Genomic DNA, 70,817 nt, shown 5'->3' on the forward strand with positions numbered 1-70,817 from the left:
GGGAAGGCTGCGGCTTGCCCCGCAGCATCCAGGGCCATGGCGCTGCCCCCAGGATCCCCGCGGGAAGCTCCCGGGATCCCCACGGGAAGCCCCCCGTCGCCCACCCGCCCAGCCTCGGCAGGGCAGGGAAGCTGGGGCGCCCGTGCCTGTGCCGAGCTGGCAGCCTGCCTGCACGGAGGGGAAGGGCAAAGAAAAAGCTGTTTTGAATGTTAAACAAGCAGAAAAAAACCTTTAATACCAGCTCTCCACAGCCAGCACTAGCAGCGAAGGCAAAACGCTCCTTTGATTTGGCCTTGAGGTTCACCTTGAAGCCGTAATCAGCCGGGGGAGAACCACGGCAGAAATAAATCCGGTATTCCGGCAGGTAAAAGCCTTTTAATCAGCCCCACGTTGGTCTCAGTGCTACAATGTCATTTCAAAACACTTCGGACTGCAACAAAAGCTACATCCTTAAAATGGCAGCTAATTAATTTTCCTGTCCTGCTAACTTCATCCTTTTTCCAGCCAAGGAAGGCAAATGGGAGTTCAGGAGGCAGCGCGGCGGCCGGGAGCCTGGCAGCGCGAGCAGGAACACAAGCCCCAGGGCTCTTTGGCAGGAACCCAGGCCGCGCGGTGTCACGGCTGACCAGGCCATTTGGAAAGGGAAATAGAAAAAAAGAACTAAAAGAGGTGACATCTGGCTTATCAAGCCAACAGCTCACCCTACGCTGGTGGTCCCGGGGAATCCGCAGACCCCCCCCGGGCAGCCACGGGTATTTTCTCCCACCCGCAGCCCGACATAACCCCGGATGCCAGGCAGAGCACCCGGCGCTGGCACTGCCCGGGCTGCTGCTGCCTGAACCAGTTTCCCAGGGATTAGCCGGAGGCACGCCGTGCTGCAGGACTTCACTTTGGATTTTAAAAAAATTTAAAAAAAACAAAGGAAAGAAAAAAAAGAAATTCCCCCTCCTCCGCTGGGATATTTCTGCTGCACGTTTTGGAGCGGTTCAGGGCCAGCCACGCAAGGCCAGTGCTGACATCCTCCGAGCCCCGGCTGCCCCAGCATCCCCCGTCCCCGGGAGGGCTCTGCCGCAGCGCAGGATGCGGGAAGAGCGCCCGCTGCGTGCAGCTAATGCTGAAGCGGCGATTTACTTCCCCATCCCGGGCGCAGAAGCACACAAAACACGACACTCACATCAAAAAGCAGTTTTGGAGGAGCCAGTTCGGCAGGCGCTCCGACGAGCGGCTCGCTCTCCCACGTCCACACGAAGCTGTCGCTCCCCGGGCACTGCCGGAGCCTTCAAGGCACCCCACAGCAAGGCAGCACCTCCCCAGCACCACACAAAGCGCACAGAGGGGAGAGAAGGGGCCAAGTTTTCCACCCTCCTCCTCCAAGACCATCATCTGCTCCTGGTTTGCAGCCCCCCAGCACACACGGATCTCTGCCCAAGGACCTGGGCGAGGGCAGTGCCGTTTCAACGTCAGAGTCACCACCACCACCACTGTGACGCGGAAGCCGTCTGTTGGAATATGGCAGCTTCAGATCACAAATCGAGAGCGGCAGCAGAGCAGGACCTGTGTTCATGTCGGGTGGGAGGGACGCACATAACCTGTGGGGTGCAACGGGGCTGGTTCATGAACCCAGGTCTGCTGCCAGCGTGGCTGGGCTGCTGCCTCGGGGTGGCCCAGGCTGGCAGGAGAGGACAACCTCTGAAAGGCACAGGCTGAGGCATCTCCGCACCCGGCACAACGTGAACAGTGGTCAGGGGAGGTCTGCCAGGCTCAGGCGGTAACGGCAGAGCTCGAAAAGGGCCAGAGAGGAGGCTCATCCCCACCACGCTGTGGGGAGCAGAGCACTGGGACGCTCCGCAGGGATCAGCTCACGCACCAGTTATGACAAGAGGACCGGAAACAGAGCGGCGAGGCACGTCAGACGCAGTTCCAGGACGAGCAGCGCAGACGCCTGTCGGCACAGCACCACAAGACCCCGCTCGCAAGGCACCGACGCCAGCCGCGCGCTGCAAAGACACCATCCTGGGCCAGGTTCCCACCATCCCAAGGAGCTCCCCATCTGCACTCCCGTGCCCGGGGCAAGGCTTTCATTGCCATTTTCAAGCTCTCGCTGGCTTCCTATCGTGATGAGAGCAATCCCACTCACGTCCTTGCTTTCACAGCCCCTTCCTTCTCACCTGAACTGAGGGGGCACAATGAGCCCAGGGGTGCAACGCAGACCCTGGGAAGGAGAGCCCGCTCTGCTTACATCTGCAGGAGTGCCAGATACGGCCACCTGGAACGCAAAGAACTGCTTTCGGCTGCCCCACGAGGTCAGAGCCCCCTCGGGGTGCTGTCGTGTGCACCTCTGGAAGAGCCGTTGCTCAACCAGCCGTCACTCAACCGATCACCCAGCAACAGTTCCCCGTCACAGCCCGGGCCGTGACCAGCAGCCGCCTCTCCTCAGGGGAACTGACAGCCGTTTCCCGGAGCTGGTCTCACCCTGTTCCACCTGCTGCAAGCCGCCGGGACAGCGGCACGGTGAGCATCCTTCCCAGCGCCTCTCGCCACACGCCGAGCCCCTGCCTGCAGCCAACTCCCAGCGAGCCACACGCTGCCATGCTGCAAGTGCCACGCGTTCGCATTCCCGCTTTCTAGCAACACTCCTGCAGAATGCAACGCACTGAAAACAGCCTCTTCCAGAGCTCGTCATCCCCCACCGTCCCCTTTCCCACTAACGAACTATTTGGATAACAGCTTCTACACTCTGCCTGCTCCTCGTTGGCACAAGGAGGAGCCCTGAATCCAGAGATGCCAGAGGAGTTTAAAAATAGTTTTACATGGCTGAGAAAGAAAAGGCACTAGAGCAGCTCAGGTCAGAAGCCGGAATTCGACTTTAAACAAGAAGCAGTACCACCACAAGTGCCTACAGGCCTGGGCAACTTCTCTACAGCCTTCCCACCTCCCTCTTTCCAAGCTCCCCCTTTTTTCCAGCCCCAGAAGCACACTTCCAGCGGAAGGCACCCACTTCAGCCGCTCCGCACGGAACCAGCCAGACCCAGGCTGGCAGGTCGGAGAGCGCAGGGAGGAACCCACCGACACGCACAAGCAGCCAGCGTGTTGTTTTGTGGTGGGATTTCCAACACCAAGGAAATAATTCAGTGCACAAGACCAAATTAGGGCATGGATTTTATAATCATCTTTGCTAGTGACACACTATACGACCTTGGGTAAGTCCCTCCATCCATCTTTGAAGACTCTCTCAGAGGAGTGCCACAAGACTTTAATTAGCAGCCCTAAAAGTACTCGAGATAGTCTGTCTCTCTTCCAAAATAACCAACTGCAGATGAATTGGAACAACCTTATTTTTGAATTCTGCAAGCAACTGGGATCCAGGCTGTGCTCAGATCAGTCACTTCAACAACATAATCAAAGTTAAATGTGCCAGCTGTGCATGAAGGATTTTAATACACTGCATGGACTGGAAAATAGCTCAAAGAACCAATGTGATTTTTCCATGGCTGGGATGTCACTGTTGAGCAGCTGCATTATCATCATCTGCAATCAGCAAAATGCCTTTTTTTTTTTTTTAATCACTTTTTAGTCTTCGGGAAAAGGGCTTGTTTTTATTTCTGTCCTACTTACGAAAACACCGTTGAATCCTGAGGCACCCACTACCAAGAGATCAGGCAGCTACTACAGCAGTGTAGGCTGATCAAAACACCTCCCACTGCCTACGACCAAACCCCAATTACACCGACAGGTTCCTAAGCTTCAAAAGTTTCACCCAGACCGTAACTGCTCACCCTGCTGCTACACCACCACCTCAAGAAACACTGTGTTCATTTCCACAAATCCAGCAAAAATCCAGCTCCGGCTGCCTATCATCACATGTCCAAGACCTGGGATGGCTCCAGAGCCTGGACACTCCGTGGGGAAAACCTGAGCGCAGCCCAGCATCTTCCTCTGCAAGGGCCACCTCTGCACAAGCAGATGGGTCACAGCTGCAAGATAAGCAAGAGGGGAAGTCTTCCAACTCCATCCTTAACAAAAGGCTGAACCTCTCTTTGATATATTCTACGTATTCAATGTTTACAAACAAACTGTAACATTACAATATGCATGTACTTTGGAGAACATGACAAGAAACAGGCTGACCACGCAAGTAAGGCTTTGCTCTTCTAACTACCAGAAGGCCTTACAAACCTCTCCTCCTGTTCCACTGTTCCGCGAGGCGGTAAGTATTTTACAAACAGGGACACACCACAAGGATGCTTTGCAAATGGCTCTCCATCTCTCCTGCCAGCTGCTCAGCTGTGGTGAGTCGAGCACTGGGATACAGAAAATTGCCAGAAGTGCTCAGTATTTTAAGGGACATTATGCAAGACTGCTTGCATTAGAGGAGTGACAGTGACTGAGATGACAGCAAGCATATATAAATGCCAAGGATCCAGCTACTTCTACTGCTGTCAGAGCTGGTCCAGGACTAGAAAACAGCCATCAAATTCCCACTGCAGATGTGGAGATGAAACTTCCCCAAGCTCTCAAAAAAACCCAAAAAAACCTCCAGCAAAAATCTGATTGGGGGTTTCCATTCCACTGCCTTTCCCAGGCCAAACTATTCTTTTGGACTTCATCATAAATTGTTAAAGAGCTTAAGAAATATGCAACTTCTTTGACAGCTTCCCAACTCATAGTAAAGGGCAATTCTGTTTTCTTCACATTGCCACCATTCCTGGCAGACCCACATGGCTTCCAACTCAGGGAAGGCACACGCAGCCACGTTCTTCCACTGCAGCCACGTTCTTCCACTGCGTATGAAAACGCCCTCCAGTGAGTTTAGCCCAAGGCTGCATCAACCATTTAAATCCTTCCTTGGCGCATTCTTCTTCTGAACTCTGAGTAATCAGCTGCTGAAATTACCAGATTTGCACTCCCAGCCTTGCGAAGCATCTCTTGTTTTTAAAACAAGGGCTCTGAACAGACGAAGCTGAACCAGCTTTCACAGCATGCAAGAGGCAGCTGCTTTTCCCATCGACTCTACCCATAACCCACACTCCCTGCCCGATGGACAACAGGGTTCCCACAAAACTGCCACGCTGCTTTAACCACTACCAAGAGAGTTGCAAACACTGTCAAAGCAGAATGAGAGAAGAAATACTCCAACACTAAAGCCAAGGCAACAGTCCACTTTCAAGGATGAAACACAACATGCCAGGCTGCAGCTGAACTGGAACGGAGAAAATCAGACAGGTCCAGCCTTTTTGGTATAGTCTTTCCTCCCCTGAAATCACAGCCTAAATAAGGCAGTCAAAAACTGATCGCAAGATTCAGATTCAGAAGTACAGCTTAATTCCTGCAGGCTACAAGATTTTTGCTAAATCCCAAGGCATAATTCTTCTCCAGTTTCTTTTCCACTTAAGACAGATTTCAGCTTGTTTCTGTAGACCTGAAAGCAGCAGCTCCTTTTAAATCCAGTGACTAACATCCTTCCTCCAGACCTCTGCCAAATCTCGTTTCTGCCAGATTTGAAGTGCCTTTGGTCTTCTTTCCAGCTTAACTAGGTTGCATATTCTTCAAGAGAAGCGCTCTAGTTCATTTGCTAAAGGTGTGATGTTGCCATGTTGCTGGTATGAAACGCTGTAGTTTAGCTTTAAATAGTTCGCTTCTGTTAGCCAATGCATTTCCACTTGTGTTTTTCCATCTAAAGTTTCTTAGTAGGTATTCCAGAACAGAACAAAAGGAAACAAACTCCATACCCTACATTGCTGCCATTTCAGCCAGCCAGTTTAGAGGCAGAACCTGGAGAAAATTATCAGAAGAAAACCAGAAAAAAAAATGGGGTGGGTTTTTTTTGGGGGTAGTTTCCTGTAAAGGAAGTTGTACAATTGCTTGACCACTGCAAAGTCAAGCACAGCACAGTAACAGCCTCTGCAGCCTTTATTTTGGAAGATTACAATCATTTTCCGAAGCTGGTTAAGCATGGACAAGAATACACTTGCCCATCATAAATGCACTGCGCACACAAATGGGGAACAGCAGCACCTAACAGACACCTGCCCTCAGGGACAGGACTGGGAGCTGCAGGGCTATGGGCTCATTTTATGAAAGAGGAAAACTCCTTGGTGCTCATAAGGGAAAAATAAAGATACTGAGTACTGAGGATGCCTAGTCAGGAGAAAGTCAGGCAATGGAAGAACCAGAATACACACAGGTATTTGGACTCCAGAGTACCACACAGCCCTTCTACCCACGTCAGGGTAAGATAAGCACTTCATTTGTTAATTCAGATTGTTAAACAAGGCTCCTTACAGGAAACACAGCGAGCCATATTATTTTTCCCCACTTCCTAACATTCCAGTTTAACTCTGCTGCATTATTTCAACCTTAGAGCAGGGCTCAGCAATGTAAGTTCAAGCAAAGCGCATTCAGCTTTCCAGCTCCCTTCCACACATCCACACGTAGCTGCGGCCCTGCGCTGCCTCCCGAGCCCTTGCTGAGGAACGCTCCTGCTGTGCAGAGGCTCATCTGTCACACAGACCAGGCACACTCGCAGTAACACAGCTGTCGCTCTGGGGTCACGGTCTCTACGCAGGAAAGGCAAGGCTTGACGCCAGCGTAACCGCTCCCGGCTGGTGCACTGCACACCGAAGTGCAGCGTGCCACTCGAAACCCGTGGCTCTGTTTGTTCAACGCGTGTTCCACCCACAGCCAGCCCGGCTGTTTGCCTTGCGATGAGTTGTCTCCATTAAGATTCTCCTTAACACAGTCGTGAAGCATTTACTGTTTCCTAAGCAAGCAACCTTCATTCTGTGCTCCACTGGTGATGCAGGGCTGTGCGCACTCTTAGCTGGATTACTGTCGCTCCTTTTTCTTCATCCCTTCAGGGACACAAGCTGCGACCATGTTGCATCTTCCTTCCTTACAAAGGCTCATGTTCAGCCCCCGTAAGGTTTCTTCTCCTCTAATATTCTGATCCAAATTCCCATTTATTCAGATAAAATAATGGTGAGGTAAGGGAAAATTCTCACTGCTTGGACTTGAATGGACTATTCTGTAGTTTCTGTGTGTTTTCTGAGATACAAGATTCCAAACAGGTGAATGAAAGCCACCAGTTTCCTGTAGCTGATTTGGCAGCCAACCTCATCACATCAAAAGAGCAGGTTTACATACCAACAAGGTCACTAGTTAAAAACTCATTCCCTGCTCAGACACATTATGATCAAGTGGAAGCAGGAAAGAAAATTAAATAACCATTAACTAGATAGAAGAGAGCTGTCTCCTCTTACCACCTACTGCTTCAAAAATAGCCTATTACACGCAACTTGATGCATGCAACCAGGCCATTTTAAAACAAGGTATGCACAGTATATCTGACCTTCTGTAAATAAATTCCCTTTTAAGACTCCAACATTAGGCATGGGAGGTCTATCATGGTGACATACAGCTTCCATGTATTGATTTTGAAGGAGTGAATCTCCACTTCAAATCATTCCAAGGTATTTCTGTGTTTTTTTAAAAAAACGTTCAACTGTACAGATGAATAAAAGTTACTTCCAAGAAGAATTCGGACACGTTTATAGTAACGCCTTTCCCCATGTTACTTCATTCATATAACACTGTGACAGAGATTTGCTGTTGCTGGATTTTATTTCCTTCTTGAATTTCACCAGTGTAACTCCAATGGTCAAATTGCATCTTCCAGGGCGATAATGCCACTGCTTCAGAGCGGATGGAAAAGATGTCTCACAGGCTGGTTAGTACTGAAAATACCAGTAGGAACAGAGAAGCTAAAATCTGTTTCCCTGCCTCTCGTGCACTGGCTAGTCAACAGGAATCCCTAGGATATCTGCAGTATGAGGTAAAGAGCTAGTTAACAGGAGCACAACTTCAACCTGTCTTCAAAAGAAAGCTGCCAGAGGATCAGAGGATGTTAACTGTGAACAACTGAAAATACACAATTATCAGAAGAGCCGCGTACTACTGGCACATTATTGGTACTGCTTTAAAGGAAAAAAATAATTAACAGGTAGGTGCTTCAGTCTTCTTTGTATGTTTTGTGATATACAAAATTACCTTTGGACAAAATGGTGAGAAGAACAGAGGAGAGGATACCAACTCAGGTAACCAAGGGTTTGGTAAATTGGAACTCAGTGCCTTTAATACAGAGTAAAAACGTGCACCCTGCACAGGCTGAGCTGAGTGATGGAGCAGGTGCTCCAGAGTACCAAGACGTTTCTGCAACTACAACCACAAGCTGTGGTTTACACAAGGGTGTGCAGATCAGGTTCAGCTGCAGTACAGCTACACTACTCATTGGTTTTACAAAAATGTCATCAGTCTGTGGTAACAGACAATTGGAGGAACTCAGTGCTGCCCGCTACAGACTCCTCAGATTAGCACTTATTAAAAATTAATAAAATGGTTTATTTTATATATACATATGTTCCAAAAAATTTATACAGTTAAAATATCAAATTAGTGATCTGGTAACAATACTGTTCAAAATAATCTCTTTTGTATGAACATTAAAATACACGTTTTTAAAAGCGTTTCCTTTTAGTGCTTCCAAAGCACAGCGTGTGCCAAGGCCACCTGAAGAATCTCCGTCCTCCTCACAGGATGAAAGAGAACTGAAGTCGGGGACCTGGGAAGCCTCAGGTGCACTTTCATAATGTCTGCAGACAAAACAGAAGAGAGTCTGAGGTAGATTGTTTAGTGACCACCGGGTGGTAACAGTCACAGGGCTGTCTTTAGCTTTCATTAACACAATAGCAGTTTCTTTACTCTCAATCTACACTGAATCTCAAGTTTAAAGGCATGGCTAGCAGTTCTTGGGAACAAGACCCTTGTCTCTGTGGTGGCAACATGCAATTTTACCAGTGCAGGTGTTTCTGGGAGGTTTTTTTTTTTTTTGGGAACACACGGGCTCTCTCCACGATGCAGACAGTGCGTGCATTTGACAGTGCCCCATTTTAGTGCAACCTGCTGCCTATAGCACGTAAAATGTCTAATGACAGCGTTCAAATGAGTAAATTCTCATCACCTGCAGGAGGGGCAGCAATGGTTATTTTCTTCAGCCTGTTGAGCAAATAGCACCCTCCACAGGAAAAAAGCCACACCTTTCATAGCAAATCCTTAAGGTTATAGCCCAGCTTCTGCCGATAGAGGTTCTTAAAGTTAAAGCTCCACTGCTTCTTCTCAGACTGTGACAGTAAAATCACTTGACTGCCAAGATGGTGAGGGCAGCAGCTACATCCTCTTCCACTCTTCTGCGGCACAGCAAACTCATTCCTGGTCCATATTCGTCTGGCCGGTACATTATTATCTACTGTTGACATGATTAACTCTGTTGGGCAGGCTGTTCAACTCTAGTTCCTCTAGTATTCTCTCTAAGTGTTGTATTAAGACCCGTTTTTTAAACCTAAGGAAGAGAGGGAGAGCAATTTAATTTTTTTTTCTTCCAAAACCACAGCTGAACAACTCAAGACTATTCAGTCATGACTAATCATACTACCAGAAGCTCTCAGTTTCCAGTACAGAAGAGCTTGCTTTATTTCTGGCATTAGAATGGCCAGAAAATTTAATTTAATACAGACAGCCTTCCCCAACCCACCCAAAATTTTGGGTCGGTCTTCAAGAAGGACACATATCTCTATTTCACATTTAAACTTTAAGTAAAGACCATTTACTCCATAAAAATATAACAGTAGTTTGACTACTAAAACAACTACAATAATTGAAATATGGCAAAAAGGAACACAGAAAATACTAGTACTGGACTAGTTTATGAATCACTATCATGATCTAAATTAACATTTCACTTATGACTCCAAATTATTTATATCTATACAAACCTTGCTGCTTCCTTGATAGCAAATTCAATGAAATACTTCTGAATTTCCACAGGGCCTTGCACCTCCTCAAGAAGAGAGAAAATCTTTTCGTAATCTAAAAAAAAATTTTAAATAACCATATATTAAAAATAAGTTTTGCAACGGCATTTTCAATAAAGCTTAACAGCCAAAAGAAAAAACAAAGCTCAGGGTTTCACACTTCTGTGTATGGCAATACACGTAAGGCAAGGAAAAAAGCCCGCATTAGCTTTACACACAGAAAGCAGGCGATACCAAGAACTTGAAGTGATACCGATGATCTGGTATTCAAATGTGGCACCAAAGAATTAGGTTGTCTTCAAAAGCAGCAGCTCTAGAAACATCTGCCCTCAGCAAAAGCAGGCTGGGTAGAGAAGCCTCGTATCTCCATGAACACAGTGCCATCATTAGCAGTTAATAGCACACAGGGCCACCAAGCCCTACTTGAACCTAGAGCTGTCATTTCTGAAAGCAGAGGTCAGGATTAGTTCTCTCAGAAGGACTAACTATCAATGCTTAGTGTAAGCACAATTAATATGACTGTCTTACTGGCACAAAGTAAATATATCCACTGCAAAAGAATGATCTGGATAAATTAAACTAGAAACAAATTAAAAAATAGCACTGTTTCAATATTTTCCATAGCTGAACCCAGTATGAAGATGGTGCTGCGACTAAGAGCCTGTTCAGAGTGCTGCAGCAGGCACAGAGAGGACATATGGTCAGAACTGTGAATGTACGTACATATTTAACCCACTACTATTTAGCTTGCTTCTTTGATGTCTGCCTGAACTCTGTGGCAAGACAGGTGACTCATACTGAACATAGTACTATTTTACACTGCATCACTATCTACTAGACATGAATTTGGTATTAGATTAGATGAGCCCACTTTGCAAAACAGGAAGCAAAGACATACCCAACTAGGAAGTTTTAAGACATCTTAAAAATAAAATAAAGATGCAGCATAAAAATGTCTTCATCTCTCAAGAGCCTCAGTCTGCTACAATGGTTACACGCCCCAATGAACACGAAGTTTTGGGAAAGCAACACAAGATCATAAAAACAGGAGAGTTAAGAATACTCCACTACACTAATTACTGGCAAACAACAACATATTAGAAAAATATTCAGTAGTTAAACTTGTAGAAACAATTCATTCAGATACAGACCACATCAGGGATATCTGCCATTTAAGACAAAATTGAAAGATTATGCCTACGGCAAATCCTACAGCTTATACGTTAGCTGGAGTTTCAGGTTAGTGTTTTGTTTTGATCCTGTATACAAGCACAGGCAAAACATGTAACAAAAGCTGTGGAGGAAAGTTACTTTTCCTCACAACATTTCAGATTTTGGGGAGTTATCAAACCTCATAGGAAAAAAAAAGAAAATAAATTTTAGTCTTCAGTTCTTAAGAGCCTGCAGCAGTGTTCCATCACTAATTACACTATCTCGTAAAATGAAAAAAAAAAAACCACTTCGCTATTATCTGTTAAGATTCCCTTTCAAACATATTCCAGGATGCACCCTTGCAGCTACGTATGCCTTCGCCCTCCAAAGGAAGCTCTGACAGACAGAGAGCAAAGTACACTACGCATATGCAAGGAGCAGTGCAGTATAAGGCAGACCCTGTCTAGTCTCATTAGGTCATCACTAACAAAAACAAAACCTGCGAAAGGTGCTTTCACAGGGTACCTCTTCCACCAGTTTGCCTACCTTCAAGGGCAAACAAGGTGACTTTGCACTCAACTTCCCAAGCACTGGTGTCTAAACTTCAACTCACCAGCCACCACATGGCAACTTTCCTCTTTTTTTGTCCCTCCATTGCTCATATGCAAGCAATCAAAAATTATTCAAAATCTAAAGTTGTACACATACTGAAAACTGCTCCTTATTTCAAGGAAAAAAAAATCTTCTCTCTAGCACCATGTATAATATATTAAAAAAAAAAAAAAACCAAAACAAACCACATACTTACTTCTTCCAGGTTTGCGAACCTCTTTCATCACTTTAATTTTGACATCAGCATTGTTTCCCTCCAACATCATAGGTGTTATTTTAAATGAATTTGGCACAGATTCGGAAGTAGACTCCATAGCCCGTTTTTGGTCATCGCCAGTCACACTGTAATTTAAAGGCCCTCGAACAAGTGCGTTGGTACCAGGTTTATGATCCAACCCATCCTCACTTAAGCAATTGAATTCAACAGGTAGAGAATCTAAGTCATTAGATAACATTTCATCCTCTCCCATAGCAGCTGGAACCGAAGGAGCCATTTGCACAGGTAAGCCATCAATTTGCTTTTCCAGTGACTGACAATTTTCTGCTTTCTTCTCTCCATTGCCATCTTGGACAACACTGTTATTGGTATCTACAAATTAAAAATATGTATCTTACTAGTGCATAATTGCAGTATCAAAAAACACAGAAGGAAACAGTTCTGTATCCTTGCTTGTTGAAGTACTGTGTAGTGATCCGACAGCGCTGAACAACTCTCCAATACTTTTACTCAGCCTTTGATACGACCAAGGGAACCCTTCTCTTCAGACTGTTACCACCTCGTATCCTTGTCATGAAGTCACCATTTTCTGTATTCCTACTGCAGTGTTATGACTTCTAAGTAAAACGTTTTCCTTCTTTCCCCCAACTCCAGCTAACAGAGTTTTTTTTCTGACTCCATTTGATGCAATAGGTGTGTAAGAAAATTAGTATTTGCAGGAAATGAAAATGCAACCATATTTTAACTTTCCTTCACCACCACAGAATACACAAATGAGAACTAAGAGCTGATCTGAAATTCCTTGCTACCTCCAAGCTACCTTGGCACAAGGTTTCAGTATTTTTTTTTTTTAAACAGTTCATCGAAATTATTTTTTTATTCCAGACTGCATCAGCTACAGCAGCAGCCTGTTTATCTAGGCCACCACAAGAAACTCGGTCCTAATTAACACTAAAGCATACGCACATGCTGATATACCCTTCTGAATCAACGCAGAAAGCTCACAGAGTTGTGACCACACAGGCTGCTGTACACCAACTCCATATACCTTTATTTGCTGGGAGACCTTTGAGGTTCAGATACGGTGGGGATCCAGAAGCAGACGGTGGCCCTTTCCCACCAACATGATTTGTTACAACTGGCGGTGACTGTGGCCGTCTCAACAGCGGGGACATGCTACGCCTTCTCTTTAGTGATGCTGGAGTATTGAGCTCTCCAGGACGCTTAATCTTGTTCTGAGGTCCAGCGACAAATTCATCTGCTTCATCTATCATCATACCCTGAAAAGAAAAAAAAAAAATTTTTTTGTTAAAAGCAGTACAAAATGGAAATTGTTTCATCAATTCATTGATGGAGCTAGTCCCTCTTAAAATTCAGGTGGCTTTCAAAACACGTTACAGCTCTCAGAACAGAGATACCCAGCGTACACTGTAGCTAGAGACAGACCAGCGCCACTCTGTAAATCAGCACGACACTTTACAAATTTCTCTTGGACCACGTGAAAGACACCACTCCTTTCCACACATGACAGAAAAGCTACACAGGTGAGCAACACACTGCAGTTGTTGGAGAGAAATTCTACACACCAACTATTTCAAGCCGTGTTAAATATAAAGATACAGCAGATAGCATGGTTCCTCCTACCTTCTTATCCTGTTTAAATGGATTGCCAAATGTATGAAGTCTTTTTGGTTGATCTGGGTCAATCTCCCGAAGGGGTGCAGGCATCATTTTCAGGTATTCCTGGTAATTCCCCATCTGAGCAACAGGAACACTATGCAGGCAGTCTGCAACAGAACAAGGGATCTTAATTTAATCTACCTTAAAACTAAGGCAATAGAAGCTTCACATACTTCCATTGCAAGCCTTAGCATTTAAGAACTAGAAATTACTTCCCCCCATCACTAGGGAGGAAGAGCTGAAGACTACAATTCTGGAAATAAGGCTGGCAAGAGTTGAGCGTAACTGGCAGAAGAAGAATGAAAATTTAGCAAATTAAATCTCTATGCTAACAACTGCATCTTCAGACCACTGCCACTCAACAAGGATAAAATGAAGTCAACCCCTCTCTGCTTTAAGCCAACACCAATATAAAAAAAAAAAGGCATCTACTGAACCTTACTGTAACGGAAAGCTCTCCCATGAAACTTATTTTTAAAACTCAAAGCAAGCATAATGTTCTTGCATGACAGAAGGCAAAAAATTCCTTCTTTCCCATTCAGAGTCAAGCAAAGGACACCAACTGACTCAAGTGATCCACCGTCCACTGCTGCTCCCACACCCAGGACAGAAAACACTACTTCAGGGAATAAAAAACAAGGGCCATACTCTCTCCAAATTGTTAATGAAGAACAGTGGCTACTCACCTTCATCCTGCCCCAAGATAGGCCTGTGTGTTTTCAGAAGATTTGTTCTCATTCTAGTTAGCTGGTCTAGCAGACTGCAACGAGGAATATCGTACGCATTTCTGAATGCCTGTGGCTTCAAATCCTAGTTTTATAACAAAACAAGTAACTTTGTTAACACATCAGTTCTCACGCACAGAGAAATTCCTCTATGAACCGTAATAATGTTAACTACTAAACAATTATTCTGAAGTAACTTCAGAGCTTCGTAACTGGATACAGCAGACTCAATGACCGTCTTTTCAACACGACCTTACTCCGCATTAGCGCTTTCAGCTCCATTAAGACTAAAGCACGTCAGTTCCTCGATGAACAACACTAGCTGTCTTCTGCAGAGATTGATGCTTCAAACACAGTAATCTTTGTTTATTACCAGGGGATTTTCAAACAGTGTCCCAAAAGCAAGTGCAAAAAATTGTATTTACTCTTCTCACTATTCACGCCCATGCTGCACTCTTCACAATTCAGTGAAAGTACTTACTTCCTTCTACACTAAGTCCATAAAAGTTACCCATTTAAAACAGATGAGATCAACTGTTTAATCATGCAAGATCACTATGCTGTTTACCTTGTTTAGAAGTCCTATGTGGAAGCCAGCAAATTCTTTAACATTCATTTCCGCCAGTCTCAGTGGAGATTCCCCAGTGATCCCTTGCAGCAGTTGCTTAAAATCCCTACTGTGTACCAAGGAGAGGCCACTCGAGTGATTTTTCACTTTTATTCCAATTTCTTGTGGAACTTTCTTACCCACTGAACCTATTATCCGTTCCGACTCTATTTTTGTCTAAAATGGAATCACACCATGAGTTTAAGAAACAGCAGGCATTGCAGATTTCCAGTATAAAACACGATACATTAACAGAATAAAACTACAAATTTAGTTCCCAACTATTCAACAAATGGGAGAACTACCTACCCAGGGGTATACTGGATTACACAGATTAGATTTCAAGTAGAAAGAAAACCTAACGTGCTAGCATATGGAAAAAAATATTTAGCCAGTGTATCTAAACTTATATGCCAGTACGAGGTCTGTGAATATCCCTGATTTTGCTGCAGGTCTGTGACTTTCTTTTGTGTCCTTGAAGAATCATCTTCAAAGGGAAAGAAAAAAAAGAAAAAAAGGAAGGTGGGATACCTTAGGTAACTGTAAAGTTCCCTCTAAAACAACAGTATTATTCAGTTACAGTAACATAATTTCAGATTTCATTTTTGAGACAACCTACAAACTAAGGTTTGCACTGTGTGTTTGCAACAAGGGAGAAACATCACAAGAGAAATTTATTTGCTTAATCAGGAAGCTTCTAAAAACGTATTCTCCAACTAGCACAGATTTCTTAGTACAGCTACAGATAAATTTACAGTATTAAGCTTTAACTGTATTCAAAGTAAGATTTTTTTTCACCCACTTGCAATACCTCCAAAAAACCCCAACCAACCAAAACCCCCAAACCATGGCAACTGCAACCCACTTGCCCCAGATCTCATCCTCTCCAGGGTTTGCTTCACTGTCTGTGGGAAACTCTGAATTTAAGGACAGCGGGAGTAAAGCATAATTCTGGAATTGCTTGTCCCTATACAAGAGCTTTTAATGCATCCACCACACTTAAACTGTTTCATGTGCCGAGAACGTCTGTGAAAACCGCCGCAGCCATCTCAAGCCATTCCAACTCCATATTCAGATAAATAATATGAATTTGCATATCATTAAGTCACCGAAATACCACAGATGGTTTTATGTCTAATAGATGCTCAGTCATTCAGAGGCCTTTGGAACGTATTTTGTGCATTCTTTAAGGCGGAGGATTTTTTCTTTGTAATTTTAAAGGCTGCACTGCTGCCCCACTGACTTCCAGTTATTCAACGACTGTTGTAAGAACCATTCGTGCTAAGGAGGCATGGCTTTCAGACAGTTACACCTGAAATGGCACTCCTGACAAAGAGAAAAAGATATGGAAGACTACTTCCCACCAGGTCATGCTTAACACATAGAATGGTTTTGACCTGAAGGAAACGGGAAGCTCAGATATAAAGCTTGAACTATGACTTTAATCCCCTTGGAGAAGAACATACTCTTTTTTGGAACGTACGCATTGCCAAGGCACACATGGAAATAAACATGATACTGAGAGCAAGCCTCTGTCTTGAGCTGTGAAGAACAACGGCAAGAGCAGTCATAAATCCAATTAGTGATGATCTTTGAGTTTAAAGGTCTAGCAGATACTTAAAGTGTAGTCGAAGAGGTCTACTCCACACTCCCCTCCACCACTTACTGAAGGCACAACCACTGGCTACAGAATCACTCTGGATTCATCCATATTTGCGGTGGAAATGCTCACCAGCCTTCAATTATAATATATGCTGTACATCCACGTGAACTCCCACAGGGATTAACTGCTTAATGAGATTACCACAAACTAAATAATCAACGCACTTCTAATTGCAAAGGTTTTATCAATACTACCTGTTGGCTGAGTTTTTTAAGGTAAGAGATAACACTGTAACTAAGTCCACAATCTAAATTATCTGATATCAGATTTGGAGCTCCCATCATCCTTAGGGCTTTCTTTAATGGCTATAAGGAAAACAAAATACACAATAGTAAGAGAATAAGTCTTTAAAAAAAAAATTTAATAAGATCAATTACAGGAAGCTAAGGCACATGGATTAGTGCTCTAGCTTTTCCACTTTTGGCCACTAAAATTCAAGCCTATTCAGATAACATGTGACATGAGTTTGGTAATCTAACTAGCTCACAATGGACATTAAGCCACATTACCAAGACACCACACAGTGTGGTGCCACTGGCAATTTCCACTCAAAGGCTCAGTACCAGAATAGCCGGGATGATGCAAGTCCATATTGAGGTGCATTGTCCAAGCTACATGTAAAAGGTGACACGGTGCCTCCCCCCACCCTTTACTTGGCCCAGCCACTTCTCCTAGTATCAGCTTCCCAAGTTCTAGAACTTCACCCACATTAAACAAACAGATCTGCATTTTCCTTATCAAGTTACAAAAATAATGCCAAATTTGGTTTCTCTGAACAATCTAAAGTACTTTATATCAAAGCTGATTTAATATTAATGAACAGAAAAAACATTTAATATCTTAATATAGTTACTATTACTCAGTATTACTAGAAATTTATTTGTTTCTTTAAAATGTTTGACCTGGTTTACATACCTCTGCAAAACAAAATGTTTACTATCTAAAATGTCATCATAATTATGTAAACAAAATTTACTAGGAAGAGGTATGATGCACAGGACTTTGGTCACGCCAGCCATTATACCCAGGAGGATGAAACACGAAAAGGAACATACCAGTAAGTAGTAAGGAGGCATGGTTTTTAGGTAGTTGTCAAAAGCCTGCCGCCACTTCAGATTTGGCTTCAGTTTGTGAACCTTAAACAAGTCATCTGCAACAAGGAAAACAACAAAAGAAGGTTTCATTTATATAGTCCCAGACCATTAGCATTATCCAAAATTCAATGTGCCAAGTTTCCCCCCCTTTTCTTCTCCCTCCACCCATCTCCCAATGGGGCTTCCCCACAAAAAGCTGTTCTTAACCTCAGGTTGGAAGGATTGTGAATCCCCAGTCCTAGCTGCAGAACAAGTCCTCATTACAGGCAAACTTACAAGGTACACCAGACTTAAATACTGCACACAACTACCAGCAGCACGGAAGGTGCAACAGATCCACCAAGAGTTTCACCTCCCTTGCCTCTCTCTTGCATCATCAGGGACTCCCTGTATCCAAGCAATTCACCTGGTTCAATGTCCATTTTGAGCCCAGATTTCTCTTGTTTAACCTGTATGATGAATTCTGGTCTCCAATAAAAACATTCTTGGGCATCAATGGGAAAGAAAGAAAAAAAAGAATATCAAAGCAAGGAATCTTTCTGGTTGGCTTTGCTGGACTCTGCTGACCACAGCAGCAGCTGCCCCCGGCAGAGAAGGGGTGCACCTCCAGCCACACTGCCTGCCTCCTGCCAGAGCAGCAAACTCTCCCACTGACAGAGACGAGAGACCATAATTAGCTACAGAAACTGCTGCCATTTCAGAGGGGGGGCAACCAGACAGATTACTTCCTTTGGATACTGTTTTAGAAATACTTTGCCTGCACTACAGGCGTGCATATTGCTGTTTAGGAATCACTGAGTTAAAGCACGTACCTATTCGCCATGCACGCTATAAACTGTAACACTGATCTCTGAACATCAAAAATGAACACAGTATCCTGCAATTTATCATGTGAAATTATGGATGATCCATTGACATCAAGTTTCTCTTTAGCAGGACTGTAACATGCTGGCAAAGTCAGCAAAGACAGATGTGCAGAACAGGAGAAAGGGATGTCCAAAAATTAACTGGGGAGAGCTGCAGGAGACAGGGATGCACAGAACACGGTGTGCAAAAGACAGATGCAGCAAGGAAACTGTTTTCTCCAGATTGAGCTTTCAGGAAGATATATTTGGAGAAGAAAATTTGACTCACATAGTATTCTGCACAAATCAAACAGATGTTAAGACGCGATTTTCGAAGTTCTCATAGTCAAACCACACTTAATTACAGGTATTTTCCAATCTAAATGAATTCTGTACCACATATAAAAACCGCACTACAGATGCTAATTGTTCTCTTTTCTGGCCTGAAGGAAGTGGGGTGGAGTTTGAGAGGACAAGTTAAAACTCCATTTAAAATCTCAATATACCACATGCTTAGTACTATTATCCAAAAGAACCTGTGATGGTATTATGACATATGGCAAATACAAAATAACATCCGTTCTTATCTTATAAGCCTATTAGCTTTTTGCAGCAAAATGGAAGTTAAACTATACCCCTCTCTCAAAACTCAAAATGGAAAAAAGAAAAGTAAAATACTTGATATCATAGTATGTCCTAGTATTTTAAAGTCTATGAGCTGGTTACGAGTACACCTTGAACCTTACACCCTTTATCAGCACTTTATTACCGTCTCACTTCCTGCGCTGTGAAGGTTATACCAGTATATAGCCCCCCAGTTCAACTGCACAGCCACTCCTAAATGGCACAGACGTTCCCAACGCTCAGCTAGCTATGATTCTTAATCCACAGCACAGCTGTAGCCCAAGAAGTCCAATGCAAAGGCACCTCCCTGATCTTTGCTATCCAAGTAAGAAGTTCTCAAATTTAAGCACAGCTTCAGCAAAGATTTGGCTACTTAAAATGAGAGCCTTTCCACAGCACGAACTCACCGCAGAACTCCTGCCCTCTAAAAGGAAGACAGTCATGGTGGTAAACACAGCCACAAGTTTCAAGGAGAACATCACCATCAACATCTTACCTGCCTCTATCGCAAGAGTTTGAGACATACACTGTCAGCATATTGCAACACAGGCACTTGAAACGTACTTTTTCCACTGTGCCCTGGCCTGCACAGTCATTTATGTAAGTAAGCAAACAAACAGTAACCCATTTAACTATGTCTTTCAGAGATTAAATACCAAACTTTTGCAGATAAAAATCTAAAAGTACTAAAAAAAAAAAATTCTTTCACAAAACAGTTTTAATGCAGCCTACTAGTTTTCAGACACTGCTCTCTATATAGTCCACTTCATGCAGAGTTCTTTATGTACTTTTAAACTTGGAGGGAGCTGAAAGCACTGGATAATTCAGAACATGGTATTAAAAAACACTAGGAAAGGGCCACAAGCTGCAACAGTTCAAGAGATCAGGTAAAATTACAGACAGACCAGTTAATTTAGAACCGTGTTGCAAAGTCTTTATCCACTTTAGATTAACATACAAAACAACCAAATTGTGAGAAACAGGATACCAATACACACATCTTTAATACCCAGTATCACATAAGGGGACTTGATGCACTTCCAGCCCAGTGAATAGTTAAAAAAAAAAAAAATTGCATGAGAGAGAGAATGGTCAGCAGGTAATTTTAGCAGCTCAGCTGGAGCCTAGTTACAAGAACAGTTTATGTGACAACAGCCTAGTTGTGAGTGACAGCTTGCACCAAGTAACCCAAAGTAAAAACTTATATTTTTTTTTTTAAATCACCTTAAATTCATTAAGTTCCACCTGAGCAAGTACACCACCATTCCCTGTTGACCCCTGTAACGCTCTGAGCTTTCTAATGCCTCTGCACTGATACACTCCTTTGTTTCAAGCAGCAGAGACTCATGATTTTACACATGCACAGAAGGCAGCATCCTTCCCTGCAAACAAGCTAGCAAAAAATAAGGCACTACAATGTAAAATAGTATCCACCATTGAAAAAAAGGTATTGTGGCACTCTTTTTCCATTGATACAAAATGTCTGCCTCTCCCTCTCAGTGCCACAGCTTGCTATGTTCACATCTGTGAGAAAGGCAGCACTTGGTTTCCAAAATATAAAATCATTACTTGCAGGTTCTTTCAAGGAGCCTGTAAAAGCAAAGGAAACCATCCACGTTGCAGTCCTCCATAGCTAGACATTTTCTAAACCCTCATCCTTTTGCATATTTAGACCCACAGAGAAAGGGTATTAACCACTTTGTCATGGTATTTTCATCATGGCTGTTTCACTGCTGCTTCTGCTGACACTCCCAGTGAATAATCACTCCTGTTGCCCAGGAGTGCCTGCCCTCCCACTAATGCAGCTCAGATCAGCCAAGGAAACATCTTGGACAAGGCAGAAGCATTAAGAAGTATACCTCATCTTTGCTAAGCTGTCTCTCTAACCCCTCGTTTGACTTCTACTTTATGAGCCCGGCTGTAAAACGGTTTTTAAACAGAGGAATATCTGAAGTACAGTATCTTTGCTGGTATCAGTTAAAGGCAACAATCCTCCAAGAGGAAATTTCAGTAATCTGTGGGCCAAACATATTCAGCATCAAAGCCTATCAGCCTCTGTCTTCGAACCATTCTGACTTCAGCGGTCTACCTCACAATGAACAACAACAAAAAGATGAGAACTGCACCCCATTTCTCAGTTCTCAGAGCAAACCACCACCTCAAGCTAGTCATGATGCCTCTCTAGCCTTCCCTATCAGAGCAAAAAGCAGCTGCTCAGCTGCAAAAGCACATCCCACATGGTTTGTCTTACCTCTGTAAAAGAACTAGAGACCAGAATTTTTGTCAGACAACCAATTTACCATAGTGCATGGGTCAGGTTAACACACAGACTGTGCAGCTTCACTGTTTTATGCAGTCTCATTAATTGGCTCCTTTCCTTTCAAAGCTTCAGATTCTAAAAGCAGACCCATTAAGTTACAAGCTAGGACAGGCTACAGCATTCTCAGATCCACTCTTGGAGAAACCAATATATAAACAACCAAAATCTATAAGATGTGGTACAATTTACCTCCTCCAGTTGCAGACCACTACAACTTATTTCAGTTTGCTCAACTATCATTTGCAAGCTTCTTCATGCATGCCTATCTTACCTGTCTTTTAGGGCTGTCTCTCACATTATTTTCCAAAACAAGAACCAAAACTTCTCCTGCTCAAGAATGCAGGAGAATATAAAAATGCAAGAAAAAAAAATAAGTATCGTCTGTTTTTAAGGCTGAACACACACAAGCCACTTGATATGACAGCAGAGATAACACAGTTGTGAAAGGGTTTTGGCTTTGTCTGAAAGAGTCACTAGAAAGAAGCGAGAGAGATTATCCACGGTACTAGTCCAAGTAAGTCCCAGTCCTCCAACATAATATGCTACCAGAAGGGTAGTAGCCACTAGAACCACTAGTGATGTGGCAATATGGGTGGTAGTGGCCAAATAGGGCAGACTGCTCCAGGGCTTGGCAGTTTCACATCCATTTTAATCTGGGTGAGAGTAATGAAAGATTGGTTTTACACACTCAAATGAGTCCTCTGCTGAACCATCAGTATCCGCTATCGGTATGTATTAAGACGGGCACAGGGGGAGGGCTTAAAAACAGAAACAACCCCTACCTACTGAAAGAGACAAACACAGAGATAGCATTTTTTAAAAACATCTCCTAATAATTTAAAAGGTATGCTGTTTATCATCTTAGTCATTTTCTCTACTGCTAGGCAGAAAAGGGGCCAGATCTGCTTTCATGTTCTATGTATATTCCATAGAACTTAATTCCACCATACCTTAGAGACCAAGGATAAACAAAGTCTTGGAACAAGATCTGACAGTAACGCTTTGTGTATGTGTTTGTGCTAGCAATACAGAACGCGCAGTATTTGCGTGCTAAACATCCGCTGTACAACTCAGGCAACATGGAGGCTCTGCATCCTCCTTTAAACATCCTTCAGAAATTAAAGATGTGGGATACCAGGTGAGTAAACTCCAGAATAGCACTACACATACTGAAAAATGCCTTTCTCCAAAGAACAGGAAGAGCTTTAGACCCCTGCAAAAAAGGCAAGGGGAAGACAAGAGCTGCCAGGGAAGACATAGCAGAACCGCAAATGTCAACATCAAAATGAACAAGGGAATTCATTTAGTATCAGCAATGGCTTTTCAGCTAGTGGATCTGCTGCAGCAATTCAGTAGCCACAAACTTGCAGAAACTCTAATTTAGTCTAGAAGTATCCTACTTGCACACTTCAGGACAATTACTAGTCTACACAGATGACTATGTAAGACAGATTCAAATTATCAGTAAGCACAAATTTATTCTTTTGGGTATGACTAAGATTATGAAAAAGCATTCCTGAACTGCGTTGTGATTTTCTTCCTAGGAATGAATGGAAAAATCCTGTGTAAGACAGTAAGAGCCAGTGTTAATTCTCTTGATCTCCACAGTTACTCTGTAGCACTGAACACACCCACAAAAAAGAGAACAAAAAAGCCTTCAGCATCTGCAACTACAAGGGTTAGTAGCACCCAGGAAACTCTCCTCTCTGCCATTACCTTTATACCAGAATCCTAATAGCCGCAATTATTATGGCAGTTATTCACACAGCACCTTTTCATACCGTCTTTCCTGCAGAAAGTCATTTCATTGCGTGAGTGAAAAAAACCACCGGTCCTTTGGGCAGGGAAGAAACGTAGACTGTTTCACTGCTCAAATCCTTCTTACTGCTCTAAACTGCATCAGGGAATTCCCTCTTCCCAACACCCATGACAAACTCTGCATCTGGTCTTCCAGTAAAAAAAATTAGCTGCTACAAGAGCAACTGCAAAACCTGGATACACCACACCCTAAATGAGGGAAAAGAATGGAGGTTGAAGCTTACTCCAGGTTAAGGAAGAGGCTACGTGTCTAGGAGGTGAACAGCATCAAACATGCACTGGAAGCAGGTAGCTCTCCTCCTCTGCTGGAGAGAAAAAAAGGGAGAGGGGGTATGAAAATCCTCTCCTCCCAAATTATGTTAAAGAGTTTGCAACATTCTCTACTCTCTGATCTCCATTATTTCATAATGTCTCAAACTAAGGCAGAACACCAATCATTATTTCTTTCCTTTCACTCTGAAGCAGCTGCCTTGGCAGTCCAATGTAAATTTATTACCTACCTAACAACGGAAGTAAAACAGGATAGTTGTAAGGCATCACAAAGAGGTTTACACAGGTTAAAGTAGTGCTTGCTTTTAAATACCCAAATGGATGGCCAAGTTCGCTGTATTTTCCACTGCTACTCACAAATACCTAATAAAGGATAAGACAGAGCACTGTATTAGAAGAACAAGAAAAACAGTAAGCACGGGGCAATTTAAAAATTAACATCAATCTGAATCCAACTGCATTCAGACAGCAAATTATCAAGAACAGCCAAGTTTGAGGTTGCACACATCAGGACAAACATCCACTTACACTCCCCAGTCACAAAATGGAGACATGCAACGTTTAGTGTACTTCCAGTCAGCGTGAAAATGCTCATCACAATATAATCGTTAGTGTTTTAGTGAAGCTACTTTGAAGTGATGCTCTGTAAAGTTTCTTGAAATGATTTAAAATAGGTTAGGGGACATCTACTGAAAGTATGTTAAACAATCTATTTGAAATTAGTCTTCTGACTCAAAATAGCATGTCTAAAATTTACAACACTGATAAAAAATCTAAACCTTTTTGAGCACAGAAATTAAGCAAAACAAATACTCAAGAAACATCTTTTAATTATGCCAAGAACCAAGATTCTTAACACTGACCTTTTTTTTGAAGTGTATATATATGGGAGTATTAACCTTGAAAAGCAATACATGCAAGCAACTATTTGAACAGGATAAAGATGGTACATATTCTTATTGGGACAATCAAAATAACCCACATCTAATCAAAAATAGTTTTCCTAAAAAGTAGTACACCTTGCAGTAAAACAGAAGTCTTTTTCCTCTATTTTTTCAGAGCATAAGGAACAGGGCTTGTTACATGGTTTCTGTAACAATAAGCCTGTTTCTCTAGTTTGTAAGGGTCTGATACGTAGCTAGGAAAAGAACAGCAGTTTTTGAAAAACAGCAGAGCAATGTTAATAACAGGCAAATAATGTACCTATGAATGTTTAAAGGACATTTCTGATATTAGTTTATTAAAAGTAACTTCAATTTTTCTTCCGAGTATGCATGTTGTATTTTCAGTTACGTCATATTTTTATTAGAGAAAAAAAAAACACCACCACACAACCATGAAAGAGACACCTCCCAGCCCATCTTTCCAGCTAAAGCATCAGACTAAGCCAACTCCCGGTGTACATATTAAGCTATTCTTTACAAGAACGCCATTTAGAATGGAATTGCAAGCCTTATTTTACAGCAGATGCAGAAACAAGTCACTTATCCAAAAATCACAAAAAGAGCATGTGATAAGGGATTTGAGCAACAGAATTTTGAACTCTTCAAGGCAAATCTAGTCAACAAGATCAACAGCTTCCATCAAATTTCCATTAGCAGTTTCAACCATCTAGTGGAAATTATTTGCAGCTGTTGATTAGGTAGCATGATGGAAACTAGTGCTAGGTTTTTCCTGTAAGCAAATGAAAGCCTACAGAGAATTTCAGTTTAGCCAAAAATGGAACCTGCGGGACACATTTCTTAGCAAAATGAGATAGACCTAGAAACAGAATTAAATGAGATTACAAAGCCTGTAGAGGGAACACTCATTCTGACTCCTGATTATTCCATTAGAAAAGAGGTAACTGAAACCTTGACATGTTTCTTCTCATCAGCTGCAAAGTCTGCAACCAGACCCTAATTCTCCAGGCTTACAAAGACTAAAGTACCTTAGGATGCCCATTACATTTCTAAAAATCAAATAAAGGACAAATACCTGCCAGCAGGTATGGGGAGACTTTCGTTCCAAGATGTACTGTGTTAAGGGTGAGGGCTCAAGCTCATACTTGTCAAAAGGAAGCTTGTCGATTACCATCGGCTCACAATCAACACAGGAGAACCTCACAACAGGGTGAGCTGTGCGTGGAGGCTAAAAGGAAGGGGAAGAAACCATATCAATTGCCTGGTATTTACAGTAAACAAATCAATTCTCTTGAAAATATTCACAATGCATGTATTTTACCATTCTATAGGCTTAAACTCTCAGTTTCTACAATTTCCTTTAAAAGAAAAAAGATACAAGCTTCCACAATAAAATGTAGATTAACTAAGTAATTCACTTAAAAAACGCAAGCCCCACATATGTACAGACATTCTTCTCACGAAGAAAAAAACATGGTTAATATTCAACTAATTATCTTGATATTTAAAAGCCTCCATGCCAATCAACCTACAGTATCAGACAGGTTTAAAGAAAAAAACTTCAACTATGCTTCCCAGCCTGATGTTCACAGAATTACAGATGTGAAACTGTGCTCACTTTACAAAGGATATATCAAGATACTCCCTGCCAAGTTGGATTTTTTCCCTCTTGAATCATGGCAGGGAAAAACTTGAGCACGTGCAAAGTATATAAACAGAATATGCCTAACAAAAAAGAGAGATGTTTAGAAAGGCTAGTAAGATGCCAAATGTATGAACATTTCAGTAAGAAAAGGAGAAATAAATGCTGATTTTCCCTCATTTTCTGAATGGAGTAACTATTCTGTTTCAGTTTTAATTCTTCCTGCTAATTTAAGAAGAGTCTATACACAAAGTAACACTAAGCAGAGAAAACATGCTTGATTTTTTTAGCAAAAACAAACACTCATTTTTCCACATAAATGCATTTTATAAAGCTTTTATTAAAATTTAATAGGTTCGCTATGATTTGTGATATGTGAAGTAATTTATAGTTAAAATTTTATTATCTTTTAAAAAACATTTACCAAATTAACTAACCATATACATGGAAGTAAACCTTCCAGATGCAAAAAAAAAAAACCATCAAAAATCACAGCATACAGTATCTACACTAGATTATACCATTCTGCATTAAAAAGTTTTAACAAACCTTTTAAAGCAAAGTCAGATCATATTAGAAAACAGAGAAAGCAGGAAAAAAAACCCAAAGCAACACCCACAAATATCTAAAAAAACTCATTACTTTATTATTCATTTTCAGTCTGTTTCATTAGGCACAGAATTCTTTTTTCAATTTTTACTTTACTTACCAGTGTTGGTGAATTCTGATCAGGCCAAAAAGATTCTGGGATCGGCCAATGCCCAACAGGAACACCAGTTTTAGGGTTAGGCCGTACATAAATGAGTTTATGACAGCTATGCCACGGTTGAGAAGCAAATGAATTGATGGGCCTGGATGAGTCAACAAGTCCATCTAAAATTTAAACAAAGCAAAATAACAACAAAGAAAATAAAAAGCTACATGCATGCATCTGTCTCCCAGCCAGATTTCTGTATTAGCAACCAATAAGGTGTTTCATTACAACTGTTTCAAAGGCATACAGATGTTTATGTCAGCAGTTGAAAAAACTGTACACCAAAATGTAGAACAGCATCATCTGAGAAACAGTGATAACATTTGCCCACATCTACCCTCCTGCTCCTGTGGCACAGCCGTTAGGTAACTACTGCAGCAAGGCATACTCACGTCTTACAGAAAACGTCATTTGCTTCAGCTTAGTACTTTGACATAGATCTGGTCAGCAACAGCAAGCCTATCGTTTTTAGTTCTGCTGCACCTGTACAGACTGGTAATTTGCATTTACAGTCTTTCTACACGGGATGCAAAGCTCTCTGACTGATGCTGCCGCTAGCGGAAACCGGAAGTGGAGAGAAGTTTCACAGAGAAGTCAGATGCATCTTGCAGGAGCAGCTTTTGTCACATTTTTAATTAGTAAGAATTCACGGATCACTTAAATCCCACTCGCTGCTGGAAAAGAGCAGTGTTTTCCGCCAGCCCACTGCAGTGTACCAGCACAGACTCCCCTTTGCGCTGAGGACAAAGAAGTTTGTAGAAGTACAGAATCTCAGCATTGCTTTTCAAATTACTTCAAAGCAAATGGCACAGAGATGACCCATTTAAAGAACCTTCTTCACTGTAAAGATATTTTACACTGTTCATTTTCCCTGCATTAGATAGCTAGCCAACAATACCACGCAAAACACCTTACATATCCGTTTGGCTTCTCTGCACTATATACACAGTGACTTTTCTAGCATTGTTAGATCCCATCAAATTTCTCTCTAGTTCAGGACTTTCTCAATTCACATAAAGCAGGAAAGTCTCGATATTTTTGTACACTCACATCTACAGTGCATCACCATTTCAACATGAGAAAAATAGTAATACCAAAAAATTCACCAGCTGTTTTGCCATATAGGAGACCATTTGGGCCAACAGACACACGGGAATTTGCTGAGGTGCTGTCCTGCACAGCTTTATAGGAAAGCCTTCCAACAAAATGGCATTTAAATAAGCAAAGGAGGAAAAAAAAGCAAACATACACAGCAAGAAAAAAGTGATTCAAAAATGAAAGCAGGAATAAAGCCGGCTATGCTCCGATGCTCAGGGGATCCTAAAAGCTATTACATTTCTGACATTCCAGGAACATCCTTATTTCCCAAATATGAGCTGGTCAGCTCTCTATCCTTCCTTTCAGCCACGAATTTCTGCAAATCTGAAAAATTGCCCCACATTCAGAGTGCATTTTCTTCTTCCCTGTTACGTACTTTACTTCCAGCTAGCAAAACCACCTTGTTCTTTGCACACAGTTTTTCACTCGCAGCTAAGAACACGCAGCTGAAATTTGCTGTGTTGTGACCAATTAGCAGAATGAAAACATACAGAAAAATAAGTGTTGAGATTATTTTAGAGATGTTTAAGTGTTTAAATACACTAGTCCTGGGTTTAATTATTTTCAAACCAAGTTTGACAACACTGCAATTCAAACTTTACTACTTCCTGCAAACATTCACTTCCCTCAGCCCCCAGAAGAGGTGCAAAAAGCGACAGGAGAACTCTCAAGCAGGTACATCGTCCATACAAATACCTGCAAACATATGGCACCATTTAACTTCTCAAAGATCAAACTAACACTTGTAAAAATATAACAAAGACAAGACTAAACAAATAAACATGAAACTACTCAAAAGCTATGAACAGCACATCCATGATTTGGGGTATTTAAAGAGATACCAAACCTCTACCACTGAAGCATATAAGCTTTAAGCTTAACTAGTTTTTTAGAATGTATTAGGCATTTGATGCATCCTGTATACTATAGTGAAAAGCTGGCAGGAAGGACACTTAAGACACTTAAGGACATTTGCATGCATACAAAACACTTCTTGAACTTTAGGTGGAGGAAAAAAAAAAAAAAACAGTTTCCATACCTTCTCCAATAGGAGCTGGATCTGGTCCTGACTTTTCAAAGTTAATAACAACTCCACTTTGGACTTTTTGAACTAGAGATTCTAAACATTGATTCAACATTCTCTGTGTCCGAACGCAGTAAGAACGACCTATGCAAGAGATAAAATTACACAGGGAAAATAGGAAAGCAAGTTTTCAGTGGATGCTTTATTATGTAAGTTACACTGTCAAGGCTTTCAGTTTTATCCAAAATAATCGCAATAAACTTTGGGTAAGTTCATGTAAAAGGCAAAATACTTTTCAAACGCAATACAACCAAGGAGGAAAGAAAACAAGCACAATCACAAAACAACCTGCTGAGCTTCTACTTATTAGTAAAAGAGCCCATTAATATTAAATCAGGCTGGTCCATGCCCAGGTTCAAACACGCCCTTAAAAACTTTTGATTTCACCAAGTCTATGTAATCTATCTGCTTTTGCCTATCCAAACCTTACCAACTCCTATACACTCCAAGACAACACTTTTTCAAGCACCAATTCAAAAATATTCTGATGAACATCAAGGAACAGTCTCGAGAACGAATTCTTTTGAGATTAAATTTAAACTTACTAGCCTCGCAGCAGAATTAAAATTTCAGTAACACCTGTCCTAGTCAACACAACATTTAAATAACAAATCTCATGACTGAGCAAAGCCAGCCTCTGGAAGGACAATCTACAAAATTTTCCAATCCCTCCTACTGGTGCATTAAGAAAATTCTCTCGCATCTAGAAGATCCGAAATAGGAATATGGTTTTGTTTTAAAGTTCTCCTGTGCTGCTGGAAACCAAGCTCAAAAACCACCACACAGATCCACATGGATACCGAATAACTCAGATGAAGAAAACAGCAAGCAGTGAAGTTGAAGCAAAGCAAAAGAAATACTTTAAGGCAAATGCCAAATGCGAACCAAATCAAAGTAACATTCAGTTACCTCCTGTAACTTCACACATCTGTGTGATAGCAGATTCATCAGTAGGCACGCTACCAAGCTGCTCCGGTTCAGCAGATGCAGCTCCTGGCAAACGCAGCACTAGAGCAAACAGCCTTTGATCCCAACGAAATGGTTCTTTGGTTAGTTCACTTCCAGGCAACGGAGAATTCAAAGGAAGATGAAGCTGGTAAAGAAAGATTTAAGAGTATTTTCACATACTTGACAAAACAATACTCAAATTTATTAATTTCTCTTGTAAAGGACTCTATTCCTCTCCCTTCCACTAAATTATCTGAAGTTCCAGTCAGGAAACTCATGTGAAGTATGAATTTAGGGTCTGGACAATGACAGCATAGCTAGTTTCTGTTCTCTTAAACAGCTTGATGAAGCAGAAGTACTATCAGCAGGAAAAAAAAGAAGTATTAATCTCAACATAGTGCCAACTTGCAAGATCACAATTTGAAATAATTTAATCCAAGCTTACCTCCTCTTGAACTCCAGCCGTATTTGTCAGTTTGTTTCCGTCTGTGATGGTAATCAAAATAGATGGCTCCAAAAAGAACGGATTCCTTCCCTAGAGACAAAAGCACAGGAATGCTAAGACTAACCTTAACACTCAGTTATAGGCACTTTTTTTGGTCATTATAAAATAAACAGTAAGATGACCAATCTTTCAAAATAATCCTGTAATATTCTTTCATTAGGTGTGGAATAGGTGAAATTTCCATTTCTCCAATGGAAATACTGAACTACACAAGATGTGCTACTCTGTGTGCTCACCCACACACCCTCAATACTTTTAGAATTCCTAGTCTTTTCCTCCAGTCATAGTACAAAACCCCTGTAACCCACAAAATCAGTATATAAATCGGTAATAATACGGAGAACTCAGAATTTCATGATGACAATGGGGCAAAAACCAGGGTACTTTTAACTGTATTCTTCAAATGTGAGAGGTTAAGTCAGAACATTAACTACAGATAACATGAAGCTGCAAAGCAGATTCGCTGCCATCCAGTATACATACTCCCATATAGCACCTGTGTATCTAACAGTTGAGGTCATTTATACTACTGCTTTCTCTGTAGTTCAAAAAGCAAAAAAGTGCTAGTATACTCTAGGGTAAGTTCAGCACATGTAATAAAAAGAATAAAAAAGTTCAGAGTTCGAGTTTTAACGCACAGCTATCCAGCATTTAAAAAAGACAAAATGCAAAACCAAACTTGAACCACCAAAATCCCTCCCGCACTATAATTTACAAAAAACACAGAAAAATAAAACAGAAGACTCTAAACAGATTTGTTACCTGTCCATAGTTGTCTATTCCAGACACTAATCTATTGAGATTTAACAAGTCAAACGATGACCTGAGTGCCTGACCAAGGGTTGTTAGTCCTGAAGCCTGAAGATTTTTCAGTTCATTCATAAACGTTGCATGGTTTTCCTTCCATCCAGCCTATTACATAAAACAAAAAAGCTTATTAGTTATTTTAGCAACAAACTGCAATCAACTTGGTTCCCTTTCCACCAAAAATTTTATTGTATCTGCTATATACACCTAATCCATGTATGTACAATTTGATGTGAAACATACAGTTAAGCCTACAGTGTGAGACTCACAAAACACGCGCACCGTTAAGCATTTGAAACAATTTGCAAACACCCAGCTCTTGCCGTGAAAACTGCTCTAGAGGTGATGCAATTAATAGAAGTATTTGGATTAAGCATGCGAATATTTTATTAAGATACATGCAGCATAATATTGCTACTTCTTCTGACATACACCCATCCCCCTTTCATTCTTTCCTCCATAAATTGAGGCTGGAAGGACGCAACTGCAACGTGTACTAACGCAAGAGTTAAAAATCTAACAGTGACAGTTAAAAAGTAGATAAAGTTGTAACAGTGACTGCTGTCTTTGCTCCCTAGTCACATCCTCCCCTTTCCACAATTTCACCAAGTACGAAGCAAGCAGGCATATGAATTTGATAGAAAGAATATTAAACAAAACTCATAATCAGCTATTTTTAGTATTACTTGACTTGCTCAGCTTTTCCATTTTTCTTGTACTCCCTCCCACCCCAGCCCGCCACGCTCAGTTCATGCCTTTTAACATCCTAGCAAGCACCCTCTGTCACTTCTGTGTTACAAACCCCCTGCCTTCCTCCCACCTTGGTACTTCAACTGCCAGCCCTCTAACAACACTCTTCTGCCTTTACTTCCCAACATAAGACTTCCTGTAGAGTAGTTGCAAACACTCCATGTAACACAGAACCAAATCACTGTTCAGAGAGTCTCAGTAGCACAGCTTGAAATTATGGAGGTCATGAAAAAAGTTGCTATTGCCAACAAAGCCTGCAGAATATTCAAAGCAGAAAGTGATAAGGATGGACCAGTCCTACCAAGCACTCTGGATCCTGTGGTAAGCAGGGCTAGCACACACCAGCATCAGCTGTGATTCACATGCTCTTCTCTTAAAACATGGTATGCTACAGTTTGGAAGTTATTTCAGAACACACTAGCTCACACGGAATCGGTGCAGGATTTAAGCTGCCTCAACTAAAACAAGCAAAGCCCGAAAAACCCAGACACACAATTATCCTCCTTGCTATCGCATCTTACTCTCCCAACCCTTTTTGCAATAAGCAAGAAGTTGTTCACCCAGGCTCACTATCATCTGGCACAGGAGACATTCCCGTGCTCCACAAGGAATCCCAGTTACGCACACACGGAGTGAATCATTTCTTATGGTCTGACTTTTGCTGGGACAACCTCCGAATAGGTTGTCTTCTTCTGGTGCGCTGGGCTCAGCAGCAATCACCTGCTGACTACACCACGCTATGCTAGAACCTGAAAGGACAGGATTTCTCTGTACTTTTTAAACAGCTATAGCCCACTGCCAATCTCTAGCACACACTGTGGCCTGCGTGGATGGTCACAGGATTGACAGGTTTAGAGCCATGAATGAACACAAGCAGGGAGCAGAAAGGAAGGACATGAGATGATTAATGCCTCTGCTGAGTTCTCAGGCCTAACCTAGGAGGCTTGGGTCAAGTTTAGCTCCCCAAACCAAATCTTCAAGCTTCAGATTAGTGCGAGGTAGACAGAGAGAAAACTCTGCAATGGGGCAAAGAAAAGCAGACTTTCAGCAGGACCAGCCCAGCTTTAACATCAAACTGCGCTTCAGGCTCAAAGGAGCAGTGTAGTTTGATCAGCCAGGTAATTTCACTCCCTTAACAAAATATGGTATCTCATCAGCGGAGCCACAGCAACTCCCTGCACGTGCTCTCAGGCCATGAACAAAACACAAACACAGGGTCATTGCTCTGCAATACAAGTGGCTCAGTTAATGATCTTTTTTTCAGAGTAAAAGAACACCAAATCCCAACCAGACGATTTGTGATTTCCTAAAAAAGTCTGCCTTAAAACAATTTGAAGTGAACAACTACAAAAATCTTTCTGTATGAATCCTATGAACCCTCAGCTGTAGGTGAAACCGCTTCATTTTGTCAGCTAAAAACACCTACCAAATTAGTCCAGCCTGTAGTTCGAAAAGTGTTTTCCAGCAAAGACTGCTGTTTGAGTTACTTTGTTGCAAAAGCACATGGGGAGGAAGAAAACATTTACAAATCCAACGCTACTCCTAGCCTACAACTCCTGATTTGAACTCTAATGAATTCAAGACTATTTCTTTGTAAAATAAACAGTAACAATCTTCGGTGGTATCTGGAGTTTCTGCTACTTTCATTCTCCAAAAACATTTGTTTGGCTTCCAGCTCCTCCTGTACCTCATCTAGCTGCAGTGTGGTCAACTGCCTGCAAAATACGCTGCCATTTGTCCTGTGCATAACCAAGCAAGCCGAAGGTACAAGGGAGTGGCTGATCACCACTGGTTTGCCTTCAAAGAAAATTATTTTTCAGCTTACAGCCTCTCACAGGATCTTTAAAGATAAGGCTGAGGAGAGCTGTGCCTTTTAAATAGAGTAATACTGAAGAACTTCTCATTATGTGAACAAGGGCAGCAAATGCAAGATTTCCTAATTCCATATCCAGTTTTAAATATAAGTCTGATTCGTGTACCACATTCCCTAGCTTATCCTCAAACAAGCTTTCTGAAACCAAACCACCAAAACAAACGCCAAGGTCTACTTCTGTAAAATGTTTTTTCCAGAAAGACTCTAGCCAATGGATGTAATTAAGACATGTTTCAGGGACAGAAACTAAAGCCCCGAAGAACTCTCTATATTCTCCTATGGTAAGATCACTCTTAGGGCAAAACAAAAGAGAGTCAAGTATGTAGTACAGAGCATATGCATAACGAGTTCAACAAAGCACTTTAAAGTGATTAAATAATAATACTTCCTAAATTCAAAATACTGCCACTAACACTGCTTAGAGAAAAGCACTGCTTTTATGTAGCACTACTTCCATTTGCCAGCAGAAACATTAATGACAAAAAAAAAAAATCCCACCAACCAAAAAAAACTATCCAAAACCCCACAACCTTAGAGGACCAAACACCAACATATTCTACAAAAACTATATATCCTCTGCAGGTCAGTAATTATGAAGTGAGAACTACTCATTAATTATTTTAGTTGTTTATGAACCAGTTCTAACACTGTAATTTCTCATCATCTTCAATATTACATTCCTAGTCATTTTTATGCCCAGAATTTATTAATAGCAATCTGAGCAGCCTTTGTCTTGCCACTATGTTACTAGCTTCTCCTTCAATAATTTATATGAACAAATAATTTTAGCCTGTATACACATACCAAAAGACTTTTGAAAGATAGCTGGGAAAAAAACCAAGTACTATAAGCAAAATTCTCATCCTGTTTGCTTATGCCAAAGAACAGGCAAAAATGCGGTGTCATTTAGCTTTCTGTGTTGGCAACTGCAAGCTTTGGTTACCATCCCGCGAAACCCTGAGATCTGGCAGCAGCATACCACCTTCCAGCTCCTGGCTTCAGCCTTCACAAGCAAATCATGCTAAAAAAAAAGTACTTAAGAAGTAACATTTTTTTCTGGTGACTTAGTTTTCAGACAAATCCATGCCCTGCTCTATTTCACCATACAGCTATAGCAGCATTTCAGCAGCTTCAAGAAGCAGGCAAGGTCCAAATTGCTTTTTTCATCAGTAGATACTCAGATTATCTACAATTCAGACAAATGTCAAGGTGAAAAATCTAGTGCATAAGAGGTTTTATTTATCCCAGCCAGAAGCAGGACTAACTGAACATCAGAAGGAATAGAGCTGAGCAGCAAAAGAAAGTCTCATTCAGAATTAGGAGCTTAAAAAGACCTTCAAGACATTGGAGAAACAACAGAAACATATTTCAGTTGCAAGAGGCAGGAAAGAACATCTCAGAATGCTGGGGGGGGGGACACAGGGCGACACTACCCTTGCCACACAAAAGAGAGCAATATAAAAGTACAAATAAAACATTAACAAGTTTTGAGTATGTGTAAAACATTCAGCTACACCAGTTTGTATTTACTGTTTTTATCATTGTTTGTTTGGTTGTTCGTTTGTTGGGGCTCTTTGGGTTTTTTTGTGGTTTTTTGTTTTTGTTTTTAAAAAAAACACCACCAAACAAAAAACCACGACACAACATTTTGGGGCAGCACATTTGTTCCCAACCATTTCTTAGCACAGTTCGGTCAGCCTACAGGGGCAGACCCAGAGGTTGGGCATTAGAGCACAAGAAGCCCAGGTCCAAAGCAACATCTCCCAATTCCACCAGCTCCATGAAACCCAGGGAGCTGCTGTTTCTGAGGCTGCAAAATCTTCATCTTTAGTGCTTCTACAGGCAATGCCAAAAGGCAGAACTGTAGAGTTTATTGTTCACTGGATTGCTTTCAGATCTGATTCAAAAATTGTAACATTACTAAAAACAATCTTCCAAGCAAGAAGACAATTTGCAATCTAGCATGCCAATCACAACAGTCTGTGTTACAGTAAGCACTCAATATTTATTTAAACATACAGATTTTTAGAGTTCTGCTAATGTTTCCTTAGAAAGAAGAACTGGATGTTAGATAATACAACTTGTTTGAAGTATTTAAGTTTCTCAATAATTATTAAACGCACCCATCTTCAGAAAACCACGACTAGTTCAGGGTAACATGCCTGTGGCATGCTAGGTTGTCAGTGACATCCATTCGGAAAAAATAAGGTAAGAAAAAATCCAGCTGTTGAAATCTGAAACCACTCTTGCTATGGAATTTCCAAGTACTGCATGAAAGCAACGAAGCCAGCAGAGTATTCACCTTCCAAATCATCAGGATGGTTCATTTTTAAGTTACCTTTCTGTTCACTGGTAACTGTATACTTTGATCACCACTCAAACCTGTTCGTGTCTGTGTGAGAATCGAGAATCCAGCAGACTTCTCCATGGAACTGCAGAATTCTTTTGGACCCACTGTAGTGCCACAGGTTGCTTCTCAAATGCCAAAATACCTTCACCTCTTTGTAATCTCCTCAACACAGCCCCAGCATTGCTCAGTGGGTTATGCAGCAGGGAACACCCTTCCTTACAACCTAGAGCTTCCCTGTCCCAGCTTCAGCAACTTTGCAATAGGAATTCCAGCAAACAGACTATGTTGGTCATCCCAGTTTTGCTATAACAACACAGCAAAGGGGGAGAGGAGGACAGGTCCTGCTACCACGTGTCTCCTTTCCCCCTGAGGGACAGGGTAATGCCGCTTGTTGGTACAAAACAGTCAATGCCCACCCTACCCCATGGATTTTATCCAGTGTTCAGAGATGTACTAGTTAGACATCGTGCACCGTAGAAGAAAAGTACTGACTATGCTATAAACATTGTGTACAGTTTTATTTAACATTTAGAAGTCCTAAAATAAGTCAACATCACACAACCTGCATCCCTACTAATTTCATCCTCACGAATGTTTGTCTGCGCCGTGCAAATGGAGCAGAAGGAACAGCTCTAAGACACGGACATTGACTCCCCTCCAAATACTTATGAATGCCATTTTTTAGGCAACAGAGCTCTCAGGTTCTGTCTATACCTTGGCCGCAGAATAACTCTTCTCTCGTTTCAGTACCTGTGCTCTCTAGTTACTTCTATGCAACATACCAGTCCTGTGACTGCACAGTCTCAAACAGCCCTTAATAAAGAAGCTCACAAGATCAATTCTTTTTCGTTCTTGGCACGGGACAGCATCGCAACACCCACCTCTTCAATACAAGATTAGCACCGCTCCAGCACAGAACGATACTGGCACAGAGGCCTGTAATCAGCCTGTCGTCAGGGCAGCGTTGAATGCAACGAGCCAGCTCAGATCCAAGCTGTACTGCCCTGGACTGGGAATACTGGCAAGTGCTGGTGGAGGTATATCAGCAGATCTTACTGGTCTGACACAAAGCTTGTGGGAAGAGGAGGAAGACTGGATGGGACCAAGCCAGCTGTGTGCAATTGCTGTCACTGTGTTAGGCTCTCCAGCACACAGTAAATAATTTCTATTATTAGTTTTATTCCCCACTCTTCCAGTCTCCCTTTGCCTTAGATGAGGGCTTGAAACACAGACAGCTGCTACCCCTATCCTTTGTTGTAACAAAGATTCTAGGGCAAGGAGAGATGAAACGACAAATACATCTTGGTTAGCAAGCTGGGGAAGCCTATCTTTAGCTTTTCACATGGAATACGGTTTTGCAAGGCAGAACAGGGAACAGAGTTTCAGGGCAAAACTTTGGCACAACCCTACTGCAGGCACAAGAGAAACAAGCCCTGGTCACTCAAGCAGGTGTATGCTGCTGTTTACTATGAGACCAGCCTAACAAAAAACCCACCTTCAGAGTTCTCATCTGTGGACTATTTTAATGGATAATAAATTCACAGGTTTAAACTGTTTCCTCAACAAGCCCACAGAGCATTCAAGTACAGTGAAGAGTCTACAAGAGCATCACTTGGTCCTCCTTACATTAGAGCTAGTGAGCAGCAGGTTAGTGCTTTAAGGCTAAAGCATTGTAAATAGTAAGTCAATGGTTTCCTCCTGTCAGGTTATTTCTGCTGGTTTTGTAGGACACTCAAACTGAAACCTAGTGGGTCAAGTGCTTCTTTAGAGCCAGAATGGACTTTTAAAAATTTTTATTTTTTTAAAAAACACTTGCTCAAATCCCAATCAAATAAACATAGTCACAAAATTTTAATATAGGTAAAACATCTCCAGGAGAACACAGAACATGAACTGCTTTAATATCTCTTCAGAAAAAAATACATCTTTAGAAAACACACACTGGAGTAGACGATTCCTTTAATCCCACACAGCCGAGACATTCTGACACCAGATTTTTTACCAGAAAGCTGTCACTTTGCTTGTCCTCCATCTCTATCCATTTCCAGGCATCACAACTCTTTCCTGTTCTCCAGCTCTGTGACAGACTATGTACTTTGATAACAAATGCAGTCTCTCCTCCCCTCAGCCAAACTGTTTTTTCCTACACCACTAGCGACAGCTTCAGTACAAGCAAGAACATGTCACAGGCTGGCCACCTTTAGGCCAGCACGCAGTGCAGCACAAACGGGGGAGTTGTTTCTAAGGTGATGATCGCCACAGTACTGCATTCCAGGGGTTTTACTTCAGAACAGCCGCCCTGTCATATAGTCCTGTGGAGTCGTCACTCAGTGGCTGGGGAGCACCTTCCAGTTTTATTTCATCTGAAAGTAATCCAGTTCATGCACTCCAAGGCAGGTCTGCAATGTGAATCCCTTAACTGCACATTTCTAAGCTGCACTCTACTATAGGTGCACCAATCAAAGACTACTTCCTTCATAAAAATACACTGGACCAGCTTGTTTTCTAAAGTATGTATTAGTGAAAGTGAACAAGATCAGAACTGCATTCCAGTGCGATATATAATTGTTATTGACTGGCAGTCAACTACACAGGAAAAAAGTATTTCTCCATATCAAAAAAAAATTTTTATTAAAATCACACACCTTAGGAAATTAGCTCAGTCAAACTACACCATGTGGTTCACTGTCCTTTTAAGGTGACTTCAATATTAAACAAGACACAGAAATGCTTTTCCATCAAGAAGAATTCAAGATGTTTATGTAAGAACAACTCGTATTAATCTCAAGCGTAGTATCCATGGAAAACACTAGTAGCGAGGCTCTTAAGCTCCAGTTACAAAACAAGTACTAGGGCATTTATAGAGAAGTACCACCTTCACCTGTTAGAAATGCCTAACAGAGATGTTCAAAGCTGAAACTATGCTTGGAATCAAGTGATAATAATAATAATCAATGCCAAGTTAAAAAAAAGCCTACACTACGTTTTTATTTATTACCTGCTGCTCCTGCTTTAATCCACCTCTGGGTTTAGCTTTTTGGTCAACAATATTTCATCTGTTTTGACAGCTAAGCTCACCACTTATTGCTACACAAGGATGAAAGGACTACACGTGAAGAAAGGAAAGTAAAAATACCAAAGAGATCATGGTATCAGCCTGTTTCAAAAAGCATTCTTATTTAAATAAAAGAACTTTATCCAGTAAAAAAAAAAAACGCAGTATTTCTGAGAAATACTCGACAAGCTACAGTATTTCGGTACAGAGTTGAACCAGAACAAGATACGTTTCACACAATAGCTTAACGGAGAGGGAACACAGATGTAATCATAAAACTTGCAGCTCTAGTACAGTAAGCAAAACCAGAGGCTACGTGCTTCTGTTCAGCAGCATAGCAGTCGTTTTAGAAATACCATTATAGGTGCATCTAAAACAAACACTGTAGAGAGGGCAATCATCGAAATACGGGTATTTCAATCAAAAAATTTGCATTTACCCATAGCACCCATTGCTCTTTGAGACTACCAAACCCGTCTTCAATGCCAGTGATCCCCCAGCTCCGCCCTTCTGCTGGCCACTTCCTACTCCCAGCATGGTTGGAGCAGTCACAAGGAATACAGGCAGTAGCAAGGAGGTTACAGTGCTATCAGCACAACGGATTCTTCATGGCACATTTCTGGGAAATCAAGTGGAAGAGAATTACTGATGATCCTCTAGCTTTACAGCCTAGAGATGAGACAACACAGCACGATCCACACCCCTTTTGAAAATTGCCACATTCCTCCCTCCTCCTTCCAAAAGCACATCACAAAACTAGCACAGCACAGCAAAGTGCTACATGGATCGCAAGTTTACTCTGAATCTCAAGGAGGTAGCAAACCTAGACAGGGTCATCTAATCAACAAATTTTTTCAATTCATGTCTGAACTGCTATCCAAGGCACTATCGGGGAAAAAAATATAGATAGACTTTAGATCACAATTAAATTCATGTACTCATTGAAGGAACACAAATTGAGAAACCTCAACCAACTAGCCTAGCAAATAATGTCAACTTCACCTTCAAGTCTGACACAGCTAAAAACACATTGATGGAGTTGGTACCATTGTTAGGGTCAGTTTTTTAGAGGAGAGCAAGTCACAGCTTTGCTCTAAAGTCGGCCAGTTCAGAAGTAACTAATTATCTCAGCTTTAGCTCTTTTCATTAAATGGAGGCACTCACTGCCTTGCTCTGCCATGCAGCACCCTGCATGCTTCTCCCCGTGCCATCGGCTGAGGATCCAAGCCCATGCCCCAGGAGTCTCCAGGACTCACAGGCTGCCCGCTCCCAGCCCAGGGAGCCCACCACCTCCCCAGCCTGCCAGCCAGCACAGTGTCTGGCAGCAGTCGAAGACACCACTGTTCTAGCTCAACACAGGCAGATTTTCCCCACAAAGCAGAGTTTAACTTCCCCCTGCAATAAAAACCTACTAGCTCTACCGCTAACATCCTGCAAAGACCAATACTAATGCATTATTCTCACTTACAAGCAGAGCATAGCAACACCAGCTTAACTACACTGTAGATCTTTGTTTTTAGTCAAATTAGTTGTTCAGCAACATCCATCTTACCAAGACTGGTGTTTTTTTTTTTAAATGCTATTTTACACTTATAAGAGTTTAAAAGCATCTCTGAAAACACAGCCAAATCAACTATCATCTTAATCTTTAAAAAGCAAAATTAAGGAGCTCTGAAGCATTCATTTTGTAGCCTAGAACAACATTTAACATCTCTAGTGCTGCTTTTCCTGAAGAGTTTGCACAGGAGCCCAAGCAAACACATACAGTGACTGGGTAATACGTGAGACTGGCCCTTCAGTTAGAAAATACTAAGACAAAAAAAGGCTATTTCAAAGAAAACAAGGCTCTAGTTTCCTTATCTGGTAATAAGTAGTTAAAAGTTTCATAGATACTTGTTAATGCCAGATCTTACACCAAAAGAAACTTTGTCTTTCAACTACTCTGCAGAGTGCATATAGAGATCAATACAAGTCTATGAGCAGCCACAGATTCTGATCTGCACAATGATCAAGTTTCATTACAAGAATGTACTTCTTCCTTGACACCGTACCAAAACCTTAACCCTAGAACACACTGCTTACAGTTGAAATGGATTACCTTACAACCATTCTCAGACTATTCTAAAATTAGCAAGAAAAACACAAAGCAAAAGATTCCTTTAAATTACTACTTACTATACTTCGGAGGGGGGTGGGGGGTAAAAGCACAAGAGTTAACATATTAAGTGGTACACTATAAGAACAATGTTTAAAAGGAAGCAAAAATCCCAAGACTAAATCTACACAAGTGAATTACTTGAATAACAATCTACATTTAAAAATCACACCAGCAGCAACTGCTCCTTCCATTGATTTTTTTTTTTTTTGTAGCCTACGTTATCAAATAAAATCAGGGATACAGGCATTCAAAATATAGAAAGTGAAGAAGAGAATCACTCAAGACTGGAGACATCCAGAATCTTCCCACGGGGCCCTTGGACTCGCACTCCTCTCGCCTCCAAAAGCCCTCATCTTTCAGAAGACAAGTCACACAGTACAGAAACTACTTTTTCCCACTTGATCCTAACTGTCTGAAGTATGAAAACACTGCAGGAGACAGCACTAAGTTCTGTCTTTTCTTGTTCACAATAAGCTCAGAACATCATTCCTACTGTAAACACCATTGCTGTAAATCACGGTTCTTTCTGGCAGGCTTTTTTGAAAAATATGCAAGGGTGAACACTGTAGAAGTGCCTGAAACTAACTACCTTTTTCCATTCTTACAGTGTGAGAGAATCATCATTTAATACCACATTAGTTTTTCACAAAGTCTAAAAAGAATAAATGTCCATTCTCAAGATAACACAGAAGTAGTCTGTGCGTATTTTTAGCTACACCACAAAGCCAAGTTACAAGGCCTAAGCCTTTTCCCATAAATACTAACAAAAAAGAAGTCTTTTAAAAACCCCACATGTGAAACTCAAATACCAACAGCACAAAAGGGGAGGAGGCAGCCAATAAAGACGACACGTGGCAGGAACCACCAACTTCACCAAGCACCTTCCTCCTTACAGAACATCTCACTACAAAACTACAACTAGAGATATCCAACTCAACTGTTTGCTTACACATTTTAAGCTCCTATTTTTAAAATAAAAGCGACCTTTGCACTGAGGATGAGTTAAGCCTCTTAGTGCAAACATATCTACTTTTGTCTAGTTTATCCTGTAGTCTTAAGGGCTTACATCTTTGAACGCGTCCAAGATCAAATCAAGAACCAAATAAAAAGCTGAAAAAATAAATTGCTGCAGTGGCTATGAACAACAGATGTTGGTCTCCATTCAAGGCCTCTGGCGTCTCATCAATGGTACGAAGCAACGACACAATTCAAATGGAAAGTCAAGTTTTTAGTTTGCAAATTCCTGTGGAAACAGAACTAGTTAAAATGTTTTCATTAAGAATTAACGTAGCAACACAGACCCTCCCCTCCTGTGAAGGCAGGTAGCAGGTGAAAGCACAAGTTCAAGTATTTAACTAACTTCAAAAATTAATGATAAAAATTACAGCCAAACAGAGTTCAGATCATCACATCTATCAAGAAGTCGTTAATTTCTGAACTGCCTCTCCATTTAAAATCAATTCCTTTCAAAAAACCCACTTAAATCACCACCTTCTTGCATGGACTTGAATTTTTACAAAAGATCTCAATTTCAGGATGCACCAAACTATTTCTCTTAGAAGAATGAATCTCTAATTATCACTGGTTTGCTTGTTTTTTTTTAAAAGGGTACACTGCTATGCACAAAATTCCTTAGTATAGTGCTTTCCCTCATCACACCAGCTCTTGCAAGAGGATGTTCACTACAACTCACAAACAAAAGGCAGACAGCAAGAAGCAGTCACTCAGGACAGGGAAAAAGAAGTAAGACTAATATGCTTATGTCTGTTTAAAAGCATTTTAACATGCTTTACACTACCCAGTATGTTGTATCTCAAGAAAGGGAATGTGCTTTTTAAGGGATTCTCTCTATTGGAATCCATTTAGTACCTTTATAAGCTAAAAGGAGCTGCAATACTTTTTTTTTTATAGATATATATTTAGATATATATTTGCATGCTTGCTACAGCAATGCCAACTAGTAATTTCTTTGTTTTTAGTAAAATAGATTTTTTTAAGATTTTGAGACATGCACTGCAACATATAAAATACAAACCTACCACCTGCACCAACAAGAACCTTTTAACTGTCATTTGCCTTACTTGTCCAATTCCAAAATAGATGCTTCATTAAACAAAAAAAGACCTTTTTACATGTATACTCACAGAACATACATCCTTTATAAAGACTTCAGTGATAAAGTTAAATAGAAAGGAGCATGTAAAAACTGTCTGGTGCAGATTCCCAAACAATATTAGGTAGATTTCGTTTTGTTCTCAAAAAGAACTAGACAATCAGTATTTGCATGAGTGCTCCTTAAACAGTGAAGTGACTTCTGTTTCTTTTCTTACATTAATCGTATTTAACAGAGTGAGAGCAATTGCTGGCTTTAAGCTGCCTTTCTGCTGAAAGTCAGCCGGCTGAGAACACACAAATTCCATGATGAAACCCAAACCAAGTACAGTGGAAGACGTATTGCAAGACTGGAGGAGAGGTGTGCTTAGTACTTCACAGGCAATGAAATATGTTAGTGTTCAGAAATAAAAACATTGCTATGACTGACTCACAACGCATATGGTGGCAAGACAGGAATGGCTATCTCTCCACTAAACAAATACAGAAGATAGTCTCTCAAATTACTTACCAAGAACAGACACTGTATATCCTACCTTTCATCCAGTTCTTCAGTACTATATTCTGCAGCTTTTTTTTTTTCTTCCCACTCCTTCCAGTAAGGCTTGGCTAGTGGGTTCACTAAGTTTGTACATCATTCACAGCGTATCTGGAGAGAAAGATAGGCCTCTCCCATTTACCTCGGCTTTCTTTCTTTCCCTTTTGCATCTCCCTGATAGCAGCTTCTCTCCTGCCCCTGCAGCTGCTATCTGCCTTGCACACCTCACGAGCAACTAGTAAACCTCCAGCCACATTTCCAGCTCTTCATACACCCTTTTCCACAGCACAGATCAGACCACCAAGTACTTGCACTTGCCAAAAGCCAGACCTTTTTCACATAAAACTGATGGGTTTCGGTGTCTCAAGGTCCCTGTAAAAGCTTACTCAATTTACGATTATTCGATGGATTTGCTACATGTTAACGTACTAGGTATTCCTCTGGTTTTCTTCCTTCACAAAAGTTAACACACATACACAAATGCCTTTCCTATCAGCTCAGGCAGCTTTCCTGAAGATCTTTGCCTGGTTTCCCTTTCTCCCGGCAGCTCAGGGCCAGGAGCTCTGATCCAGTTTCTTCCAGAAAGAAAGATCTCACATCTCTGTTTTGCAGCACAGCCTGTTCATTTGCCACCCCGCTTTGCAGAGTCAGTGGTAATCGGTTACATTCCACACCAGCACAGCTTCTACGTGAAAGCAGAATTAAAAAACACCGGCAATAGATCAGATCTTGTGCCACTAAAAAAAAAATGAGATAGCAGAGCTAGTTTCCCCAAGTCTGACCACATGAACTCCCAGTTTTGAGGCACTATTTTAGTAGCATAAATGAGCAGATTATTTACATATAGTAAGTACTCTTTGATATACACTTAAAACAGCCTTTGGAACCAGATGATCTTTAAGGTCCCTTCCAACCCTTACCATTCTATGATTCTATAAATTCCTATTCCAGCCTCTAAGGTTGCCCAATCCGACACCCAAATGAAAGGTCATGAAGCTCAACCCCTTATGAGAATTACAGGCAAACAGAAGAGGTTGCTCAGAGTCCATCACGAAGGGCTGCTTCCACAGGAGAGCTCTTCAGCTCTGAAGCGTATGTTCAGACTAACAGGAACAGCAACAGAAGTGGAAGGCATCCTATCTATCAGTCCCAGATTACATTTCTCAAGTAGTGAAGTGTTTCACATACGTTGTATTAAGGATTTTGAGCTACTTCTCAGACAGCAACATATGTATTTCTGCACTCAGACTATTTATAGTGCAGTCACAACTGACTCAAATTCAGTCTAACAACAAGAAAGAACAAAATGCAAATTTCAGATTTGACAGAGTAAACATAAGTTCTCTCAGTCCTCTGACTTGTGACCAGATCATTTATGAAGGTCATACTAGAGAGTCTCACAAGAACCTAAAACAGAAGCTGTATTTCTGTGACCCTGTCATAAATAATATTCCTCAAGCACTGAGGAAAGGCCATATCACTGCCAGCAGCCAGGTAGCGGTCACAAGGGAACAGGGCAGTCCAGTTAATCAATAACTTCACATAAGACCACCATTATTTTTTTTCTCTGGGCCTGAACTAACCACTTGCAGCAGAAATTCGCAACCAGAACACAAACTGCAGAATGTGAAGTTCAACAAAAATCAAGAATGGAAAAAAAACAAAGACCTAAACCTTACTTTCCTTTTCAAAAAGTCTTTTTAGGCAGAGATCATGCTATAAGCTCCATTTACACAGAAATCTAGGCAGACCTTGCTGAAACCTCCCTCCCTCTTTGCTGCGTCACTGGAAAACAGGAAAAGCTCGGGGGAAAGGGGCAGGTGAGAATACTCTTCCCTTCTCCCCATACTTACACTATAGCACCACTACTTCAGGAAAAAAGCAAATAAAATGGCTTAAAATCCTGTCATGCTATATGCTTTAGTGTAGAGAAACACATATAAATGACAGAAGAAAAAAAAAGCAGCTGAGGATGCTAAAAGTTTACACAATTTCAAAAAAAGCAACTGGGTCAATACATAGAAGAAGCCACAGAAGACCGTTAGTGGCATACCAACCCTCAGCGTGGGTCTCTGCACCACACACTGTGGAGCTCAGGAGAGAGCTTGGCAGAGCCGCCAGTAACTCGCTTGGCCTGTTTCCACCCTCCTGCCCCGGCATTCGGCATCAGCTACGCTTCACAGAAAGGGGGGCTGGCACGCTCGCCTTGGAGATAACTGCAGCACCGGGTCCAAGCACTGACGGGATGGAGCAAGCTCCAAGTTCTAACAACCCATTCATATAAAGTCTTCAAAACAAGGACATACCAGGTACCATATTCATTGAATCAGATCATGCATATATCTTAGTTAGCAGGCGAAGAATGTCAAATACTGTGCCAGACAGCAAGGCTGTTATTAAACCCATTTTTTCTCACCCAAGAGAACTGGATACACATGGGAGAGTAAAGTCCTTCAATACCTCAATTTAAGCACTAGTGTTTTAATTGTAACAGACATCTGCCACATGCCACTAGATACAAAGGAGTTCTACTATAGGCATCATTAGCTTCCCCAGCGTGTCAAATACCCAAAATCAGATTGGGCTAGCTTACTTCCAAGCTGCTAACAAGCCACTAGCCTGGAGACAGACTCACTTGACAGCATCTATCACGATTTTAATCTAAATACGGTGGGGGGAAAAGCATCAGTATAAACATTACATTGAACATTCTCACTTCATGAAATAACATACTATTTTTCCCTCCTAGTCCATACAATGAGAGTCTGACCCATCATTCAACAGAACTCACAGGTATCTTTCCACTGATTCATACAGGATGACACTGTTAGACAACTGCAGGTTTATACATTTTGTAACACATTTTTAAAATATTGAATATTTGTCTCTAATTGGACAGCATTTTGGAAGCGAAGCAAGAGTTGTAAATGGCCGCATCATAATTACTGTCACAAATCACCATCAATACATTACGTAACGAACAGGAGCAAATCAGATGACGAGGTTCCAGAGGCGTTTGCTGTGGGAACAGAACCAAGATTCCAGCCATCCCCATCTCGCTGTCCTCGCCCTCCCAGGACAGCACCCTGCTTCCTCTCCAGGCACATGCCACCACAGTTGCTCACAGAGCCACACCGCAAACTCAGAGAATAAACAATCCCTTTTAAAAGGTGGCACAGAGAGCTACGAGCAGTCAGTTAAAAAAACGGAGTGACTGGGAGAGGGCCTCACAAATCATTTCAAACTCTCTATACTGATGACAGTTCCAAAAACATCATCTTACTTGCATAGATTTTAGCAAATCACTTGTGTAACAGTACGATCCTTTCACTTAGCACAATACCACTAAGTGCACAATGTTTTCTTCAGACATTCTTGTCCATCAAAAGCGAAACAGCGCTGTTGATTTAAAATACCCTAAGGCTACAGGTAAATGAATTCTGAAACAAACAAAAACAATGTACTCATCTCACAGTTACCCCTGCTCCAAGCTGAAGTTCCCATAATACCTCTACCTCCTGGGTGGTCTCAACTCCACATCAAGATGACATCCCTCACTTGCTTCATTGGTAACCTTAAGAACTATCTGTGAGATTATATAATTTAATTAGTGTAAATCATAAAGAAAACAAGAGGATAAAGCAGCCACTAACCAAAACCAGCCACCACTGCACATAGTTGGAAAGCAGACTTGCAAAATACATTAACTTCTCAGGTTTGTTTTCTCCTTCTCTCAACCAAAAGAAATAAAGTATCTTAACTACAGCAACACTAGCAAAGAAACTCTATTTTATTTTTCTTACAAGCATGTTTTGCAAGACATACAGAACATGGCCTAGACTGGAAAGTTTTCCTGTCATAACTATGGTTGTTCGAAAACAACAGATGGGCATCATAAATACTAGTAAAAGGTCTTGAGAACACATCTTCAAACAGGCGAAGAATCATGCTGTTGCTCTGAGGCCTTCTCTGCTCTAACAAGACACAGGATGACAACCTAACCACACTAATTTATGCCATGAAGTCTTTACGTAATAGTTGAACTGGAGTTGTGATCATAATTATTATAAATGTGTATTTATTGGATCTGCAGCCTGTTCCTACGCAAGTTACTAAGTTTTGAAAAACATCTTATAAGTTTCAGGTCCATTTTAAAAATTGGCATGCTGTAAGTAGAAAAATAAATTTCTAAGAAGAGACATTAGCAAGCTACAAGAACCATAATACACTAAACAGCCAAGGGAAAAATAAAGTATGTCAAACATGATTCAATACTACGATGAGTATCACACAGTCCCATTTATTTCAATTACTATTTATGAAAACTGGGAACAGTCACATGCTCATTAGTACATCAGAATGTACACAGCTGCTCATTAAACATTAGGATCTTCCTCAGCAAATCTGAGTATATACATGGTAATAACCTGTAGCATTACCACACAGACCCCCAGCAGAAGACTTTTTCATTACATCACCAGCATGCTTACTATCCCTGCCGTAGAAAGGTTTCTTCCTCAAACTTTAAGTCTACTTGCAAAATACTTGACACACAACTAGGAGAAAAAAACCCTTAACACAAGATATCTACTGTTAACACTTGCATAACAAAGATTTGGGTTTTGCATCCAGCCACAAACATGGATGGGAAAAGGATGTGTGCATTATGCCTAAAAAAAGCCTCTCCAAGGCAGACCTAGGTTTTTTTGGCAGGTAGTATGTTTCTGTAACTCAAGGACGGTTTCAACCCACAGAAGCAGGATGACTTCCGCACCTTCTTCTGAGGAAACGAAAGGTGCAATAACAAACAGTAAGTACTGACTCACTAAATCACTTGTCGCTTCTGAAAGCGGGCTGCACTTTTCAGCTGTGTAAATATACTGCTGATGAAAGGAGCCAGGATTCATAGCTCTTGATAATTAAGTTTCACAGAATGGTGGGGGTTGGAAGGGACCTCTGTGGGTCATCTGGTCCAACCCCCCTGCCGAAGCAGGGTCACCCAGAGCAGGCTGCACAGGACCTTGTCCAGGCGGGTCTTGAATATCTCCAGAGAAGGAGACTCCACAACCTCCCTGGGCAGCAGCACCAGCGAGCCGTTCTTTTTACAGCCTCTCTTCAAGAAGTTTTAGCTGGGGGATCTCGAGAGGGTTCTCTCCTCTTCTCTGGGATGACCAGCAACAAGTTTTTACATCAACCTCCTCTTCGGCCTCCACAGTAGGGTCTGAGGCCCAGCAGCTGTAACTGCTGTGTTAGTCATGGCGCACACAGCCCTAGTCCAGGACTATTCAGGAGGATTCTAACGCTCCCGTAGCAATGATGCTTCCTGCGGCACGCATTGTTTAAATATTTTATGTTAAGTAAGGCATTTCTACCAGCAACTGAAGGCTACAGATTAAGTGACACAGAGCCCCGATTTCTGTAGCTCTTGCCGTAACCTCGTGGCGCAGCCAACGTGATGAACGGCACGGCCCTACCCGCCTCAGTCCTGAGGGACGAGATGAGAGGGACGAGAGCAGCCGGCCAGTCCAGCTCCTGCGCGGAGATGTCTGCCCGAGCCGCAGTTACCAGCGCCCCGCACAGAACCGGTGCGGGTCACAGCCCTCAGACGGAGGAGGAGGGGGGGGGGGACACACACCCCAACACCCACACCGCCGCTGCTTCTTGCCTCACAGAGGCCGAACACAGCCCCGGGTGCCTCCGTCCGGGGAGCGCGGCCCCGGCGGAGCGCTGAGGCGAGGCGCGGCCCCCACCGCAGCCGCCGCCGCCTCCCGGGAGGCGGGCGCGCAAGGAGTCGGGAGGCGGAGCGCGGCGGGCCGCCCGCCCCCCTCGGCACGCCGGGGCGGTGAATCACGGCCCCGTCCGTCTCCTCCCCCCCCTCCTCCATCTCAGCAGCGCCCTCAGCCTCTCTCCTCCATACAAAAGCAAAATGTCCGCCATCTTCACAGGCTGCTGCCGCCGCCGCCGGGCCGGACGGGGCCGCGCCGCGCCGCCGCCAGGCGAAGGGCGGCCCCGCGGGGGGGGGTTATTACCTTGATGCAGTAGGGCGGCTCGTCGAAGGTAACCAGCATGTACCTGTCGCCGCGGCTGGCCGGGTCCCGGGCCCGCAGCTGCGGAGAGAGCGGAGAGAAGCGGCGTGAGCGGGCGAAGGGGGCGAGCGGGGCGGCGGCCCTCCGTCCCGTCCCCCCCCCCCCCCCGGCCCCGCGCTCACCTTCATGAAGATCTCCACGGCGCCTTTGGCGATGTCCAGGTAGCTGGTGCCCAGATACGCCCGCTGGTTCATGGAGGCGGACGTGTCTATGAGGAAGAGGAGGATCGGCATGGTCCAGGCAGAGCCCCGGCCCGCCGGGCACCCTGCGGGGAGGGAGGGAAAGGGGGGAGCGGCTCGCTCACTCCCCCTGACCGGCCGCCTGCCCGCCCGCCCCGGCTCGGCTCCGGCTGCGGCCGCTGCGGCTCGGCACTGAGCTGCCTGTGTTCGCTGAGACTCAACTTCTCTTCCCTGAGCCTCCACCAGCACCATGTGACCAGGGCGCACGCCATTGGCTGCCAATTATACCTGCATTTGCATATTCATAGTGGGGGGGAGGGAGGCGGCGGGGTGACGAGAGAGGCGGGAGGTGCCAGCGGGGCCCTCCGCGCAAGCGCCGCACCTGTCACCGCGCCCCGCCCCTCTGCGGGGCTCTCCGCCTCTCGCCCCAGGGGCCGCCCCGCCCCTCGCCCGAGGGGCCGCCCCGCTCCGCCCCTCCCCGCCGCAGGGGCTCCCCGGGGAGCGGGAATGCCCCGTGGCGGCGGCGGCGCCGGCGCCTCGCGCGTGCTGTCCCTCGTCCGTCCCCGGTAACCGGCCCCGGGTCACCGCACGGCCGAGCCGCCGCCTCGCACCTGCCCGCCGCGGCCTAGCCGCACCGCGGCCCAGCCTCGGCGGGGCCGAGGGGAGCGGGCAGGAGCTGCAGGCTGGCCCCGGGGAACCCAGCGGAGCAGCTCAGCTAATCGCCCGGTGATGTCACCGCGCCGTTCCTGGGCTTTAGAGGCTTCGCTTAAGCGCTAAGTCCTCAGCCCTCCGCGTGCGGTTGTTTCCCGGGCGGGTAACGGCCATCTTCCGCAGGCAACGGCCCAGGCAGGTGCCGGGCACCGGCCTTGCCTGCCCACGGGGCAACTCACAGGACCTGGGTGAAGGCGAGATGGCAGCAACTTAGCAGTGGCAACGCTGAAAATACATAAACCGTGCTTCATTTCCTACCGCTCAGGGGAAAAAGGACAAAAAAGTCTCAGCGTGGGAAGGAAGGGATCAAGGTGTCCTGCTCTGAGGAGAAAAGCGGAGGCCCGGGCCCCTGGGCAGGCTGGGCTGGGCCCCTGCATGCACACAGGCCCGAGCAGCGACTGCTGACTGCAGCTGGATCGGTGGGATGGGGCTGAGGAAATACTCAGCACTACGTCTGCTCGTAAATGCTTGTTTGCTTCCAGGATCCAATCCAAAAAAAACACAAAAGCAGCACTGTCAACACGAGTCTTGGTTTAAGATAATAATTAAGTAACCGATAATATTTTCCAACGCTTTTGCATTCAGAGGGTTTTTCTGCATATTGTTTTGCCATTCATTTGAGCAATAAGCAAAGAGTTGGTTTCGGTTTTCACGCCGGTTTTGTGAAGGATTTGGACACTACTGTTATTTCACAACACCACAGGTGAATTCTAAAATCCTCATTACAAAGCATTATGAAACACAAATGTTTGTGAAGATATCATTACCCATCTTGATCGAAATAATCAGAGATTATTCATTTAATTCGGGGATGTGCTCATCCCTTTTGTCACCAAAAAAGCCCACAATATCTCCATACAGAACAGTGGAAAACCTCTATATTGGTTTTAGAAAGCAGTTTGTATTTTCAAAAATCTTAGCTTCGTCAAATATTTTTCATATAACATTATCAAATTATTTAATTTTAGTGAACCCAAAGTGGATAAACTAATAGTTGAAAAGCGGCTTATTTTTAAAACAAGCTCAGAGACTCTCCATTCCATTATCCAGGCCCTCTCCATAAGTTAGGTATGTGCAACTGTGATCAAGGTTTCTGAATTTTAGCAATCATAGCAGAAATGCCAGGAGGGATAAAAAGATAAATATTTTTACCTAAGTGAGTAGTGCACATGAATGGAGCCAGACTGAAAGAAATGGGATTTGAATCCATATAGGTAAGACAAAAATGCAGATACCGTATCCTCGTACTGCTGCATATTAGTGTGGAAAGACAGCTCCTGGATAGGAATAGATTTGCTAAGGACTGAATGGAAACTAAACTATTGGTAGAAGACGCCAGCTAATACTGCTAGGTCCCAGCACTGAGAACTTGAGGAGGCCACCTATGCATTTCTCGCACATCGAGCAGATGAGGTCAGAGACTAACTTTTTCCTCTGGCTGACCTCAGAGGTCTCGCGTCCTGCAGCGTCCTCAAGCCAGGCTACATGAAATGCTAAACAATTACAAGTTCATACCCTCACCATTTTTTTTTAATCTAGACTGCCAGATACCTAAAAGCTACTTCTCTCACATCCAAACATAATATTTAAAGGTCAAGACATAACTCTCCTGTTTCCCATTTCAGAGGCTGACCTTTCCAAGGGCAGCAGCAGGCAAGTTCACATGCTCTCTCTCTGTTGAGGATTTTGGTTTTTGGAGTCTGCTCCTGCTGGACACCACAAGAGCTGAAGTCTACAGTTTTTTCTGGGCACAATGCAAGACATTTCTTTAGTTTAATGAGACTTTTTTATTCCTGAAAGTAACAGACACCATGGTTGCCAATGTGCACGAATGCAGCTAGACTGAGTGGTTCTTTACTGCTCCTCCATACAATGTGTGTTTGCAGTGCTGACTACTTGGCAGCTATGGCGGCAGACACTTGCGACATCTATGAAGTTCAAGCTTTTCTTGGTTTTTAATTGAAATTACACTCATCCACAATTTCTTCAGCTGCAATAGTTAAAGAGATTTTCTCTATGGGGAAATTAATCAGAACAGCTACTGCAGATTAAGCTCTCCTATAATTAAATATTTTGAAATAGCTCCTGTGTAGATATTCTATTCCACAGTAGAAAGGAACATTATTCTGGCAGAATCATTTCAGTCAATTTCTGACCAAACAGATCAGTGGTATTTTTCCCTGTTGCGCTGATTAGTTATTATTTTTCTGTTCCTCATCCTAACACAGCTTAACATCTAAGCTGTTGCCTCTAACAGGATTTTAGCTCTAACAATCTTCCTTTCTTCTTAACGCTTTTATATTGCTTCATCTGTTACTTTTTTCTCACCTAGCTGCTTTCTGACCCAAACAAGTAATATATGTGTGAGACGCTAGCCACGCTCCTTCAGGCACTGAAGGAGGTCAGCTTTGGCACTGATTAGCCATCTGAATTTGGGGCACACTGGATACCTTAGTCAGAAATTATCTGCTTAAAATCTGGATCAACAGCTAAACCCTTCAAACCTCCCTCCGCTTCTGTGGCTCCCTATCTTGGTCTTGTAATACAGCTGCCTTGATGACTTTCCTGCTTGATTTAAAAGGCTTCACGCCAGAGCAGAAATGGTCACTTTTATATCACTATAAAAATACTGATTAATCCTTCCCATGAGTTGAGAGGTATTATCCCTATTGTACAGAAAAGGGACTGCCACCAGGGCTGAGGGACTTGCTTGGCACCACACAAGATGCAATTTTCAGTACCACAGTGAGAATTCAGAAGTGTTCAGCTCTTAGCCAGGCACAGATCTCTACTATCCCTTTCAGACAGATGAAATCCCCTATTTATATAAATAATTTGTGTACAGCTGAACTCCAGTATGACCAATAAGAAACTGTGCTAAATAACAACTTCCGCTTCACAGCACCAGTAAGTATATGGCAGAGCAAGAATACAGAGTTATATTCAAGATGGCAGAAGCAGAGCAAATTCACGTCCTTGGACACTGTGTGCTGTATCAGAGCTAAATACTCTCATCCGTCAGCAGTTAGCTGCTCTTAAGGCAGACACTAGAAAAGGCCAGGCTGCTTCTGTCAGTGCATCACACAGCCCCTTCTGAAAAAGGGCAAACCAGTATTTTCCAGGATATTGCTCAGCTATGCTCTTTTTTTGCTATTTTGTAACCACACTACAAACTTCCACAAAATTGAAACTCACCCCTTAAAGTTTTTGCCCCTTTCACTTGCTTCATCTCCTTTCTGCAATCATTCCACTAAAGACAAGCAAGAGTTCGGGAGCCTGATCCAAAACTTGCCTTTCTGCTGCCTTTCAGGAGTCTGGGCCTGCAGACTGGAGGACAGTGACGAAAGCTGAGGTGCAAACCTCGCATTGCTGTGGGCCATCACGCTTCGGGTAAGTCTCCCATGGAGGTGTGCACCTGACTTTCTTTTCATGGGCTTCAGCGAATTCAAGAATTCCTTTTTCAGCTAAAGTATAAGGAACAGACTACAGATACGTGCCCTGACTGCAGCACATTTTCTGGTGATTTATGGACTGTGCATAAATACTACACTGTAACTGTCATATTTAACCACAAAAAGAGAAAGCTGTATGCTCAGGAAAATAATTCAAGGCGACTCTGAGATTTTCATCTGTCTTCCATGCACTTCACAAAAACAGGCCCATTAGCAAAGGGGCAGAGTCCAGCCAGCGTGATTTTTCTCCCCCTCTCCCCAATACATGGGTTAACTCTTTGCTGTGTACACTACACAGTACCTTTCCTCTTTCTGCAAGATTTTTTAGGTGAGCACAGCTAAGACTGCGCATGGTGAAAGCCAGCTCATCGCAGCCTGCACCACAGCAGACACAGCTGAATTTCCATTTTTGCTTGAAAGACCAATGAAAAGGGGATGAAGAAGCGAGTGGTTGCCTAAGGTGGTGGGTCATTTTGCAATAATTGTAGGTAAGCAAAATTCTGACAAAATGTCTCCAAAGAGACATAAAATAAATCCACAAAGCAGTGCTCTGAACAGCAAAACAAGCTGGAACAAATTTCCAGACAGGCAAGGCTTTCTATATGAGAGCTGGTTTCAAAGTCCAAGAGTCTCTCCAAAGAAGAAACAACATTCAGAATAAAAGTTTGAAAAACATTGTGGCTACTGAAAAAGAAACCGAAACCCTCTTAGTAAATTTAGCAAACTGGAGAATTAAGTTACTCTAAACATAAGGATGAGAAAAAGAACTTAAAATTGTGCACATACCTATGCATATGCAGGGAGATACAAAACTGAAAGTGTCTGCTTCGACTTAGTGCATCTTTGTGATCAGACGGCAAATAACAGCAGATTAATGTGGTGGGTCCCCCAGCTCCAACACCCTATATGTCTCACCAAGTTGTCCTCACATAAAGATTTGTCATCTCTTTCTTAACCATGCTGGGAGGCAGCAGAGCTTGTTCTGGAGGGAGAAGAAAGGGCGAGGGGTTTCTGTGTGAGACAGGAGGGACTGGCGCCAGGACAGCCACGAGAAGCAGGGGCTCACGGGCCAGGGATGCTCCGACCTAGAGATGCATTTGAATTGACAGCCAGCCAAGAACTGCGTGAAATTCCTTGTTACTTCTTTTTACTGGTCTTATGGTAAGTGTCACTAAGCTGTACCTGGGAACTGGGCCAAATCAGCTTGGGATCTTTTGATGAAAGGCATTATTAAAAAAAAAAAAAATCCAGAGTATTACCCATGTGGAAAGCAACAATATGAATTAAATGAATGTACAAAGTAGCAGGATTTGGATTTTATTACCTTCTACAAGGTAAATTATAAAGACAGACTAAAAAATTGCCTTTTCTGAGGAAAACTACATCCTTCTGCTTGGGTTTCTGTGAGTAAGAGTCATAAATGCAGTGTATTGTTACCAGAACTGACCCCTGAAAACACACATTTTTAAACAGACTGAAGCCAACAGGGACTGGTTAGGAAAGTCATTTTCCTAGGCTAGGGCACACAGATTTGTGCCACTGAGAGAGAAGTTAACATTGCTTCATCTATTACCTATCAGCACTTACTTCATGACAAAGAATACTCGCGTAGGCTGGGGACCTGCTCGGAACTGGCAAGATTCATCATAAAGGGAAAGCCACGTTTGGTTGTTTCATTTCTGGAGACAGTTACGATATTTACTCTATACATGGCTTGCCTGCAACAGAAGTTCTCCCTTACAGAGTTCAAAGTATCTCCCACAGAGAAAGTTTACCTAACCTGACCGTGCACTCCACATCCTGCTTGTGCCTGATCCAACGCAGACCTGACCCTGCTGTGAATCTCAGGGAGCCTCAGCCCTCCGATTTGGGCTCTTTTCAGCCTTCAGCATCAGTTCACTCCACCTGGAACACCCACTGTCCCCTGCTGGCATGGCACCTTGTGTCTCAAAAAGAAAAAGTTAGGGACAGTCTCAAAAATATCAAGGGACACCACTCCATGGGATGTTAACTCTGTGCTGAGAGCACCTAAAAATCAAGTTACTTGTCCCAAACTGGAAATCTCATTTAGGGATGAACATTAACATTTCTGACATCAACTGAACAGATCATCATCATCACCTTACTGAAACTGAACAATTTCATGGCATCAGTACGTTTATTTTATCATCATTTAGTTACTAAAAAAACCCTCAAAGCTACTACAGAGAACACTGTGCAATAAAAGTGTTGCATTTTACCATAAGCATTTTACATAAAATTTTTTTTTTTCACCCAAAGGAATCCAATATTTCATCCTAATGACCGTTTGTCATTGAAGACAGTTACAGAAGTGGACAGAATTATCTGCTTGGAGCACAAGCTTTGGTGCCACGTGAGCTCTTGCTGGCTCTGCTGCAGACCCGCACCAGCATCTTCCATAGGTACCTGGCCTTCCTACCTTGGTTTCTCCAGCTGCACAAGGGCTTATTTTGTTGATTTTACTATTTTTTCAAAACCACTCACAACTGTGCCAAGCCCTCACTAAAGAGATGAGAGAAATCAACCCTGCCCTGCAGTTCTCGCAAGATAATTTCAGACATGATCTAATGAGTGGGTGGTAACAAGACAGCAAGGCGGGACAGGAGAGAAAGGCCCAAGCAGCCCTGTTGAGGTCAGAAGGAAACTCAGCAAAAAGCAAGTGCACAAGAGAATAAAACAAAGATCCTCTCATTCTTCAATACTATATTTTTTTTAAGATAAATAATGAGGAAGAGGAAGCAAAAGCTTGTCTCCCGAGGTATCTGGTAGGTGTTTGGAAGAAACAAGTTTGCAGGAAGAGCTTAAGCAGGGACTCAACCTCGTCTTGAGAGACCGTCTCTCTGTGTAGTGGCATGAAAAGAGGAGATGGCAGGAACAGAGCACACAGTGCAGCAGCGTTGCCGACAGGACAGACCAGATGGGAAATCCAAAGGACTGTGTCACAGCAGCAAGCAAGAAATAAGTGTGCAGACCCTTGAAGGGTCAGCTCGAATGTGGCAGGGTAGGAAAAATGGGGACAAAGTGGAAGAGTTGCGTGACTTTGCCAGGCTGAAAAGGCAGCAAGGTGTTCCCCGCAGATGCTTGCACAGGGATCCAAAGACATTTGCATTTGCCTCTCTCGGATGGGGTATTTACGTCAGATAGGAACATAGAAATTGAAAATAAAAATGGGCTTTTTTTATTCCTCTGTCTCTTAAGGTGTACACACAGTAGAAGATACTGTGCTTATTCTGGACTAAGTAGAAAAAAAAATACTCCGCGCTCTCTGGAGTTGCTATCTTTGTTCCTGTTTAGCGCTGCTGAACTTGCTCAGTGCAGACTGAATTACTGAACTTCCTGATCTCTCAGGTCCCGATTTTGTCACTTCCTTGCACTCACTCGATTTTTGTGTACAAAATTTGAAGGTTTGTTGGCAGCAAAGGAGAACTTCAAATCCAGGCACTTCTCCTGTTTACTTGCTACATGCTCTTACCTAGTTTTGGATATAAATGCAACCTCGAACTGGAGAGGGTTACAAGAACAAGGTTTTCACCTTCTTTCAGCAGATTTTGGCAACTTCCAAGAGCTGAAAGCTGATTATTTTAGCACAAAGAGGCACCAAAGAATCTTTTAACTATGGCATTCCTGTATAAGGTTTCCTTGACACTTTTGTCTGAGGAAAAAGAAGTAGAGGAGTAATAAAAAGCCCACATTTATCTTTTTTTTGAGATACAGAGCAGCTTCACTACAAGAAGAAATTAAATAGGCAAGAGCTCTTCAGGTTAGGAAAAAAAAAAGATAACTGCAGAGGGAAATGATAGCAGTCTATAAAATGCTGAATGGAGAAGGTAAATGCAGCATAATTGTTCACTTTCTCTTACAGTACAAAAGCTAAGGGGGCATCCAACAAAGTCATTAAGCAGCAGGTTTAAAACAAACACACCCAAAAGGAAGTACCCTTTCATACCATCCATAATTGCATTGTGCAGTCAGTGCCTCGGGAGGTTGTAGAAACTGAAAATGGATTTTAAAAGGCATTAAACAAATTCATGGGGGACATCGTGATCAACAGCAAATAAACACAGTAGCTTTGGTGAAACTTTTGGGTTTTGCAACCCTTACCCAGCTGATTTCCCAAAGGTGGGAGGACACACCAAGTCAAGATGATTCAGTACGTGGCCTTTTTCTTCATCGCTAAGCATCTGCCGCTGGCTGTTCCTGGAAGCAGCGTGGCAGTTCCTGTTGTTCAGCGCTGAGCTACGAGGCCGAGCATTGCACATCAGTAACGAGCAGTGAACAGTTCTCTTCATTCTCCTGCTCGGCTCTTCTCCGTCTTCCAGCAGGCTTCCTCTCAGGGCAGGAGATGCTGCTGGCAGAGCTGTGCAGTCCAGCCCCATTATCCCTGCAGCAACCACACTTCTAATGGTGCAGAGAGAGAATATTGCATTAGCTCATTTTAGTGAATTGCAAATCTCAGGTTAAAATACGCAAAATTTCAATCCTGTGTTTTGGCATTTAATTGTAGCCTCTCTATCTTGTATTCAAAGGGTAGAAAATGCAGCTGTCCTCCATTCTTGGTCAAAAAAGCTCTCCAGTCCCCAGTAATAATTTGCTACTATCTACAAAAAAAGAAAGGCAAGGCAACCAAACAAATGCTCTCCATGGCCAAGTGAAAGTAACAATTTACCTCCGACAGGGAGGAAAAGCAAACAAACAAGAAGAAAAACCAGAAACTCCACCCTGAAGTCACTCAGTTTCATTTTAAAAAATAGTAACTGCAATAAGAGATTTTCTATGCAACATTTATAAATAAGACAAGAATTTCCAATTATGATTACACCCGGCCTTAAAAAAAACCAACAAACTATAGTAATGCCAATTCTCTTCCAAACAGTTTCAGAACAGAGTCAGAAACATTTTCAAACTTCAATTATTCCCAATTCAGCTAAATCCATTGTGTTTGCAAGGAAAATCCAACTGAACTGAGGGTTTGTGCCAGCTATTTCCCATGTCACAAAACGCTCATTCGTCACCCCAACACTTCTCCAGCCTTGCACAACACACACTCTACAGCATCCCCGAGCCAAGGGTGGGCAGCTTATCCCTCTCTCCCCAGCAGCTCTACCCTCTCCCGCCACCCCCTTCCATCTGCCGTCTCCCAGTTCCTCCCAACACACACATCTCCCGATCCCTCATTTTACCAGCCAGCAGCAAGGCAGAAAAGAGCGGAGAAAGCAGCAGAGAGGAGGGAAAAGGACGCAGTGGGTGATCAGCGCTGGGCACCAACTTTTCATACACACAAGAAAGGAAACAGGAAAGGAAACAGGATTGAAAATTCAAGGGCAAAGGCCACAAATGCTTAGGGATGGTGCAGCACAGTGGCAATCTGCGACGAGCCACTGATGACTCAAGGTTTCCATAGCACTTGTATTCCCAGCTTTGGAGCACACTAAACAAAAAATATAAGGCAAGTGGTATACTTGCACTAAGGCAGGGGGGTCTTAAGTTGTTCAGCACCCCTGCTGACATGGTTCTCCTGGGAAGAGAGTCACCGATACCAGACTGTGCCCTTCCAGGGTTAGAATCTCAGTGCAAGTGCTTTGGAGTTTCCTACTAAGAGCTCATAGACCCTTTGCCCTTCTCCAGATATTCAGCTCTCCTTGGTGCTCACACGCATTAAGGAACACAGGCAGGAGAGAAATGAAAACTGCAGGAGAATGGATGTATGGAAGCAAAAGAGAGAAAAAACAATTAGAAAGGGAGCCTTGAAAAACAAGTGTAGATCAGAAGGAAAACAAGCACAGAGAGAAGCATAGTTATAACGAGGATCCTGTTGTTCATTAGGAAGAGCCACAATTACACAAAATGCAGAAATTAATAAAGCAAACCCATAAATTACCCTTTGATACACATAAGGGGAGCTTACCTGAATCATGTCCCTTGCAACCACAGTCACCTGATAGAACTAAAGTGACCATAAAAATAGAAGTTAACTTTTTTTTCAATTTAGAAATTAGTACCAGAGGGTACTTAAAAAATAATTCGTAACAGTATATGACATCTCAGTATATCAAAGCACAACACTTCAGAATGGTGGCAAGAACAGAAAAACTAGCCTCAGCCTTCCAAAGAGAATTTCAGTGAAAAACAGACGTTTCAATTAATGGGCTTTGACTGTGGGTATTTTAGCTCTAGGCAGTCTAGCCTGGTGCACTTTGAGCTTAATTCTCAGAGGTATCAATCACTTGAAACTCCAGATGAACTCAGAAGATCAGCAGCTGATGCTAGTCAGACTCAGGCCCAGCTGTCCTGAAACAGTTAATTGAACAGAGATATAAAAAAAAAAGTGAATCCACCAAGGTTTTGACAACCAGGGATTTATCTGTAATAAGACTAAGAGGGCAGCAGGACCCTAAATCCAAGGATAGTGCCCACATCACTGGCAGGGCAATAAACAGAAAACAGAAAGACTTTTGTTCTGCTAGTGATATCCAAACATATTTTTTTCCACATGCACAAGCTGCAATGTGCAGCACTCTCGCATGAAGAAGGGCAATCCCTGAGCCTGAGGAGAGAGGAGGACACACCTGTAGCTGTGTGGGTTGCAGCTCCTACAGGGAACACAGCTACAGCCGGTGCATTCCTGGCTAATTAAATACAGTCCCCAGGCTGCCAGCCAATTACCCCTGCAGCCCTCCCACGGCCATGTTTGCAAACCTCTGGTCAAATAAGAGATATGTAGAGAGCTTGGAAGGTAAGTAAACTCAAATGTAAAGCCTTGTTGCATACCAGATACAACCATAATATTTTTCTTACTGGTTTACAGTTTTCAAAGTAAAAGCAGCAAAGGATATCTGTTATCAAACTGGACCCTTATTTCCCAACTCGTGGAGCTGCAGCTTGCTTGAGAGACTCAGAAAGGTGTCCCCTGGACCCTCTGTGTCCCAGCTCCAGAACATCCACGGCACCCTTGGCTACCAGGAGCTGGTGATGTGGCAAACAGGGAGGGCTATAGGATCAGGTAGGGCAGTGCTGCAGCAACACCATGGAAAACCACTGTACTTGCTGCAAGTACAACATGGAAACTCTTGCAGTCAGTGCAACTCTTTGTCAAAGTACAAAACCACAATCTTATCTTTTTCAAAGCTTTGCTTGGAACACTGTACGGAGCTGCCTGGGTGCAAGCATTACCCTCCACTGCTCCTTTTCCCAGCAAATAGGCAAAAGTGTGCTAATCTCATAGACCACGTGTATGCTATCCCTCCTGTCTCAGAATGGAGCTTTTCCCTAATGTCATTAAAATAAAGCAAGCCCATCTAAGAACTGGGATTCTTTGCAGACAATGGACTTTAGGGTTTTGCTAAATGTTCTTTCCTATTGGGATTTATTTTCTCATCATAGCCTAATCATTAGCTTTACAGAGGTACAGAACATACCCATAACTCAGCAAGGCAGCTGGCAGTGGCCATGTCCTGCTTCCTGTCAAAATCCACTTATGAGGATCTAAACAAGCTTGGTAAAAATCCCATTTTGTGATTGTTCTCCAACCAAGAAAGCAACCGAGAATGATTCTGCCACAACCAAGTCTTCCCACACACCCTGCTTTGATCTTAATTTTTATTCATAGGAACATGCAAATTCCCTGCCACATGGGCTGGAAATTACTTCTGTTGCATTTCCAAAGGACATCAGAGGATTTCAGCATCAGTCACTGTGTCACGTAGGCCATAAAGCAAATTTCAACAGACAATAGTGGAAAAAAATCCTGAAACAAGAACTAGTATGACAAATGCACAGAGAAACTCGGTCCTGTCTTTCAAAACACTATTGTTTGTTGCTGCCAAGGTCAATGGAACTATAAGCAAACTGCTTTAGCAAACCCCACAAATTTACAAATGCCAATACTCTGCATTGTTAGTTCTGAAGGTATTCGAAGAACAGTTAAAATCAGAAGTAGGCAAGCCTCAAATACAGCAGCCGAACAAAAAGTCAGTGGGCTTGAGTGGCATCGAGGCCAACCTGCTGCTTCTCCAACAGTTTCCTTTTCCTTTTGAATCTTGAGAGTGAGGGACAAACACGTTTCAGAGAACTTAGTGAAGAAAGTATGAATTTCTGGCCGCAGAGTGTAGGTTCTATTTGCTGCTCCCTCAAGGGGACCAGAATTTTATCCAGTGTCTTAAGCCATTCCAGACATGCACCCCAAAATCCTTCAGAGCAAGGAAAGAAGTCCAACATCTCTCCTGGGTTTCTCAGGGTCCAGTTAAATCTAAGTGTCACCAGATTGGAAGAAGCTCTCTGGAAGAGCCCAGATCTGGTTTAGGAACATAACAAAGTGAAACCCTTCTGCTCAACAATAGTAATGCGCATGCCATGCAGCTCTAGCAATAATTAAACTAATACTTTGTGTGAAAGTCAAGGCTTTTGTATCTCAGCAAAAATTAGAGGGGAGCATGAACAACCAGCAAGACTGAGAAGCAGTGACGCTTTCCTATTACTTGTGTACTTGCCAACATTTTGGTTTCGTGACAAATATTAATCCCAACTGTTAGTAGTCATATAAACTAACTTACATTCAATATGCTTCACATGGTGTGTTTTATTCTCACTCACTGAGGGAGAAATCAAAGTCTAATCAGTAGGAGCCAAAGGCACTTTTGTCACTGAAAATCACCATAACTGCTCTGTGTCTTCTTTTCTTTACCGGTGGGCAGAATTTTGACTATTGGTTACAAGTTCAATTTTTTGATTTTTTTTTTTTTGGTTTACACTTTCTGCCTTTTTAATTTAAATTAGTTGGCGTTTGCAGTCTGGTCTTAAACAACTTACAAAGGGTAATACAGGGAATATAAGGCAGAAATGAGAGCAAAACCTCTCTTTCCTCACGTACAGTCATGAGCTTTAAGCACTCCTCAGTGCTACCTGCCTTACTGAAATGGTAAACACAGGCAGTTCCAGTCTTCAGATTATACGATCCCAGCCCTCCTCTTTTGTTGTTGCTCATTCATCCTTTTTATGCAACTGTTGTCTTAACTGTGAAAACCATAAAGGTCAACTTGACACTAAACTGTATCATTGGGAAGAGTTATCAAAATTGTGGACAAAGCATAAGACCTTGCCACCCATTTTCTTGATGTCTGGGAGACAGCATGTTGGTCACGTTACTCTAAGCACAACTGCTCCTGTGAACGGCACTCAAAATACTTTTGCAGTCAAATTTACTGTCCAAGACTGTGTGTGCAGTAGGGGGAAGCTGTAAATAAATGGCAGAGTCTTGCTAACGACTGTATATAGGGCAGAAGTAAGGTCAGATAGCAGTGCTGTTGTTTTCAATAAATTCAGTGGATCTGATCTGTATCTCACATTGCTGTACTTTCAGTGATATTACTTTATTGACTTTTTTCCTAATATAATCCAAAGTATCCAAATTGTACACTGTTTCTCCTAGTCAAAAATTTCTTGTGAGTGTAATAAGCCTCCGGTGAATTTATCAGTGTCACTACAAAAAGCATGAAAAAGCTAAAATACAAGACCCACCAAGAACACAGCAAGGGCAATATCCACGTTGTCTGTACCGAACTGTGCTGTTAGCACTGTACTGGGGAAAGAGGCAACCCAAAGGCTGCACTGGGCCAGAAGTTTTATGAGGACCTGTGCTTCACTTATGCTGGAAACACCTTTCCTATCAAAAGCCCACTTTTTCTGTAATTAAATGCTTGAAGAAATCAGTAATTTTGTGAAAATTTCATTTTAGGGGACAAGCAAAAATTTTGAGAGAGTCTGGTGCCTTGTTTCAATATTTTCCTTCAAAATAATTTTTCAGTACTGTGACGTGTCGCACGGTGCTTATAAGCACAGTGGATACCATATCGCAGTGCTGTAGATTCTAAATTGAAACAGACATTTCAATCTATCCATCACACCTTTATTTTCTGAACGCTGCAATTTTACTCCAAATAACAAACTAAACTTCACGAAACCAGTGACAGAGATCGCTCCCTCCAGTGTTCATCATGGAATTTCCTGGTTTTTTCCCTTTCTCTCTGGAGCGAGGTGGGTGCAGTCCCGCAAGGACAACGTGGCAGGAAGGCTGCTGCTGGGGCTCGCTCCCCACAAAGAGGTGTGCAGCTCAGGCTGGTGTCACCGCGCTTTCCCTGTGCTCGCTCCTGCGCTGGCAGGTTGGCGTCTTTCTGGGCTGCGCTCACCGGGCACAGCCGAGGAGGAGGTGAAAAGCAGCCCATGGAAACGCAGCAGGAACCCGAAGCAGGCCGTGTCCATCGCAGCAGGAGAGCTTGCAGCGTTGCGATGGCACAGCGGCAGTTCCCCAGCTCCTCTGCACTGGCAGCACTCAGCTGGCAGAGCCTGGCTCTGAGCACACCAGAAAATTTTGAAGGAAAGGTTACAAACTTCAGACAGACAGAGATTATGCTCCGGGTTGCAGCTAGGCATAATTTAGCAAACCTCCGCCTCCTGCTTCAAAAATCCCACCGCCCAGCACCACTGAGCTGAGCCATCCCCTCTGCTGCACTCGGGCTGCATGGGTCTGCAATTAAACCCCAGGGTACACAGCAATTCTCCTGCCACTCCCAGCAGCCACATGGGACGTCACTGCTGTCCTTGTCCCCAGTGGTGTTTTCATGAGTTTCAAAAGGGAGGTGATATCTGAGTGAGAGTGGGTCCCCACACCAAAAAAAAGGAAATTAATTTAAAATAAATTTTGTTATGTTTACATTTCAGAATAAATGTAAATTTGCATCAGAACAACAAGCGATGTGAAATGAGACTTACAAATGTGCTGGTATGAGCTTGCCCATGAGGCAATCACAGATGATTGATACAGTGACTGATACTATAATTTAGCTTTTTATGCAGCTTAAATGAGCACTCAATTCTGTGCCCTTTAATCACAAAGTGGCATTTCATCTTATGAGTAGTCAGCTGTAGTTCGATAAAAGAAAGACTGCCCAACAGGAATGGGCAAAGTAGGCTGAGGCCTCCAAAAAATCCCAGATCAAAAACATTATTTGAAAAATGAAATATTAATATGGACAAGGCTTCCAACTAAATGTTTCCTTTGGTATTTGCTCAAGTGAACGTTATACCTCTAGTGGCAGGAGAAGTGAATTACTTAGCATAATGACTATGGAAAATTCAGACTACAGTTAAGCAGTTTCTACATCTTGCATATAGGTATGTACATACAGAAATGTGTGTCATTTTTGAAAAATGAAATCCTAAATCCCCATGTCAGTAATTCACCCTGCTCAGAGCCTGAAAGTCGAGCAAGAGACATGAGCAGGCCTTTCCAAGTTAAATACTGTAATTTGTCCAAATAAAATGACAGCACACAGGCTCACACCCAGTATTCGGATGGGCCCGTGGCTTCTGCTGGAGTTACCAGCTAGGTCCACTGCCTCCCCTCAAAGGAAAGCTTGTTATAAAAATGCTAATGTACAGCTCGTCCCTGCAGGCACACGGGAAGGCACACTGCACGCTGCGGCTCTGCGAGGAGACCCGGATCTGGGGATGGAGGCATACGGCAAGGCTGGCGCAGGCTGCGGCAGCGCCGGGTGTCTGGCTGCGGACACGCATCCCCTCCCAAAGCCAGCTGTGTTGACAGCAGAGTCCTCCCCCAGCCTGCCCAGAGGCTGGTGAGCATTGCCCTGCAATGGGTTACCACCCCTCTGATCTGGATATACTAGTTTGAACACTCCCTAACCTATTACAGTGAAAATCAGCTGGGCCAGCAAACTCTTATTACTTAAAATGTTAGGCCATGGTTGCACAGACATTGTTTCTTCCCTCACAGCAAGATCCAGGTATTTCGGCTCCCCTACTCTTCAGCTATGCTTTTCAACCTCTGCATCTCCCACCCCATTGGTCTATGCACTCTTATAAACCTCAGTTGTTGGGGTTCTTTTAAGTTGGATTCCCACCCCCACCGCTTATTCACTTAACTAAGTGTTCTGGTCTGTGCCGACACAATGGAAGAGACAGCATGGGGTTGGAAAAAACGGCCAGGAGGTCCCTAAATAAAATCTGTCTCCAGGAGAAACATTTTTGAAACCATGGCCTGATACTCCCTAATACCCCTCTGAACCTGGCTTTTGGTAAACTGCATGACTCGAGGTATTTTACAGTCATCTCATCAACGACCTCGATCTCTTGTTAGTGTCACACTCTGCAGATCCACCAAACTCAGTAGGCTATCCATAATTGAAGGGGTTTTTTGCCTGGGCCTTCGTGTAAGTAATTCGGGATGTGGCTGTTGCTGAGCTGCACCCTCCCACACACAGCTCAGAATATGCCCAAGGCAGGTTGCTTCTAATGCCTTGAGCCAAAGGGCTCACCGTAATACCAGCCGGAGAAATAAACTCAAACCACTGCGTGTGCAAATCAGCTACAGGTAGGATCTGTGCTGATGGTGTCCTCTCCAAGTCAGTGCACGTAGATTAACTACACCATAAAATTCTCAATTACTGGGGGTAGCAAAGCCCAACTCCAGAAGCTTTTTGAATTTCCAAGTCAGAGATCAACCCCGGCCCGCTCGCCTCCCAGATCTCGTTTTTTCTGCTGCGTGTTTGCAACCTACCAAAGGCTGCACGAACTGAGCACAAGACTATCTGCTTAGCAGCAACAACAGTTTCTTGTTCTCGACTTCTAGCCTTTTTTAAAACCTTTGTCTTTGTCCTGCTGACCATCCTAAGGAACGAGTTCAGCAGGAAGGACGAGTGGTTTCCCGAGTAATTCCCAGCAGAACTCCATGAGGGAGCCTGGAGCACGCATGCCTTGGCACCATGCTCAAGAAACAGAGCGTGCAGCGTGGAGAGCCCTTCAGAGAGGGGCCAGGATCAGAAAGAGAAGGACAAACGGCGCTCATGGTCAGCTTTTAAAGGCAAATCCAAATATCAGGGTAGGCATTTGCCAACACGGTAGCAAAGCCGCCAGTGAGGCTGCCCTGCCTCCCCTCTGTACGGCTGCACAAAGACTTAATAAGTTGCACACGTAGAATGCTTGAGCAGCGGAGGTGCAAAATGGATTGTATTAAGTGAAGCTTTTAATAAGATTTTGATAACAATGATTTTTATGTTAATCTCTAAAGAGTTTGCTTTTGTAGCATTTAACTGATAAGCATATAATCTGGTTTTAATTTAATCTCTGCAGGTGTTTCCCAATGGTAAATGTTAAATTTTTATTGCATCCTTAGGCAGTAATAATAGGGGAGATGTCTGTAAGGCTCCTGCCGTCCATTTGTATGCAGATAGCATCATTTTTCCTAATAGCTGTAAATCTGACAGGATAGCCTCTTACTTCTGAGATGACATTATAAATATGCGTCAACACTGAAGTACACATTTTTTCAAGGAAAATGAAATAGAGATGTTATTAGAGGTCTAATGAAACACCCATAACTGCGTATTTATGAGATGTATGAGCACATCCTTGAAAGAAGCAGAGCCCATGCTGGGTTTGCAGCTTTCCGATGAGCAGGACAATGGAGATTCTCAGCAGGGTCCTACAAACCATGCAGAAATAGATCCCACACTTCATAAAGATGATGACTGTCTATAAACTCTAAATGTTTGCTCTCTCTGAGGTTTCTAAACGATTATAAATACCATGATGTCTAAGACTCAATTATGGCTTTTTTCACAGAGCTTCATGGAGCAAGGCATGTCAGGAGCTTGCACATGAAGAACCATAAGACACCAAGTACAAGGAAGCGACCCCTGATACCTGTCTGAAGTGTAATGCAAGCGTAGCTTGGGCAAAATTCACTCGGCACAAGACCTGCGAGGGACTTGAATGATAGCTTAGATCTTACATTGGCCTTGTTCTCAGGAACGAGCATGCATCAAACCTGCCCTTGTTTACACGTAGTATTTTAAAGATGGCTACACTTTAGGCTATATTTTCCTCAAATCATTTTATGTGTTCTGCAGCAAATGCGGCTCTCTGGCACGCGGTGCTCGCCATGTCCATAGGCACATCGCAGGCACCCATGAGCACAGGCAGAGAGCTGAGCTGAAGGACTGCTAGGGTGGAACTGGCTTGCCTCCAGCCAGTATGGAGCACAGGCAGAGAGAGCTTTGAGCTGTCTTTACTCTCCTGTATAGACATGCCCTGAAAGGGATTACACTTTAACAGAGGTCTAGATATTTCCTCAACAGTGCTTAGATATGTGGCTCCCAAGGTCCACATCATTAGTCATAAAAACAAACAGTCTAACCTCTGGCACAAAAATAAAAACACGCCAGTACGTTGAAGTCCCCGGTGACACGGAAGGGGAACACAGCATGCTGCCACTGGGGGGTGGAAATCGGAAAAGCTGCCGCATAAGCAAGTCATAAAAGCCCCTTTTACTGGTGAATTAAAGTTACAAGAACAGCTTGGACAGTTTAGGTTGAGCAATTCTCACTTCTGTTGTAAGTCAGAACACGTGTGCTGCTTTAAGGTGGTAGTTCGAACGTAGTATTTTGTTTCTTTTGATAGTCCTTTGAAACGAAAAAAAATCTTTTATGAAGACTTTTTAATAAATTGGCACTAATTAGAAAGAAAACTCAAATCATTTTCTACAGCAAGACAAGATAAAAGCAACACAACATGGGCGTGAATGGAAATGCAGATGCGTCACTCCATTTCCTGAGCTACTTCGAAGTTAAAGGGGATCTGCCATGTTGTGCCATGGAGAAGGCAACTGTCAAGAAAAACAAAACATCACATTAAGAATATTCATTAGTAAGAATTACATGCATTAAGAGCTATAGGTAAGACTCAGATATGTAAAATGTTTAGCTGTCTCCTGTCTGCATGCTAGTTCTTTCACTATCAGACTAAATATAGTAAAAATACAATTTATTTTGTGTAACCGCTTCAGACTGAGGATTCATTAAAGGAGGCCCCCTCATAAAGTGCCTGCAGTCAGCACCACTGCACCACTGTACTGTTATGTGCCAATGTTACAGGCACACTGGGCTAGCGGTCAACACAGAACCCGAGTGCCATACCCTCTGTATCCAAATACCCCACAATGTCCATAGCCATGGCAGATAAAGCGGAATTTTTTGCTAATCAAGTGTGAAAATTACAGGGATCAGGCACAATGCTGTGTTTCTCACAACTTGAGAAAATCTTCTCCGTGATAAACGAGTTGAGAATCTCCCATCAAAAGTATTTAAACAGATGGATAATCACCACAGCAACCAAAACCACGACAGAGTCATCCAGGAGCATTCCGTATCTGCAGACTCCAGTCTCAGATTTCGTGCTGCAGGGAGGCAATATTTTATGTAACAGAAGACTAGCCAATACTTTTCGGTAACTCACAGTGGTTTCCAAGGTAGGTAAAAAATCAGAGGACCAAACATTAGCTACAGGAACAGATTTTTTTTACACCTCAGATCACACTTAAAGTGACCTGACAAACTTACTGCAGATTCTCTAGGGCATCTCATGTCTCTGCTCCTTTGCATCTGTATTTCTGACTACTTCTTCATCCACGTTTTTTCCTCTCATCTTTTCCCTGCTCTAACAGCATCACAACAAGGACTGCAACCTCAGTCTGCCTCTGATCCCAGAAGTAATTAATTATTCAGGGAAAATAAAGTAGCCCGAGAAGGAGAAAGCGAAAGAAACAATAACCTAATGATAAGGGAGAGAGAACTTCCCACGGATCTGAGATAATTCTGGTTACTGCCACACGTAGTCTCCATCTCCCACACCACAGATGAGCAGTCTACCCACAGCACATGGCATGTGGGCACGCTCGTATACAGCCTCTCAATAATTTTTTCATCCGCCTAAAGCACTGAGCCTTGCTGGCAAGGCAGTGAGAAGAGCACCAGGACTGTGCCAAGCCAGGCTTTGTGCACGCTTCAGACCAAAAAGCTCAGCACCAGTGAGTTTATCAGGCAGCTCGGTAATATTTTTGCATGTGTCAGCTCTGGTTAAATAGTGACGGCCCACAGATACCTTTAATAATGTCTGGGATGGGGCATAATCTCTCTCAAGGGCACACCGTTGCACAATTGTCAGTAAAACAGGATTTGTGCTGTCTGAGGCATCAGGCACTAGCAGCAAGGACAGAAGAACACCGATTCCTACTCCTATGTGTACAATAGTTTTCACATTTAATTGGAGTTAACACAGGGCTTTAAAAAAAAACAGAATAACCTAGAAACAAGCTGCAGCGATAGATCACAGAATCATAGAATCATTAAGGTTGGAAAAGACCTCTAAGATCATCAGATCCAACCGTCTGCCCAACACCACCATGCCTGCTGAACCATGTCCCGAGGTGCCACATCTACACGTTTCTTGAAC

The 70,817-nt window shown here is 42.8% G+C and overlaps 1 protein-coding gene across 6 annotated transcripts; it reads right to left on the minus strand.

Moving 5' to 3' along the window:
• Nucleotides 1-8,373: 8,373 nt before the first annotated feature.
• Nucleotides 8,374-50,597, minus strand: LOC104335693 (integrator complex subunit 6-like). Of its 6 annotated transcripts, none has more exons than XR_012765483.1 (19): nt 50,278-50,594; nt 50,099-50,176; nt 31,189-31,338; nt 30,367-30,456; nt 29,883-30,066; nt 28,929-29,057; nt 26,747-26,910; nt 25,471-25,623; nt 23,724-23,856; nt 17,578-17,672; nt 16,717-16,827; nt 14,821-15,036; nt 14,214-14,337; nt 13,492-13,634; nt 12,896-13,127; nt 11,827-12,219; nt 9,828-9,921; nt 9,093-9,394; nt 8,374-8,648 (listed from the first exon to the last, which is right to left on the minus strand). XR_012765483.1 is itself a non-coding variant. In XM_075435304.1 (18 exons), exons 1-18 carry the CDS (start codon nt 50,386-50,388, stop codon nt 9,295-9,297), a joined length of 2,700 nt encoding a protein of 899 aa, XP_075291419.1. In that variant the 5' UTR covers nt 50,389-50,464; the 3' UTR covers nt 8,374-9,294. The 6 variants fall into 6 exon arrangements, 4 of the variants coding, with proteins under 4 accessions (XP_075291419.1, XP_075291415.1, XP_075291418.1 ...); XR_012765482.1 differs by having other exon boundaries at nt 9,017-9,394; XM_075435304.1 differs by having other exon boundaries at nt 8,374-9,394; nt 50,278-50,464.
• Nucleotides 50,598-70,817: the final 20,220 nt, after the last annotated feature.

Source organism: Opisthocomus hoazin, chromosome 14 (assembly GCF_030867145.1).
Source record: "Opisthocomus hoazin isolate bOpiHoa1 chromosome 14, bOpiHoa1.hap1, whole genome shotgun sequence".
Taxonomy (NCBI): Eukaryota; Metazoa; Chordata; class Aves; order Opisthocomiformes; family Opisthocomidae; genus Opisthocomus; species Opisthocomus hoazin.

What these genes read in the sequence shown, in the direction of transcription:
- LOC104335693 (XM_075435300.1), bottom strand. Translation starts at nt 50,586, where the DNA reads ATGGTGCTGGTGGAGGCTCAGGGAAGAGAAGTTGAGTCTCAGCGAACA. An exon ending in ACATAGGACTTCTAAACAAG is followed by an intron (nt 14,338 to 14,820) that starts GTAAACAGCATA and finishes TTATAAAACTAG; the next exon opens with GATTTGAAGCCACAGGCATT. An exon ending in TATCTTGGGGCAGGATGAAG is followed by an intron (nt 13,635 to 14,213) that starts GTGAGTAGCCAC and finishes GTTCTGTTGCAG; the next exon opens with ACTGCCTGCATAGTGTTCCT.